This window comes from Bufo gargarizans, chromosome 2 (genome assembly GCF_014858855.1).
Source record: "Bufo gargarizans isolate SCDJY-AF-19 chromosome 2, ASM1485885v1, whole genome shotgun sequence".
Taxonomy (NCBI): Eukaryota; Metazoa; Chordata; class Amphibia; order Anura; family Bufonidae; genus Bufo; species Bufo gargarizans.
The window spans coordinates 686,059,653-686,131,741 of NC_058081.1; positions in this window are offsets into that span (position 1 = coordinate 686,059,653).

The window sequence follows — 72,089 nt, forward strand, 5'->3', positions numbered from 1 at the left end:
GGTTACCATGGCAGCCAGGACGCTATTGAAGCCCTGGCTGCCATGATAAGCTCCATGCTGCTGTGTGCACAAAGCACACAGCAGCAGGGACAGTGTGAGCTCCTATTCACCCTGATAGATCTCTATCAGGGTGAATAGGACAAGGGTTCTAGTCCCTAAGGGGGCTAAAAGTTAGTTAAAAAAAAAAGGTTACAAAAAAAATAATAACACCAAAATATTAAATATAAATGAAAAAGAAAGATTTACAAAAAAAAAATAATACACATTAACAATAAACATTAATTTTCAGCAGATTTGTGGGAATTTTTATTTTTTTTCATTAATGAAAATTCCCAGAATATCGGTATAAATTATCGGCTATCGGCCTGAAAGTTCACAAATTATCGGTATCGGTATCGGCCCTAAAAAATCAATATCGGTCGATCCCTAGTAACTTTCATCCAAGCAAGATACAGCTTTAGTCTTAGGTCCCAGCATGTATTGGCAATGGTTGGCAGGAATTTATCTTCTGCTCTATCAACCTGGAGCTTGCAGGAAAAGGACGTCTGCTTGTTAGCTCTATACTGTGGCAGGAATTTGGCTTCTGCACTCTCTATCTTCTGCTGTATGGGGACTGACTAGCTGAGGAGGAATATGGCTTCTCCTGGGTCTTTGGACTTTACTCACAGCTATCTTCACAGGGTATGCTTTGTTCCTGGAACTGGAGATTGTCTGCTTGCTTCTTCCAGCTGAGGCTGAGGGGCTCAGGCTGGGGAAGATGATCAATGTCTCAGCCGAGACAAGATCCTGGCTTGATTCTCAATATCTCGGAGCTCCTACACGCATAGACTTCCCCTAGCAGGGGTGGCTGGCACACTGACTTAACTTCCATCCCCCATGAGGTAGAGTTTAGTAACGCAACTCTGGCGTGTTACACATATAATATACAAATTTCCTTAATGCTTCATTGAATATAGTCTTATTTAGCAATATCCATTTAAGGTCATAAGTATACAGGCAAAAAGACACATCAGATCACAAAAAAAAATGCATCAGATCATGGAAAAACGCATATGCATTTGTGGTGCGATATAGATGTGATTTCAATGTATTATCCATAATAGCCATATATCTATCACTGTATGTCTTTCAAAGAGGAGATATATGTTATTCCCCCATAAATATCATATCAATTCTATACTAGTACAATCAATAGTACTACATACGTTATTATTCTGGAGAAATAAATTAACTTAAAGGGATCCTGTAACCGGGATTTTGGGTATAGAGCTGAGGACATGAGATGAGTCAGGGACAGGACTCATCTCAGGTAACTTGCATATGTATCAAATCGTATTTTTTTGCACAATAAAAGCACACAGAGCTATGGGGATTGGGTATTGCGGATGTGCTAGCGGCGATCTAGCAGCCCATGTCCTCAGCTCTATACCCAAAATCCCGGTGACAGGTTCCCTTTAAAGGGTTTCTGTCACCAGATTTTACCCTATTAAGCGATGTGCTAATGTCAGCTAAACCTAACTAGCCTATTCCTACTTTTATCAGTGCCCCCGTGATTTTGTCTTGTTTTATATGGAGTGTATGTGCCTTTACCTGGCATTTAAACACTCTCCTTTGCACCTGGTAGCCTCCATCACATGGTCTGATATGGGTGTGGCTTACAGTCTGGCTTTGTTCACATTGCACTAGTTGTCCTGCTAGGCGGTTGTGTGGAAGCCTGGCTGTGAGCTGGATTACATCACCTTCAGACCTTGTTCACACCATAGGTAGCATAGTGGTAGGACCCCTTGCCATGCTGAGAGCCGCGACGTGGTGCATGTGGGCTCCGATATCTTCCTGACAGGAATATATTGGCAAAAGTCTCAGCTTTTAATATCTGCATTTATGACTAGCCAGTATAGTCAGTGGCATATCCGTTTGGTGCATTTCTTTTGTGATTTATGATTATATTTTCATCCGCACAATGCTCCGTTTTGTGTAGGATGCCTTTGTGGTGCATGTGGACCGCGCCGACATCCTCCACCGTATGCAAAATATGTTTTGCTGGGGATAGTCGTTTGCTGCGGTCCACATGAAAAACACACTACAGTGTTAGGGGTTGAGCAGCTCCCCCAGATTTGCCACTATATTTCTGTGTTAGTGCCCCCGTTAAGCCAGAAATTGAACTTTTATAATATGGTAATTAGCCTCTAGGATCGGGAGGGGGGGGGGGGGGGCGTTGTTTCTGCTCCTAGAGGCTCCGTTCTCCCACCTCTGTCACCTCCTTCCATGTCCTGATTGACAGGGCCAGGCTGCGCTCGCATCCGTCTGCCAGTCCTGTGCTCTGGTGAAATCTTGTGCCGTTCAGTATTCGGTGCAGGCGCGGTGAGGAAGCTGGCAGAATACTGACCGGCACAAAATTTCACCAGAGCACAGGACTGGCAGACGGATGCGAGCGTTGCCTGGCCCTGTCAATCAGGACATGGAAGGAGGTGACAGAGGTGGGAGAACGGAGCCTCTAGGAACAGGAACAACGCGCCCCCCCCCCCCCGATCCTAGAGGTTAATTAGCATATTATAAACGTTGTGGCTTAACGGGGGCACTGATAAAAGTAGGAATAGGCTAGTTAGGTTTAGCTGACATTAGCACATCGCTTAGTAGGGTTACATCTGGTGACAGAAACCCTTTAACTATGCTGTAAACAAGGTGTGGGCACAAACATTCTTTGCTACATAGCTAAGTTAATTAATTTCTCTGCCCCCCACACCTGCAAGTATGCGCAAATATAGATGTAATTGCTGACACATGACATAGATTGACTATTCTCAGAAATATCCGATAAATATGTCCTGACTCAGAAATCTAGGTTTACTAGAAAAACGTGTGATAATGTGTGAAGGAATGTTTCATTTTATTTTGAGTTTACCTGTTGAACACACCCAAAAATTATAAAAATTTGAAAATGACGCATATCCTCCTACGTCCCATCTGTATACTTAAATACCCCCAACCAAGTGCTTCATCACAGAAGACGACGGTCAAGCGTTCATCATGATCTCTCCTCTTGGATTTCTGAGCCTCTTTTCAGTTCTTGCAGCGAAAAGTAAGTCTTTTTTCTTTGCTTTATAGTTGTGAAGAATGATCAGAGGCTGGACCGGTCTTAACCACTTCAGCCCCGCTAGCTGAAACCCCCTTTATGACCAGAGCACTTTTTACACTTCTGCACTACACTACTTTCACCGTTTATCGCTCGGTCATGCAACTTACCACCCAAATGAATTTTACCTCCTTTTCTTCTCACTAATAGAGCTTTCATTTGGTGGTATTTCATTGCTGCTGACATTTTTACTTTTTTTGTTATTAATCGAAATGTAACGATTTTTTTGCAAAAAAATGACATTTTTTAATTTCAGCTGTAAAATTTTGCAAAAAAAAACGACATCCATATATAAATTTTTCGCTAAATTTATAGTTCTACATGTCTTTGATTAAAAAAAATGTTTGGGCAAAAAAAAATGGTTTGGGTAAAAGTTATAGCGTTCACAAACTATGGTACAAAAATGTGAATTTCCGCTTTTTGAAGCAGCTCTGACTTTCTGAGCACCTGTCATGATTCCTGAGGTTCTACAATGCCCAAACAGTAGAAAAACCCCACAAATGACCCCATTTCAGAAAGTAGACACCCTAAGGTATTCGCTGATGGGCATAGTGAGTTCATAGAACTTTTTATTTTTTGTCACAAGTTAGCGGAAAATGATGATGATTTTTTATTTTTATTTTTTTCTTACAAAGTCTCATTTTCTGCTAACTTGCGACAAAAATTAAAAAATTCTAGGAACTCGCCATGCCCCTCACAGAATACCTTGGGGTGTCTTCTTTCCAAAATGGGGTCACTTGTGGCGTAGTTATACTGCCCTGGCAATTTAGGGGCCCATATGTGTGAGAAGTACTTTGCAATCAAAATCTGTAAAAAATGACCGGTGAAATCCGAAAGATGCACTTTGGAATATGTGCCCCTTTGCCCACCTAGGCTGCAAAAAAGTGTGACACATCTGGTATCGCCGTACTCAGGAGAAGTTGGGGAATGTGTTTTGGGGTGTCATTTTACATATACCCATGCTGGGTGAGAGAAATATCTCGGCAAAAGACAACTTTTCCCATTTTTTTATACAAAGTTGGCATTTGACCAAGATGTTTATCTCACCCAGCATGGGTATATGTAAAATGACACCACAAAACACATTGCCCAACCTCTCCTGAGTATGGAGATACCAGATGTGTGACACTTTTTTGCAGCCTAGATGCGCAAAGGTGCCCAAATTCCTTTTAGGAGGGCATTTTTAGACATTTGGATCCCAGACTTCTTCTCACACTTTCGGGCCCCTAAAAAGCCAGGGCAGTATAAATACCCCACATGTGACCCCACTTTGGAAAGAAGACACCCCAAGGTATTCAATGAGGGGCCTGGCGAGTTCATCGAATTTTTTATTTTTTTTGCATAAGTTAGCGGAAATTGATTTTTTTTGTTTTTTTCTCACAAAGTCTCACTTTCCGCTAACTTATGACAAAAATTTCAATCTTTCATGGACTCAATATGCCCCTCACGGAATACCTTGGGGTGTCTTCTTTCCGAAATGGGGTCACATGTGGGGTATTTATACTGCCCTGGCTTTTTAGGGGCCCTAAAGCGTGAGAAGAAGTCTGGAATATAAATGTCTAAAAATGTTTACGCATTTGGATTCCGTGAGGGGTATGGTGAGTTCATGTGAGATTTTATTTTTTGACACAAGTTAGTGGAATATGAGACTTAGTAAGAAAAAACAAAAACAAACAAAAAATTTCCGCTAACTTGGGCCAAAAAAATGTCTGAATGGAGCCTTATGGGGGGGGGGGGGGTGATCAATGACAGGGGGGTGATCAATGACAGGGGGGTGAGACATGACAGGGGTGTGATCACCCATATAGACTCCCTGATCACCCCCCTGTCATTGATCACCCCCCTGGTAAGGCTCCATTCAGACGTCCGTATGATTTTTACGGATCCATGGATACATGGATCGGATCCGCAAAACACATGCGGATGTCTGAATGGAGCCTTACAGGGGGGTTATCAATGACAGGGGGTGATCAGGGAGTCTATATGGGTGATCACCCCCCTGTCACTGATCACCCCCCCTGTAAGGCTCCATTCAGACGTCCGTATGATTTTTACGGATCCATGGATACATGGATCGGATCCGCAAAACACATGCGGACGTCTGAATGGAGCCTTACAGGGGGGTTATCAATGACAGGGGGTGATCAGGGAGTCTATATGGGTGATCACCCCCCTGTCACTGATCACCCCCCCCCTGTAAGGCTCCATTCAGACGTCCGTATGATTTTTACGGATCCATGGATACATGGATCGGATCCGCAAAACACATGCGGACGTCTGAATGGAGCCTTACAGGGGGGGGGGGTCAATGACAGAGGGGTGATCACCCATATAGACTCCCTGATCACCCCTCTGTCATTGATCACCCCTCTGTAAGGCTCCATTCAGACGTCCGTATGATTTTTTACGGATCCACGGATACATGGATCGGATCCGCAAAACACAGTTAGAATTTTTATTCCCCTAAAGTGAGGAAAATTGGCTTCTACCTCACAGGGGTTTTTTGCCTTCCTCTGGATCAACTTGCAGGATGACAGGCCGAACTGGATGGACAAACGTCTTTTTTCGGCCTTATGTACTATGTTACTATGTTACTATGATATAGAAAGAAGAAAGTCCAATCAACCATTTCACCTGTAACCGCTAAAGGGCCAAGAAAGCCCAACATTTTTTTTTAACCATTGCATCGCTAGATCCATAACATTATTTTCCTATATGTAGCTGTAGGAGGGCGTTTTATTGGATGAGTTGTATTTTTTTAATGGCTCCACTTTGGGGTACATACTGTATCTTACAGGGCAGGTATATATAGAATGCAGTAGCATGATTTAGGCAAATTATAAAAAAAACTCTAAGGCTACATTCACAGGAACGTATTTTGTTTCCGTGTCCGTTCCATTTTTTTTGCGGATAGGATGTGGATCCATTCATTTCAATGGGTCCACTAAAAATATGGACAGCACACCGTGCGCTATCTGCATCTGTATGTCTGTTCCGTAGCCCCGCAAAAAAAAAAAAAACATGTCCTATTCTTGGCATTGTTCTAGGCATTGTTACAATGGATCATCAAACAGACGTCATCCGTTTGTTTTAGTTTTTTGCAGACCCGCAATTTGCAGGTCACAAAACACATACAGTCGTATGAATGTAGCCTTCGGCTACTTTCACATCAGCGTTTTGGCAATCCGATATTTAGATTGGGCAGAGGATCTCAAAACTGACCCAGAAGGGATTGTTTTGTCCCCATTCATTGCCAAAGGGGACAAGACTGATCAGTACGCATCAGTTCCATTTTGTAGTAGTAGTGAACCATTACAAAAAATAAAAACGGATCTGTCACCCATTGACTTACAATTATTTTGATGATGGATCCGGTTTGTTCCGTTTTGATTTAATACAACCAATGGAACCAGAGCTGTGGAGTCAGAGTCGGTGTCCATTTTGGTGGAGTTGTTATAAATAGAGATGTCCCAAACTATTCGCCAGTGAACAGTTCCCGGCGAACATAGCTTGTTCGCGTTCGCCGCAGCGGTCGAACATATGTGATGTACGGTCCGTCCCCTATACATCATCATTGAGCAAACTTTGACCCTGTACCTCACAGTTAGCAGACACTAACAGTCCACTGCAGTCCTGAAGGACTCATCTGATCTCTGCTGTAAGGACAGCACCCAAAAAGGGCTTGGGGCTAGAACATCAGTCTGCTTTTTTTTTTTTTTCCTGTGTAATCAAATTGCAGTTGCCAGCCAGTGTGTGTGTCAGGCCCACAGCCCTGCAAGTCCATAGTGTCACTTCAGCGCCATTGATATCTGATGTCACATCCGATTGCACGCGCAGTGCCCCAAATTTGAAGTAGGAGGACCGACCAAGCATCTTTTTCCATCTCCCGGTTCCTAAAATCGATGCCATATACACGTCCCCTGATAGGGGACGTAACAGGGATTAAACTGATAGGAATAGTACTACTTAACACGCCTTATAATAGCGCAGAGAGAGGAGTCTGAAGAAGAGGAGTCAGAGGAGGAAGGTGGCTTTGAGGAGGTGGAAGACCAACCACAGCAGGCGTACCAGGGGATTTTTGTCACCTTTCGGGGACCCTTGGTGTTGTACGTGGCTGGGTGGAGGAAGAGACTTTCAATGACGTCAGTGAGGACAAGGAACGGGACATGGCTAGCTTGGTATCCAACCTTGTGCAAATGGGGAGTTTGCGGTTGTTTGAGGTGCGTTAAACAGGGAGCTTGCGGGCGTAACCGTTACACTACCTGACCGATACAACATCATACCTGATGTTTTAAAGCACGTTATTCCAAACTATTTAGGAATGTTAGGTGATTTATGCCCTTTATGGATTAAAACACGACTCTGCATCAAATACGTAATTTTCCATGGGAGTTTTGCCATGGATCCCCCTCCGGCATGCCACAGTCCAGGTGTTAGGCCCCTTGAAACAACTTTTCCATCACTATTGTGTCCAGAAAGAGTCCCTGTGGGTTTTTAAATTTGCCTGCCCGTTGAAGTCAATGGTGGTTCGCCCGTTCGCGAACATTTACGAAAATTCGCATTTGCGAACGGAAAATTTTATGTTCGCGACATCTCTAGTTATAAAATGTACCGACTCAGACTCCAAAAATATATAATAAATTGGTACAGTTAGTTCAATGCAGTATGTGCTGAATTTTGGGAGGTGACAGGTTCCCTTTAAAGAGGTTTTCTCACTAGTTACAAAGATTATCGTTCAACAGAAAGTTAAAAGAAGACGTTTTCTAAATACAGCTCTGACTGAGGTGGCAATTAGGATGAGTGGCTACAGGACTGCCAAGAGCAAGAGGGATTGGGTCCTGACAGTGCTACTGCTACCATATCTTCAGCCTCATCAGATGAGGAGTTTAACTTGACAAGTAATTGGATGACATGGAGCAGGCAAAGCATTGCCACAGGGGAAAAGATTCCGCTCCCGTATTTCAGCAACATTTTTTACTCTCACAGAAGTAGAAGAGTTCAACCGATCATCAAAACTGACTGTGCAGGAGGCAATTCCTTTATACCCTTATATCTAAGTTCTAGGAAACCGGAGAACCCAGACAAAACCCACGGAAACACAGGGAAAATATTCAAACTCCATGCAGATGTTGTTCTTGGTCAGATTCAAACCTAAGCACTGCAAGACACCAGTCTAACCACTGAGCCACTGTGCTGCCCACCACTGCTAACCACTGAGCCACCATGCTGCACACCAGTGCTAACCACTGAGCCACCGTGCTGCACACCAGTGCTAACCGCTGAGCTACCGTGCTGCCCACCAGTGATAACCACTGAGCCACCGTGCTGCTCACAAGTGCTAAGCACTGAGCCACCGTGCTGCCCACCAGTACTAAGCACTCATCCACCGTGCTGCCTACCAGTACTAAGCACTGAGCCACTGTGCTGCCCACCAGTGATAACCACTGAGCCACTGTGCTGCCCACCAGTGATAACCACTGAGCTACTGTGCTGCCCACCAGTGATAACCACTGAGCCACCATGCTGCACACCAGTGCTAAGCACTGAGCCACCGTTCTGCCCACCAGTACTAAGCACTCATCCACCGTGCTGCCTACCAGTACTAAGCACTGAGCCACCGTGCTGCCCACCTGTGCTAACCACTGAGCCACCATGCTGCCCACCAGTATCAAGCACTGAGCCACCATGCTGCCTACCAGTGCTAACCACTGAGCCACCGTGCTGCCCACCAGTACTAAGCACTGATCCACCGTGCTGCCTACCAGTGCTAACTGCTGAGCCACCGTGCTGCCCACCAGTGCTAACTGCTGAGCCACCGTGCTGCCCACCAGTGCTAACTGCTGTGCTACCGTGCTGCCCACCAGTGCTAACTGCTGTGCCACCGTGCTGCCCACCAGTACTAAGCACTGATCCACCGTGCTGCCTACCAGTGCTAACCACTGAGCCACCGTGCTGCACTCTACGCTTTGGTTCAATTTTGTATAATTTATAGGTTACAGAAGCTCCAATTCTTATGAATAAGATGGGAATTAAGGCTGTAATGATCATTCGGCTGATTTCTTACAATTCAGGGGTTTGATATTCAATGTTCTAAAAGACAGACTGAAAACACAGATCCCATTTAGGGCACAATATAGGATTCTTAAAGTGTAACTGCTATTTCACTACCACAAATGAAATTCCTAACATATGTGCTGCTGAAGGGAAGATATTCATAAAGTTAATTGTATCTTTCTGATGTCTGCATTCAGCCCTTAGCAACCCTATTTCTCTGTGCCTCTATGTCAGCATCTTCCTAAGGCTCCTTTCACACCTGCGTTCAGGTGTCCGCTCGTGAGCTCCGTTTGAAGGGGCTCACAAGCGGCCTTGAACGCAGCCGTCTGGCCCTAATGCATTCTCAATGGAGGCGGATCCACTGAGAATGCATCCGCCTGCCAGTGCTCAGCCTCCGCTACGCTCAGTGAGCGGACACCTGAACGCTGCAAGCAGCGTTCGGGTGTCCGCCTGGCCGTGCGGAGGTGAGCGGATCCGTTCCGACTTATAATGGAAGTCAGAGGGGACGGATCCGCTTGAAGATGACACCATATGGCTCAATCTTCAAGCGGATCCGTCCCCCATTGACTTTCAATGTAAAGTCTGAACGGATCCACTCAGGCTAGTGTGAAAGTAGCCTTAGATGGCCTCTGCTGCACCTTCTGTGGTGATCTTTGCCCTGTCTTTGAGGCCATCCTGCATTTCCCTCACTTCCCATAATCCCTTTCCTCACATGAACTAGCAGGACCAATCAGAATGCATATAACCTCCCCCACTAACCCAGAGCAGTGTGTATCCTCTCACGTACAGCTAACCAGAGACAGACAAGACCAATCAGAACACAGAGAACCTCCCTTACTACTCCAGAGCAGTGTGTATCCTCTCACATACAGCTAACCAGAGACAGACAAGACCAATCACAATGCAGATAACCTCCCCTACTAACCCAGAGCAGTGTGTATCCTCTCACGTACAGCTAACCAGAGACAGACAAGACCAATCAGAAAGCAGATAACCTCCCCCACTAACCCAGAGCAGTGTGTATCCTCTCACATACAGCTAACCAGAGACAGACAAGACCAATCACAATGCAGATAACCTCCCCCACTAACCCAGAGCAGTGTGTATCCTCTCACATACAGCTAACCAGAGACAGACAAGACCAATCAGAACGCAGATAACCTCCCCATTTACCCCAGAGCAATATGTATCCTCTCACATCCATCTAACCAAAAACAAGCCCTGCAATTACATGAAATCAGTAAGCATTTATTTTAGCCTTTTAATGGTCACATAAAAAAAAATGTAGGAAGCATTTTGGGGTATACAGTATATAGTGTATTAAATAACTTTTATTTTATTTTTAGGGCGAAAGGTTGAAAAAACAGCAAATATTTTATTGTTTTGTGGAATTTTTTGATGGCCTTTACTGTGTGGTAAAAATAACATAATAACTAATGTGGGTCACTATTAGTGATGGACGAACATCGGCCGGGACGGTTTGTGAACCGTGTGTTCACGGTGGGCCCCATAGACTTGAATGGCAGGCGAACCTGAAAAACCTTCAGGTCATATTTGCAGCCACCAAATAATTACTAGAAGAGCACAAATAGTCCCACAACATGGACAGTGACATACCAGAAGTATTATGCAAATTTGCAATCTCCATTCGTTAATTTTTTATTTTTTTTTATTCATTGCGAAATATTGGCAACGTTGAGGAAGAACTCCTGATCACTGAAAGTAATTTGACAATAAAGCAGTGTATTTGATTACATTTCACGTGCATGTCAGAGCAATCGCTGTATATGCAGATAGAATGTTAAAAAAAATGCGCTATTGCGGAAATCCCTAATGAGTAGATATTAGTGATTGGTGCACTATTATTGTTGTGACATCACAGCACTATGTCTGCAGCTGAGATATGGCAGGCCTCAATCAGCAGTTAGTTGAAGCAGGTATATCAAAATCTGTATTTTGTGGACGCAGGTATATGGAAAACCTCTACCACTATTTTATGTGGTGCATAAGAAGACACTGGTATTATAGAAAGCGCATGCTGGTCAAATTACACTTCTAGCTGGAGGGAAGGGGTAGGTCAAGAATTTGGCATGGGGGGGGGGTCATTTTTCAATTTTTGCCTCAGGCAGCACGAAGGTGATATCCTTCCCTGCGTCTGGCCACAAAGTACTAAGGGTAGGGGGGCCCAAGCTGAATTCCTGCACCAGGGCCCAGGAGCCTTTAGCTACGATACAATGTACTAGGCTGCAGGAAGTGGATATCTCAACTAGGAAAGCTGGGTGAGATATCAGAAATCCAGGAAAGATGAGTTGCCTTAGGCCTCTTTCACACGACAAATATGGCTATTTTAGTGTTTGCGGCCCGTTTTTAACAGATCCGTTTTTCAGTTTTTTTGTTTCAGTAGTGTTTCCTGTTCCATTCCGTTTTTTTGTTCGGTTTCCGTTTTTTGCGGATCGCAAACGGCAACGGAAGCATGGCATATACAGTATACAGTAATTACATAGAAAAATTGGGCTGGGCATAACATTTTCAATAGATGGTTCCGCAAAAACAGAACGGATGCGGACACATTCCATATGCATTCCGTTTCTTTTGCAGACCCATTGACTTGAATGGAGCCACAGAATGTGATTTGCGGGCAATAATAGGACATGTTCTATCTTTCAACGGAACGGAAAAACTGAAATATGAAAATAGAAGGCATACGGAGGACATTCCATATTTTTTTTTTTTGCGGAAGCATTAAACTGAATGTTTTCATATATGGAAAGCAAAAACCGGACCATAAACGGAAAAAAAAATATGTTTGTGTGCAAGAGGCCTTAGCAAAACATTGTTTGCTGAGCACATTGGTTAATGGTGTTGTCGGGCCTGGATGTTTATGGAATGGTGAGCAGGTTGGTAGTGGGGCCCCTCATTCCCTTCCTGTCCAGAACAGGTTTCCTATATACGTAGCTCTGTGTCGTGCGGCTGGTAGTCGGCCGCCCGTATAGAAAGGGGGATCTTGTGTTTAGTGCTCAGCCGAGCAGGAATTTATTTTCTGTTTTTGCCTGAATGTAAAGGCCTTAGATTTTTGCTTGTGGATGAAAATAAAGAAAACGGGCAAATCCCTGTGTGAACTGTGCCATTGTGTCACTGTCTCTGACTGCTGTGCCTACCACCACTGAGCTGTAGTGTTGATCGGCACTTTGAGAATTTGCGAAGATGTAGAATATAGTGCTATATACTTGTAATTGTGAATATTCTAGATTTTTTTTTTTTTCATCAGTAACTAGGGATGAGCGAACTCGAACTGTATAGTTCGGGTTCGTACCGAATTTTGGGGTGTCCGTGACACGGACCCGAACCCGGACATTTTCGTAAAAGTCCGGGTTCGGGTTCGGTGTTCGTCGCTTTCTTGGCGCTTTTGTGACGCTTTCTTGGCGCTTTTTGAAAGGCTGCAAAGCAGCCAATCAACAAGCGTCATACTACTTGCCCCAAGAGGCCATCACAGCCATGCCTACTATTGGCATGGCTGTGATTGGCCAGAGCACCATGTGACCCAGCCTCTATTTAAGCTGGAGTCACATAGCGCCGCCCGTCACTCTGCTCTGATTAGCGTAGGGAGAGGTTGCGGCTGCGACAGTAGGGCGAGATTAGGCAGATTAACTCCTCCAAAGGACTTGATTAACTGATCGATCTGCAGCTGTGGATCATTGAGCTGCTGATCCTCAATTGCTCACTGTTTTTAGGCTGCCCAGACCGTTTGTCAGTCACATTTTTCTGGGGTGATCGGCGGCCATTTTGTGTCTTGTGGTGCGCCAGCACAAGCTGCGACCAAGTGCATTTAACCCTCAATGGTGTGGTTGTATTTTGGCTAAAGCCTACATCAGGGTGAAGCTGTCACACCAAGTGCATTTAACCAGCAATAGTCTGTTCATTTTTTGGCCATATACAAAATCAGGGGCAAGCTGCGCCTGTCACCAAGTGCATTTAACCCTCAATGGTGTGGTTGTTTTTTGGCTAAAGCCTACATCAGGGTGAAGCTGTCACACCAAGTGCATTTAACCAGCAATAGTCTGTTCATTTTTTGGCCATATACAAAATCAGGGGCAAGCTGCGCCTGTCACCAAGTGCATTTAACCCTCAATGGTGTGGTTGTTTTTTGGCTAAAGCCTACATCAGGGTGAATCTGTCACACCAAGTGCATTTAACCAGCAATAGTCTGTTCATTTTTTGGCCATATACAAAATCAGGGGCAAGCTGCGCCTGTCACCAAGTGCATTTAACCCTCAATGGTGTGGTTGTTTTTTGGCTAAAGCCTACATCAGGGTGAAGCTGTCACACCAAGTGCATTTAACCAGCAATAGTCTGTTCATTTTTTGGCCATATACAAAATCAGGGGCAAGCTGCGCCTGTCACCAAGTGCATTTAACCCTCAATGGTGTGGTTGTTTTCTGGCTAAAGCCTACATCAGGGTGAAGCTGTCACACCAAGTGCATTTAACCAGCAATAGTCTGTTTATTTTTTGGCCATATACTACATCAGGGGCAAGCTGCGCCCGTCACCAAGTGCATTTAACCCTCAGTAGTGTGGTTGGTCAAGCTGTGACACCAAGTGCATTTAACCAGCAATAGTCTGTTCATTTTTTGGCCATATACTACATCAGGGGCAAGCTGCGCCCGTCACCAAGTGCATTTAACCAGCAATAGTGTGGTTATTTTTTGGCCATATCCCAGTCTAATTCTGTCACTAAATCCATACCGGTCACCCAGCGCCTAAATACTAGGCCTCAAATTTATATCCCGCTAAATCTCTCGTTACCGCTGTCCTGTTGTAGCTGGGAAAGTTATTTAGTGTCCGTCAAAGCACATTTTTTGTTCTGGGTTGAAGTACAATTCCCAATTTAGCAATTTCATAATTTAGTGGTTTCTGCTATATCAGAGCTATTTGAAATCTATCCCTAAAAGGGTATATAATATTCAAGGTGCACATTGGGTCATTCAGAATAACTTCACACACACCCGCTACTGTGTATTTCCAAGTCTAATTCTGTCACTAAACCCATACCTGTCACCCAGCGCCTAAATACTAGGCCTCAAATTTATATCCTGCTAAATCTCTCGTTACCGCTGTACTGTTGTTGCTTGGAAAGATATTTAGTGTCCGTCAAAGCACATTTTTTGTTCTGGGTTGAAGTACAATTCCCAATTTAGCAATTTCATAATTTAGTGGTTTCTGCTATATCAGAGCTATTTGAAATCTATCCCTAAAAGGGTATATAATATTCAAGGTGCACATTGGGTCATTCAGAATAACTTCACACACACCCGCTACTGTGTATTTTCAAGTCTAATTCTGTCACTAAACCCATACCTGTCACCCAGCGCCTAAATACTAGGCCTCAAATTTATATCCTGCTAAATCTCTCGTTACCGCTGTCCTGTTGTAGCTGGGAAAGTTATTTAGTGTCCGTCAAAGCACATTTTTTCTTCTGGGTTGAAATACAATTCCCAATTTAGCAATTTCATAATTTAGTGGTTTCTGCTATATCAGAGCTATTTGAAATCTATCCCTAAAAGGGTAGATCATATTGAAGGTGCACATAGGGTCATTCAGAATAACTTCACACACACCCGCTACTGTGTATTTCCAAGTCTAATTCTGTCACTAAACCCATACCTGTCACCCAGCGCCTAAATACTAGGCCTCAAATTTATATCCTGCTAAATCTCTTGTTACCGCTGTACTGTTGTTGCTGGGCAAGATATTTAGTGTCCGTCAAAGCACATTTTTTGTTCTGGGTTGAAATACAATTCCCAATTTAGCAATTTCATAATTTAGTGGTTTCTGCTATATCAGAGCTATTTGAAATCTATCCCTAAAAGGGTATATAATATTCAAGGTGCACATTGGGTCATTCAGAATAACTTCACACACACCCGCTACTGTGTATTTCCAAGTCTAATTCTGTCACTAAACCCATACCTGTCACCCAGCGCCTAAATACTAGGCCTCAAATTTATATCCCGCTAAATCTGTCCCTAGTGCTGTAGCTGGGCGAGTTATTTAGTGTCCGTTCAAGCACATTTCTTGTTCTGGGTTGAAATACAATTCCCAATTTAGCAATTTCATAATTTAGTGGTTTCTGCTATATCAGAGCTATTTGAAATCTATCCCTAAAAGGGTATATAATATTCAAGGTGCACATAGGGTCATTCAGAATAACTTCACACACCCGCTACTGTGCATTTCCAAATCTAATTCTGTCACTAAACCCATACCTGTCACCCAGCGCCTAAATACTAGGCCTCAAATTTATATCCCGCTAAATCTCTCGTTACCGCTGTCCTGTTGTGGCTGGGAAAGTTATTTAGTGTCCGTCAAAGCACATTTTTTGTTCTGGGTTGAAATACAATTCCCAATTTAGCAATTTCATAATTTAGTCGTTTCTGCTATATCAGAGCTATTTGAAATCTATCCCTAAAAGGGTAGATCATATTGAAGGTGCACATAGGGTCATTCAGAATAACTTCACACACACGCTTCTGTGCATTTCCAAGTCTAATTCTGTCACTAAATCCATACCGGTCACCCAGCGCCTAAATACTAGGCCTCAAATTTATATCCCGCTGAATTTGAATACAATACATTGGGCCAAATAATATATTTGTTGTTGTGGTGAACCATAACAATGAGAAAAACATCTAGTAAGGGACGCGGACGTGGACATGGTCGTGGTGGTGTTAGTGGACCCTCTGGTGCTGGGAGAGGACGTGGCCGTTCTGCCACATCCACACGTCCTAGTGTACCAACTACCTCAGGTCCCAGTAGCCGCCAGAATTTACAGCGATATATGGTGGGGCCCAATGCCGTTCTAAGGATGGTAAGGCCTGAGCAGGTACAGGCATTAGTCAATTGGGTGGCCGACAGTGGATCCAGCACGTTCACATTATCTCCCACCCAGTCTTCTGCAGAAAGCGCACAGATGGCGCCTGAAAACCAACCCCATCAGTCTGTCACATCACCCCCATGCATACCAGGGAAACTGTCTCAGCCTCAAGTTATGCAGCAGTCTCTTATGCTGTTTGAAGACTCCGCTGGCAGGGTTTCCCAAGGGCATCCACCTAGCCCTTCCCCAGCGGTGAAAGACATAGAATGCACTGACGCACAACCACTTATGTTTCCTGATGATGAGGACATGGGAATACCACCTCAGCATGTCTCTGATGATGACGAAACACAGGTGCCAACTGCTGCGTCTTTCTGCAGTGTGCAGACTGAACAGGAGGTCAGGGATCAAGACTGGGTGGAAGACGATGCAGGGGACGATGAGGTCCTAGACCCCACATGGAATGAAGGTCGTGCCACTAATTTTTACAGTTCGGAGGAAGAGGCAGTGGTGAGACCGAGCCAACAGCGTAGCAAAAGAGGGAGCAGTGGGCAAAAGCAGAACACCCGCCGCCAAGAGACTCCGCCTGCTACTGACCGCCGCCATCTGGGACCGAGCACCCCAAAGGCAGCTTCAAGGAGTTCCCTGGCATGGCACTTCTTCAAACAATGTGCTGACGACAAGACCCGAGTGGTTTGCACGCTGTGCCATCAGAGCCTGAAGCGAGGCATTAACGTTCTGAACCTGAGCACAACCTGCATGACCAGGCACCTGCATGCAAAGCATGAACTGCAGTGGAGTAAACACCTTAAAACCAAGGAAGTCACTCAGGCTCCCCCTGCTACCTCTTCTGCTGCTGCCGACTCGGCCTATTCTGCTGCTGCCGCCTCGGCCTCTTCCTCCGCCTCTGGAGGAACGTTGGCACCTGCCGCCCAGCAAACAGGGGATGTACCACCAACACCACCACCACCACCTCCGTCACCAAGCGTCTCAACCATGTCACACGCCAGCGTTCAGCTCTCCATCTCACAAACATTTGATAGAATTCGTAAATTCCCACCTAGCCACCCTCGATCCCTGGCCCTGAATGCCAGCATTTCTAAACTACTGGCCTATGAAATGCTGTCATTTAGGCTGGTGGACACAGACAGCTTCAAACAGCTCATGTCGCTTGCTGTCCCACAGTATGTTGTTCCCAGCCGGCACTACTTCTCCAAGAGAGCCGTGCCTTCCCTACACAACCAAGTATCCGATAAAATCAAGTGTGCACTGCGCAACGCCATCTGTAGCAAGGTCCACCTAACCACAGATACGTGGACCAGTAAGCACGGCCAGGGACGCTATATCTCCCTAACTGCACACTGGGTAAATGTAGTGGCAGCTGGGCCCCAGGCGGAGAGCTGTTTGGCGCACGTCCTTCCGCCGCCAAGGATCGCAGGGCAACATTCTTTGCCTCCTGTTGCCACCTCCTCCTTCTCGGCTTCCTCCTCCTCTTCTTCCACCTGCTCATCCAGTCAGCCACACACCTTCACCACCAACTTCAGCACAGCCCGGGGTAAACGTCAGCAGGCCATTCTGAAACTCATATGTTTGGGGGACAGGCCCCACACCGCACAGGAGTTGTGGCGGGGTATTGAACAACAGACCGACGAGTGGTTGCTGCCGGTGAGCCTCAAGCCCGGCCTGGTGGTGTGTGATAATGGGCGAAATCTCGTTGCAGCTCTGGGACTAGCCAATTTGACGCACATCCCTTGCTTGGCGCATGTGCTGAATTTGGTGGTGCAGAAGTTCATTCACAACTACCCCGACATGTCACAGCTGCTGCATAAAGTGCGGGCCGTCTGTTCGCGCTTCCGGCGTTCACATCCTGCCGCTGCTCGCCTGTCTGCGCTACAGCGTAACTTCGGCCTTCCCGCTCACCGCCTCATATGCGACGTGCCCACCAGGTGGAACTCCACCTTGCACATGCTGGACAGACTGTGCGAGCAGCAGCAGGCCATAGTGGAGTTTCAGCTGCAGCACGCACGGGTCAGTCGCACTACAGAACAGCACCACTTCACCACCAATGACTGGGCCTCCATGCGAGACCTGTGTGCCCTGTTGCGCTGTTTCGAGTACTCCACCAACATGGCCAGTGGCGATGACACCGTTATCAGCGTTACAATACCACTTCTATGTCTCCTTGAGAAAACACTTAGGGCGATGATGGAAGAGGAGGTGGCCCAGGAGGAGGAGGAGGAGGAGGAGGAAGAGGGGTCATTTTTAGCACTTTCAGGCCAGTCTCTTCGAAGTGACTCAGAGGGAGGTTTTTGGCAACAGCAGAGGCCAGGTACAAATGTGGCCAGCCAGGGCCCACTACTGGAGGACGAGGAGGACGAGGATGAGGAGGAGGTGGAGGAGGATGAGGATGAAGCATGGTCACAGCGGGGTGGCACCCAACGCAGCTCGGGTCCATCACTGGTGCGTGGCTGGGGGGAAAGGCAGGACGATGACGATACGCCTCCCACAGAGGACAGCTTGTCCTTACCCCTGGGCAGCCTGGCACACATGAGCGACTACATGCTGCAGTGCCTGCGCAACGACAGCAGAGTTGCCCACATTTTAACCTGTGCGGACTACTGGGTTGCCACCCTGCTGGATCCACGCTACAAAGACAATGTGCCCACCTTACTTCCTGCACTGGAGCGTGATAGGAAGATGCGCGAGTACAAGCGCACGTTGGTAGACGCGCTACTGAGAGCATTCCCAAATGTCACAGGGGAACAAGTGGAAGCCCAAGGCCAAGGCAGAGGAGGAGCAAGAGGTCGCCAAGGCAGCTGTGTCACGGCCAGCTCCTCTGAGGGCAGGGTTAGCATGGCAGAGATGTGGAAAACTTTTGTCAACACGCCACAGCTAACTGCACCACCACCTGATACGCAACGTGTTAGCAGGAGGCAACATTTCACTAACATGGTGGAACAGTACGTGTGCACACCCCTCCACGTACTGACTGATGGTTCGGCCCCATTCAACTTCTGGGTCTCTAAATTGTCCACGTGGCCAGAGCTAGCCTTTTATGCCTTGGAGGTGCTGGCCTGCCCGGCAGCCAGCGTTTTGTCTGAACGTGTATTCAGCACGGCAGGGGGCGTCATTACAGACAAACACAGCCGCCTGTCTACAGCCAATGTGGACAAGCTGACGTTCATAAAAATGAACCAGGCATGGATCCCACAGGACCTGTCCGTCCCTTGTCCAGATTAGACATTAACTACCTCCCCATAACCATATATTATTGGACTCCAGGGCACTTCCTCATTCAATCCTATTTTTATTTTCATTTTACCATTATATTGCAAGGCTACCCAAAGTTGAATGAACCTCTCCTCTGCCTGTGTGCTAGGCCTAAATATATGCCAATGGATTGTTGCAGTGGTGGCTGACGTGAAGCCTCATTCTCTGCTATGACATGCAGACTGATTCTCTGGTGACATGAAGCCAGATTGTCTGTTACGGGACCTCTCTCCTCTGCCTGGGTGCTGGGCCTGAATTTATGACAATGGACTGTTGCAGTGGTGGGTGACGTGAAGCCTGATTCTCTGCTATGACATGCAGACTGATTCTCTGGTGACATGAAGCCAGATCCTCTGTTACGGGACCTCTCTCCTCTGCCTGGGTGCTGGGCCTAAATTTATGAAAATGGACTGTTGCAGTGGTGGGTGACGTGAAGCCTCATTCTCTGCTATGACATGCAGACTGATTCTCTGCTGACATGAAGCCAGATCGTCTGTTACGGGACCTCTCTCCTCTGCCTGGGTGCTGGGCCTAAATTTATGAAAATGGACTCTTACAGTGGTGGGTGACGTGAAGCCTGATTCTCTGCTATGACATGAAGACTGATTCTCTGCTGACATGAAGCCAGATCCTCTGTTACGGGACCTCTCTCCTCTGCCTGGGTGCTGGGCCTAAATATCTGACAATGGACTGTTGCATTGGTGGCTGACGTGAAGCCTGATTCTCTGCTATGATATGAAGACTGATTCTCTGCTGATATGAAGCCAGATTGTCTGTTACGGGACCTCTCTCCTCTGCCTGTGTGCTAGGCCTAAATATATGCCAATGGATTGTTGCAGTGGTGGCTGACGTGAAGCCTGATTCTCTGCTATGACATGCAGACTGATTCTCTGGTGACATGAAGCCAGATCCTCTGTTACGGGACCTCTCTCCTCTGCCTGGGTGCTGGGCCTAAATTTATGAAAATGGACTGTTGCAGTGGTGGGTGACGTGAAGCCTGATTCTCTGCTATGACATGCAGACTGATTCTCTGGTGACATGAAGCCAGATCCTCTGTTACGGGACCTCTCTCCTCTGCCTGGGTGCTGGGCCTAAATTTATGAAAATGGACTGTTGCAGTGGTGGGTGACGTGAAGCCTCATTCTCTGCTATGACATGCAGACTGATTCTCTGCTGACATGAAGCCAGATTGTCTGTTACGGGACCTCTCTCCTCTGCCTGGGTGCTGGGCCTGAATTTATGACAATGGACTGTTGCAGTGGTGGCTGACGTGAAGCCTGATTCTCTGCTATGATATGAAGACTGATTCTCTGCTGACATGAAGCCAGATTGTCTGTTACGGGACCTCTCTCCTCTGCCTGGGTGCCGGGGCCTAAATATCTGAGAATGGACTGTTCCAGTGGTGGGTAACGGGAAGCCAGATTCTCTGCTATGATATGAAGACTGATTCTCTGCTGACATGAAGCCAGATTGTCTGTTACGGGACCTCTCTCCTCTGCCTGGGTGCCGGGGCCTAAATATCTGAGAATGGACTGTTCCAGTGGTGGGTGACGGGAAGCCAGATTCTCTGCTATGGAACCTCTCTCCAATTGATTTTGGTTAATTTTTATTTATTTAATTTTTATTTTAATTAATTTCCCTATCCACATTTGTTTGCAGGGGATTTACCTACATGTTGCTGCCTTTTGCAGCCCTCTAGCCCTTTCCTGGGCTGTTTTACAGCCGTTTTAGTGCCGAAAAGTTCGGGTCCCCATTGACTTCAATGGGGTTCGGGTTCGGGACGAAGTTCGGATCGGGTTCGGATCCCGAACCCGAACATTTCCGGGATGTTCGGCCGAACTTCTCGAACCCGAACATCCAGGTGTTCGCTCAACTCTATCAGTAACCTCCCTTCTTGCTTGTGAGCCAATGAGAAGCTGCAATGTCTTTGTCTGAGCTTAGCAACATCCCAAGCAACCAATAGGAAAGTTCCCTTCCCCTTACTATATAAGATCCGCCCCAGCAGCCGTTTTCTGCAGTTTTTTTGCAGTTCTGATAGAGAGAGCAGTGACATTGCTGTGCTCTGTGCTTCATCTGGATCCTATTCCTTATCCAATTACATTAGATAGTTAGTTAGCTTATATATATATTACATGTAGTTAGTGGGAGATAGTCAGTGTAGGTTAGATAGTGGTATAGTGTCGCTGATAGGTTCCAGTGCAGGGTGTTAGGTAGTGTGATAGGGATTACTGTTTCTCTGCTGTCCATACGTACATGCTACAGACATAGTGCTGTGAGGTCACAACAATACTTAGTGCACCAATCAGTAATATCTACTCAGACCTGATAAAATGTGAAGTTGCACGTATTGCAACAACAAATATGCGCATCATTAGTGCCGATTTGCACAATCGTGATAATAATGACTGGAGATCGCGAATTTATTGTGAATATTAAGCGAAAAATTAGCAAAATATTGAGCAAACGAATATTGCCTATGACGCTCATCACTACTGAGCTGACCCCCACAACACGCATCAGTTTTTTACCACGGTCCGTGTTTTTAGCACGGAAACATGCTCTATTTATTCCATGTTCATGGATCCATCACGCCATTTATAGTCTATGGGTCCGTGAAAACCACGGATGCAACACAGATGTTATCCATGTTTCACGGATCATTAGGAAGAGACGCTTGGAAAAAAAAAATTCAGCCGGGTGACACACCGACCGCAAAAAACGTACACACGGACCTAACACGGATCCATCACGGACATTTTCACGGAGGCGTCACTGACCGCCTTAACGGATTTAAACGAGGACGTGTGAATGAGGCTTTACAATAACATTTGTGTAAATGCAACTGTCTGCTTTACAAACGATGGAATATGTGATTGAAATTTAGATTTTGTGAAGGATAATGGGCGCATCTAAAGGGTGATTGTTGAAACATTCACTACACCTAACGACTCGTTTGTCGCTCATCGTACCTACCATCGCCTCATGTAAAGGAACCTTAAGTTAATGTTTTTGGCGAGATTACTAATTACATGTGTTTGGTTTTCGAAAGAGACTCCAAATATTAATTTGTGGCTCAATATAGTGAATAAAGTGAAGCGATAGGAATGTATCCTTTATAATAAAAGAAACAACTTGGAAAAGTGATTTTTGGGGAGGATACAATTAGTGAGAGAGGTTTTTTTGTCTCTCCCCCTTTCTTTCGCTCTCTCTGGAGGAGCTAATCTTGTTACTTTATGTTGTGCCGCTCCTTTATTATTTCTGCTAGAAGTTTATCTGAAAACGGGGATTCAGCTCACCTGTGTGCTCCTGGGGATGCACAGAACCACTGCAGACCTGCAGCCAGGGGCACAGCTATAGGGGGGCAGGGGTATCAGCCGTCTGAGGGGCCCAAATACTCTTGTGCCGCATAAGAAGACACTGGTATTCTCAAAAGTGCATGCTGGTCAAGTAACGCCTCTGGCTGGAGGGAAGGGGTTAGGTCAGGAATTTGGCATTTTAATTTTTGGCTCAGATAGAAGGAAGGCTATGTGCTCCCCTGCCCCTGGCCAGAAATCACTGAGGGGAGGAGGGCCCAAGCTGAACTCTTGCACCATAAGCCTTTAGCAACACCCCTGCCTGCAGCAATGTCCGTATACAAAAAGAGAGATGATTGCAGCTTCCATAAAAACTGCGTATTCTTTATTGGCTCCAACAGTGCAAACACGTATACACATTGTCCCATTTCAGGCGGTGCTCTACCCCTTTTAACCCCTTGAGAACCCCTGCCGTACATGTACTGCGGAAGTCTGGTCTTTAAACTGTCTTTTAAATGGCACACATCCGCGGCACATGTGTGAGATCAGCCATAAGACTGATCGCAAACATTTTCCCTTTCCGATGCTGTGGTCAAATGTGACCGCGGCATCAGAGCAGTCCGGATGCGAAAGCCATGCGCTTCTGCTCAGGTACCAGCGTTCCCCGGCTGAGATCGGGGAACCTGTTACATTGCGCTAACAGACCGAAGCCTCAAGCAGGCTTCAGAGTCTATTAGAGGAATATACCAATACAGGCCACCAGGTGGCAGCATTGTATTGTTATATTGAAAATTAAGTTTTCCATGATGGCTATATAGCCATCAATGAACACAATGGGCAATGCCAGTTTAAGTCACCCAGGGTGACTTTAAAAAAGTATAAAAAAAAACCTTTCCTTAAAATAAAAATACTTAAGCAAGGAAAAAAAATAAACATCATGAGCATCGCCACGTGCGAAAATGCCCATACAAATAAAACTTAATATTAATGGCATACTGAAAATGGCGTAACAGGGGGAAAAAAAATGCCAATTTGCCATTTTCTGTCACTTCCCAATATATTTTTCATAAAAAGTTATCATAAAGTCGCACATGATTCAAATTGATATCACTGGAAAGGATATATTGTCCTGCAAAACATGAGCCCTCACACAGCCCTGTAAACATAACTACAAAATAGTTATAGGGGTCAGAATATGGTGATAATTTTTTGGGGTATTTAAACACAAGAAAAATGATACAAATGATACAAGTGTGGTATCGTTGTAACCATGCTGACCTGGAGAATGAAGATAACAGGTCAATTTTACTGCATAGTGTACAGTGTAAAAAAATAAAAAAATAAAAACCTTTTACTTTTTTTATTTACACTAATATTTTTGAAACAAAAGAAAATCATGTTTCAGTGTCTCGATAGTCTGAGAGCCATATTTGTATTTTTTATTTTTTGGGTGATTGTCCTATGTAGGTGCTCATTTTTCGCAGGAAAAGGTGATGTTTAGATTGGAACTATTTGGGGGGGCATAAGCCTTTTTGATCGCTTAGTATTGCACTTTTAGTGATGCAAGGTGACAAAAATTGCTTTTTTTTTTTTACATAGTTTTTACTTTATTTTTTGTATGATGTTTATCGGACGGGGTGGATCATGTGATATATTTATATAGCCGGCCGTTTCGGACGCGGGAATATCTAATATGTGTGTTTTTTTCTTTTTTTTTCTTATAAAATTAGGGGAAAGGGGCATTTTTTCTATTTTTAACTTGAAACTTCATTTATTTATTTATTGAAAACACTTTTTATTACTTAGTAATGCATTGGGCAGCCTCTGCACGGCATCGGGCTACCTTCTCACCCATCGGGGACTCGATGGGCTGCCTCAACCACAAACAACTTCTATGTTGCGGTCAGCGCAGACCGTGGCATAGAATTGGTTAATCCGCAGCTATCGCCGATACCAGGGGGTCAGGTACCTGCTGAATGATTTCAGCAGGCATCCCCTTCCGACCACCGCCCGCTGCGCTTCGGTAATTGGAAATACACAGAGCGTACATGTGTCCGTAAGAGGCTAAATGGTAAAAAAAAAAAAGCAGAATCACCATGCAAATATGTCCCATTTATTGAAGAAACAATTATTTAGTGACGCTGACTGTGGACTTTGGAATGTAAATTAAATTACACCATTAAAAAAAATACAGCTTGAAAAAATAAGCCTCAGGACGGCGATACAGCCAGAAACTGCTGCGCGGTTACCTGCCCCTCTTTTACCTCTAATAGGCTCCAGGACTAGGCCAGAGGATGTCTTTAGGGCCAGACACACATGAGTGAGTTGAATGCGATAAACTTGCATCATGTGTCAGTGAGAGTTCCCATTCTGTCCTCCACTCCTCTGATAGGATCGGACAGTATTATACTGATTTATAATGACACACTGACATGGAAAAGGATCTAGGAATTTTAATAAACAGCAAACTAAGCTGCAAAAACCAGTGTCAGGCAGCTGCTGCCAAGGCCAACAAGATAATGGGTTGCATTAGAAGGGGCATAGATTCCCGTGATAAGAACATAGTCCTACCACTTTACAAATCGCTAGTCAGACCACACATGGAGTACTGTGTACAGTTCTGGGCTCCTGTAAACAAGGCAGACATAGCAGAGCTGGAGAAGGTCCAGAGGAGGGCAACTAAAGTAATAACTGGAATGGGGCAACTACAGAACCCTGAAAGATTATCAAAATTAGAGTTATTCACTTTAGAAAAAAGACGACTGAGGGGAGATCTAATTAATATGTATAAATATATCAGGGGTCAGTACAGAGATCTATCCCATCATCTATTTATCCCCAGGACGGTGACTGTGACGAGGGGACATCCTCTGCGTCTGGAGGAAAGAAGGTTTGTACACAAACATAGAAGAGGATTCTTTACGGTAAGAGCAGTGAGACTATGGAGCTCTCTGCCTGAGGAGGTGGTGATGGTGAGTACAATAAAGGAATTCAAGAGGGGCCTGGACGTATTTCTGGAGCGTAATAATATTACAGGCTATAGCTACTAGAGAGGGGTCTTCCTCTGGATCAACTTGCGGGATAACAGGCCGAACTGGATGGACAAATGTCTTTTTTCGGCCTTATGTACTATGTTACTATGTTACTACTATGTTACTATAATGCTGTGTAACCCTGAAAGTCCTGAAAACTTTTGTATTACACTGACAGTAGTATATTGCTGTGCAATCCTGCCAGTGGAGCGGAAGGAGGCCAGAACGGACGTCTCACTGACAAACGCCGCAAGTTTGTCGCATTTAACTCTCCCGTGTGTGTCTGGCCTAACAGTAGAGATGGAAGGAAGGGGTTAGGTTGAGAATTTGGCATAGGGGGGTGCAGTTAAAATTTTTTCCTCAGGCAGCAGAAAGATGGGTGGCCTTCCCCTTGCCACAAAGCACTGAGGGAGGGGGGCCCAAGCTGAACTCTTGCACCAGGGCCCATGAGCCTCTAGCTAAGCCCCTGCTTAAGGGGTTAGTAAAGCTCTGTCTATTATATGTCCTTATGTAAATCTAGGAGAAGTACAGTGTATAAAGTCAGAAGGGAAATACATTATTTCATACTTTGCCTAAATAGTGTATTTTGTTTAACCACTTGGCGCCGCGCTAATGCCGAAAGGCGTCATTGCGGCGGCTCTCCCAGGCTACGCTAACGCCAACAGGCGTCATCTCACGTGAGCCGAGATTTCCTGTGAACGCGCGCACGCAGGCGCGCGCGCTCACAGGAACGGAAGGTAAGCGAATGGATCTCCAGCCTGCCAGCGGCGATCGCTCGCTGGCAGGCTGGAGATGTGATTTTTTTAACCCCTAACAGGTATATTAGACGCTGTTTTGATAACAGCGTCTAATATACCTGCTACCTGGTCCTCTGGTGGTCCCTTTTGTTAGGATCGACCACCAGAGGACTCAGGTAGGTCAGTAAAGTAGCACCAAACACCACTACACTACACTACACCCCCCCCTGTCACTTATTAACCCTTTATAAACCACTGATCAGCCCATATAGACTCCCTGATCACCCCCCTGTCATTGATCACCCCCCTGTCATTGATCACCCCCCTGTAAGGCTCCATTCAGAGGTCCGTATGATTTTTACGGATCCACGGATACATGGATCGGATCCGCAAAACGCATACGGACGTCTGAATGGAGCCTTACAGGGGGGTGATCAATGACAAGGGGGTGATCACGCATATAGATTTCCTGATCACTTCCCTGTCATTGATCACCCCCCTGTCATTGATCACCCCCCTGTAAGGCTCCATTCAGACGTCCGTATGATTTTTACGGATCCACTGATACATGGATCGGATCCGCAAAACACATGCGGACGTCTGAATGGAGCCTTACAGGGGGGTGATCAATGACAGAGGAGTGATCACCAATATAGACTCCCTGATCACCTCCGTCATTGATCACCCCCCTGTAAGGCTCCATTCAGACGTCCGTATGATTTTTACGGATCCACGGATACATGGATCGGATCCGCAAAACACATACGGACGTCTGAATGGAGCCTTACAGGGGGGGAATCAATGACAGGCGGGTGATCACCCATATACACTCCCTGATCACCCCCTGTCATTGATCACCCCACTGTAAGGCTCCATTCAGATGTCCGTATGTGTTTTACGGATCCACGCATCTATGAATCGGATCCGCAAAACACATACGGACGTCTGAATGGAGCCTTACAGAGGGGTGATCAGTGACAGGGGGGTGATCACCCCATATAGACTTCCTGATCACCCCCCTGTCATTGATCACCCCCCTGTCATTGATCACCCCCCTGTAAGGCTCCATTCAGACGTCTGCATGTGTTTTACGGATCCACGCATCCATGGATCGGATCCGTAAAACGCATACGGACGTCTGAATGGAGCCTTACAGGGGGGTGATCAGGGAGTCTATATGGGATGATCACCCCCGTGTAAGGCTCCATTCAGACGTCTGCATGTGTTTTACGGATTCACGCATCCATGGATCGGATCCGCAAAACGCATACGGACGTCTGAATGGAGCCTTACAGGGGGGTGATCAGTGACAGGGGGGTGATCACCTCATATACACTCCCTGATCACCCCCTGTCATTGATCACCCCCCTGTCATTGATCACCCCCCTGTAAGGCTCCATTCAGACGTCTGCATGTGTTTTACGGATCCACGCATCCATGGATCGGATCCGCAAAACGCATACGGACGTCTGAATGTGTTTTACGGATTCACGCATCCATGGATCGGATCCGCAAAACGCATACGGACGTCTGAATGGAGCCTTACAGGGGGGTGATCAGTGACAGGGGGGTGATCACCTCATATACACTCCCTGATCACCCCCTGTCATTGATCACCCCCATGTAAGGCTCCATTCAGACGTCCGTATGTGTTTTGCGGTCCCGATCTATGTATCCGTGGATCCGTAAAAAACATATGGACGTCTGAATGGAGCCTTACAGGGGGGTGATCAATGACAGAGGGGTGATCAGTGACAGGGGGGTGATCACCCCATATACACTCCCTGATCACCCCCCTGTCATTGATCGCCCCCCTGTAAGGCTCCATTCAGACATTTTTTTGGCCCAAGTTAGCGGAAATATATATATTTTTTTGTTTGTTTTTTCTTACAAAGTCTCATATTCCACTAACTTGTGTCAAAAAATAAAATCTCACATGAACTCACCATACCCCTCACGGAATCCAAATGCGTAACATTTTTTAGACATTTATATTCCAGACTTCTTCTCACTCTTTAGGGCCCCTAAAAAGCCAGGGCAGTATAAATACCCCACATGTGACCCCATTTCGGAAAGAAGACACCCCAAGGTATTCCGTGAGGGGCATATTGAGTCCATGAAAGATTGACATTTTTGTCCCAAGTTAGCGGAAAGGGAGACTTTGTGAGAAAAAAAATAAAATAAAAATTTCCGCTAACTTGTGCCCAAAAAAAAATTTCTATGAACTCGCCATGCCCCTCATTGAATACCTTGGGGTGTCTTCTTTCCAAAATGGGGTCACATGTGGGGTATTTATACTGCCCTGGCATTTTAGGGGCCTGAAACCGTGAGAAGAAGTCTGGGATCCAAATGTCTAAAAATGCCCCCCTAAAAGGAATTTGGGCCCCTTTGCGCATCTAGGCTGCAAAAAAGTGTCACACATCTGGTATCGCCGTACTCAGGAGAAGTTGGGGAATGTGTTTTGGGGTGTCATTTTACATATACCCATGCTGGGTGAGAGAAATATCTTGGTCAAATGCCAACTTTGTATAAAAAAATGGGAAAAGTTGTCTTTTGCAGAGATATTTCTCTCACCCAGCATGGTTATATGTAAAATGACACCCCAAAACACATTCCCCAACTTCTCCTGAGTACGGCGATACCAGATGTGTGACACTTTTTTGCCGCCTAGGTGGGCAAAGGGGCACACATTCCAAAGAGCACCTTTCGGATTTCACAGGTCATTTTTTACACATTTTGATTTCAAACTACTTACCACACATTAGGGCCCCTAGAATGCCAGGGCAGTATAACTACCCCACAAGTGACCCCATTTTGGAAAGAAGACACCCCAAGGTATTCCGTGAGGGGCATGGCGAGTTCCTATAATTTTTTATTTTTTGTCACAAGTTAGCGGAAAATGATGATTTTTATTTTTTTATTTTTTTTTCTTACAAAGTCTCATATTCCACTAACTTGTGACAAAAAATTAAAAATTCCAGGAACTCGCCATGCCCCTCACGGAATACCTTGGGGTGTCTTCTTTCCAAAATGGGGTCACTTGTGGGGTAGTTATACTGCCCTGGCAATTTAGGGGCCCTAATGTGTGCGAAGTAGTTTGAAATCAAAATCTGTAAAAAATGGCCGGTGAAATCCTAAAGGTGCATTTTGGAATATGTGCCCCTTTGCCCACCTAGGCTGCAAAAAAGTGTGACACATCTGGTATCGCCGTACTCAGGAGAAGTTGGGCAATGTGTTTTGGGGTGTCATTTTACATATACCCATGCTGGGTGAGATAAATATCTTGGTCAAATGCCAACTTTGTATAAAAAAATGGGAAAAGTTGTCTTTTGCCAAGATATTTCTCTCACCCAGCATGGGTATATGTAAAATGACACCCCAAAACACATTCCCCAACTTCTCCTGAGTACGGCGATACCAGATGTGTGTCACTTTTTTGCCGCCTAGGTGGGCAAAGGGGCACACATTCCAAAGTGCACCTTTCGGATTTCACAGGCCATTTTTTACACATTTTGATTGCAAAGTACTTCTCACACATTTGGGCCCCTAAATTGCCAGGGCAGTATAACTTACCCCACAAGTGACCCCATTTTGGAAAGAAGACACCCCAAGGTATTTCGTGATGGGCATAGTGAGTTCATGGAAGTTTTTATTTTTTGTCACAAGTTAGTGGAATATGAGACTTTGTAAGAAAAAAAAAAATAAAATAAATCATCATTTTCCGCTAACTTGTGACAAAAAATAAAAAGTTCTATGAACTCACTATGCCCATCAGTGAATACCTTAGGGTGTCTACTTTCCGAAATGGGGTCATTTGTGGGGGGTTTCTACTGTCTGGGCATTGTAGAACCTCAGGAAACATGACAGGTGCTCAGAAAGTCAGAGCTGCTTCAAAAAGCGGAAATTCACATTTTTGTACCATAGTTTGTAAACGCTATACCCACTATTACCCAAACCATTTTTTTTTTACCCAAACATTTTTTTTTAATCAAAGACATGTAGAACAATAAATTTTGCGAAAAATTTATATATGGATGTCGTTTTTTTTGCAAAATTTTACAACTGAAAGTGAAAAATGTCATTTTTTTGCAAAAAAATCGTTAAATTTCGATTAATAACACAAAAAGTAAAAATGTCAGCAGCAATGAAATACCACCAAATGAAAGCTCTATTAGTGAGAAGAAAAGGAGGTAAAATTAATTTGGGTGGTAAGTTGCATGACCGAGCAATAAACCGCTAAAGTTGTGGAGTGCCGATTTGTAAAAAAGGGCCTGGTCACTAGGGGGGTATAAACCTGTGGTCCTTAAGTGGTTAAACATTCTATTAAGCTTTTTACTTGTCCCACTCAATTGCTTCTTCAGATAACTGATATAATGGTATTAAGCAGGGCGTAATAGGAGGGATAAAATGGCAAATTAAGGTTGTGTTCACATATGAATTAGAGATGACCCGGCAGCCTGATCCGGCATAAATACCACCTTTCAGCCGGACAAAAACCATTGCATGTGGTGGTATTTGTTCAGATGAAATTCGGCATTTATGCTGGAAAGCAGCAGGTATTCGGCCGGAGCCGATTATAGCCAATAGGGGTCCAGCGGTGATCTGCTAAAACCAGCAATGCCATATCCGGTGAACACCGGCAGCTCGTTCTCTGCCAGAATAGCCTGCCGTAAACGTTCCCAGGAGATGTGAACACAGCTTTAGGGGCCATTGTTAAGTCCAGAGGGAACGGGGAGGGTTATAACAAGATCTTTTGCTTAATATTAGGGAAGCCAAATTGAGCAGAAGTCAACAGCAGAGTCTATCTCTGTGTCAGGTGGAGTGGCTTCTAAGACTCCAGCAATGCAAAGCAACCGTACTAACCACAAAGCTACCATCCCGTCCTTCATGTGGAGCTATTCCATTGATACAGTACAGTTTTCAGAGCCATCCGACCCCGAGCAATGATTGTAATAAGAGATCATTTATATATTTTCAGGTTACGCTCTCTCGTGCACAAGGTGTTCTTCTGCTTCTTCCACTACATGCTCAGGTGGCAGCGGCACTTGCCCTTCTGGTTTTCAGTGTGGATCGATATATCAAGAGGCCACCACTGGTGAGTTATGATTGAATTTAATAATTTGTCCTTTTTTTATTACATTTATTTTCTGTTTTACAGGAATTTCTTGTTGCAGAATAAGGCCTCATGCACACAGGTCCACAATACATGGACACCGGCCATGTGCACCCTGCATCATGGGTGAGGACCCATTCACTTGAATAGGTCCTCAATCCGGAAGGTCGATGCGGAAGAAAGGCACGGAACCCCATAGAAGCACCGCGCAGTGCTTCCGTGGGGTTTGTCTGAGCTTCCGCACCGCAAAAAAGTGATCGACAGATGCAGATCCAGGACCCAATTCAACTGATTGAGCACAGAGCAGAGCGGGGGGGCATTTTTGTGAGAACAGGTGTATTTTAGACTCGGGTGGACCATCCAAGAGCAAGGAGGATTGTCTCTGTCTACCAATGCACAATGAGGGATATTTATCATACTGATGTAAAGTAGAACTGGCCCCCCAGCAACCAATCACATTCCACCTTTCATTTTCCAGAGGAGCTGTGAAAAATGCAAGGAGGAATCTGATTGGTTGCTATGGGCGACTAAGCCAGTTCTACTTTACACCAGTTTGATAAATCTCCCGCAATGTGTGTAGGCTAGTCCAAGACGCTTACTGCCATTTTACAGAAATAAAGAATGGGAACCAGAGAGAGTAAAAGGGTTCAACTGTTTTAACCCTACGTTATGCATTTGTTTCAAATTTAGTTAAGGACTCCAATCTCTCATGAACCAATGTCATACAATATTGTGAGATGCCAGAACAGTCATTGGCAGAATAGAATGATAACGTACAGAATGATGTTCCAACAGGAACTCTAAGGGCTCATGCACACAGCTGTTATGCGGCCGTTCCGTGCTTTGGGGACCGCAATTTGCTGTCCCCAATGCACGGGCAACATCCGTGCGGTGGCCGGGACGGATCGAGACCCATTAAACTTGCATGGGTCCATAATCCGTCCGCTCCGTAAAAAAATTTGAACATCTCCCGGATTGCGGAGCCATTAAAATAAATGGGTCCGCATCCATCATGTCCGCAATGCGGCCACGGCTGGGCAAAGTTCTTGTGGATGAGCCCTAAGACAGACTCTGTTTACCCCACCCCATATCCCAATTGAACCAATAGTATTGGTCCAGACTAACTTTTTTCATCAGCAATTTAAACAGTTTTCTGACACACAGACAAATGTTTGGTGCACAGATGGAATTTGAATGTAAATCTTCCGCAGAACTTACAATACTCCACATTTTTGAAGGTGCCAGTAAATTTGTGAAAAAAGGCCTACATGTCCAGGCAATTTTTTGTGATTTTGTGCATGTGGTGGTTTAGTGACCCTAACTTTATGATTTGTTTAACTTATAAAATAATTTTTGAGATGTCGTTTTTTTTTACTTGACACTTAGGACTAGCATTGTTTTTTTACAATTTATTTTTCCTTTTTTTAGGTTTAATTTGGGGGAAAACCATTCATTCTTATTAAAAAGTTTTTTTAAATTATAGCTTTATATTTATTACATATTAAAACTGACACAAAGATTTATTGCAATGGGTTCCCTATTTTGTGACAATCGTTTTGATATATAACATGTATAGGTTTGCTTGAACGGCGCAACTATGGCGTCAGTTTCCGTTAGGAATAGCATTTTATTTATTTTTTTAACTATACTTTTAGTTATTTTAGGCACATAGAATTTCCCCCAAGAGGGCATTAAAAGACATCTGGAGGAAACTGTCATTTTTTTTTTTTTTACTTTTTTGTTTCCATTGTAGCTGGGGCATCTACAGGAGCCCCATTTATAGGAGAAAACTGCCCCCTGTAGCGGCATTACACACAGGCATTGCTGGTTGCACAACAACTGCTGCTAGGTAGCCCTAGCCTTAAGATCCTGTCGGGTTCTGGCGGTTTATTACTGCTCTTGCCTTCTCCGGTGCAGCTCTGCTTCTGCCAGAACCGGAGTAGGTAAGAACGGTAATTAACCACTCCTGTCTTCTCCTCAGGGTCCCCGCTGTGTCTAACAGCCAAGACCCAACTTGCTCCTGCTAGCTTACAGGAGCTTAAGGCTAGGGCTACACAGCAACAGTTGTTGCACAACTTCTTGTTGCGCAACAATTTTTATAATGATAGTCTATGGTATCACACTCCGACATGTGACATGCTGTTACTGCGACACGACAGTCGCAAAAAATCCATCCAAGAATTTGTGCTGCTAGGACGAATATAGTCAGTGGGCAGTCGTGAAGTGGTTAAGACTATTTATCATGCCTTTATTTCAGAATTCTGTCTTCAAAAAGTCACAAAATAGGGCTTTTGCAACATTTTTGGATTCACTTGTCTATTGCAACATTTTTGGATTCACTTGTCTACAAATGTTGCTATTTTTTGCATTTTTACCCCACTCCCTCCAGTTTAGAAATGTGGGTAGGAAAGTAGATGTGGTTAGCTATGGTTTCACTACAGATTTAATCACTGAGTCTTTTTTAAAGAGCTGCAAAATAGTTGCAACCGCACTCCGGTAAGAGGATGGAGTAGGAAAACTGGAGTAGCTTTTCTACTCAAAAAGTGTTAGGTTTGAAGGGATTGTCCACTTTTTTTATATTCATGACCAATCCTCAGGATAGGACATCAATATCCGATCGGCAGGGGTCTGACACCTGACACCCAAGCCGATCAGCGTCTTCAACGTGTCATTCAGTTCAATAGTATGGGGTAATTACACTGCTCACCATCTACATTGCAGCAGCGAGCAGATAAACAGTGAAGAGAACAGTCATTTTCAACCAGCTGATCAGCGGGGTGCCAGCAGTCAGGCCCCCTCCATTCTGATATTGATGACCTAGCCTGAGGCTAGGTCTTCAATAGAGATGGTGCAAATTTTTCAAAAATTTGATTTGGCCGGTTCGCCGAATTTATTCACAAAGAATCCCATTTAAAAAATGTTATTTCCTGACTGCAGAGAGCCTCTATAGTAGTGTAGAACTTAAGGAACCGCTTGGCAACCAAATTGAACACGTGTGCCATGCAGGGCGCATGGCTCAGCCATCCTTTTCGCTGCGCCGACATCTTGTTCTTCCCGTTGTCGGTCATAATGGTTCCGATTTTGAATTGTTGCGGAGAAAGGCAAGATATGATTTCTTGATGAAGGACACTGAGCAGTTTCTCCCCTGTATGACTCCATTTACCTAGGCAAACGAGGTGCAGAACAGCATGTAGTATGCTGGAGGGGCACTATGAATTGTACCTGCAGTGGAGGCTGAGGACACGGTGGAGGATGAGGAGGCAGAGGCAGACATTGTCGCAGGACCAACAGCGTGACAATGTAGAGGCCGAAGCGGCGTCACCTGGCCAAGTTACTGGTGTGGCTCTGCAGGAACCACATTTACCCAGTGGTTCGTAAAGGACATGTATTATCCTGACCGTAGTTACAGCTCCACACATCTGTGCCTCTGTGCACTTTGGCAGACACCGACAGGCTCCAGGACTGGCCCACCTTCTGTTCTACATGTGTCTGCAGGGCTGGTACTGCCTTTTTGGCAAAGAAATGACGGCTTGGGACTCTCCACTTCTCCTCGGCACAAGCCATCAGTTCTTTGAAATGTGCAGAGTCCACAACTTGGAAATGGAGAGACTGCAGCACCAGCAACTTGGACTAAAGCACATTCAGCTTCTGCGCCGTTGGATAAGTGCACGCATACTGTTGTCTCTTGGCAATCGCTTTGGTGATCGATTGCTGACAGAATGACTGACGAGGAGGAGGAGCAGGAGAATCGGGACCAGCAGATGATGGGAAGGATAGACGGCTCCCTTCAGCTGAGGTGGTGGAGCCTTGACTGCCTGAAACTGGGTGCGTACCACTGGGTGATGCAGCGGTTGCTGCGGCAGGCTGGACCACCACATCAGAGCAACCGTTCTCCAAGGCCACTTTATGGTGAAGCTGCATATGTTGATGCAGGGCGGTGGTGCCAAAATTGGCACCCTGGCCACTCTCCACCTTCTGCCCACAGATTCTACATATGGTCATGTTCACCTCCTTCAGCTGCTTAACAAAAAACTGCCACACCGCCAAGTAGGTGATTTTACCCCCAACACTACCCACAGACTGACTGCTATAGCCGATGCTTCTGTGAACCCGTGTGTAACGGATCCCTTTCTGTTAATGGACGCTTCCTAGCTTGCGCCGAGGACCACAAGCACCGCACTGGACACCACAACCACCGCAGTCTCCACAACCGCCGTAGCTTAACTGGAGCCGCGCCGTCTTCCTTCCACCCTGAATGAACCTCCAGCATTCAGAACCGTGTGGGAAAGATCTCTCCTCCAGGAGAGGGTATCCGGGACACGAAGAAAGAGATTAAAGCTCCAGGGAATATGCAGAGCATAGCAATACCCAGCGTGATACAGCAATTCCCTCCAATAACGAGACAAGGCTACGTTTTGAGGTATCAAGAAGAACTGACCTTTATTGAGGGCTACCCGCCCGTATTTATACAGGTTCCCATCTGGTGGCCATGCCCCTAGGGGACCAGACGGGAGACTGTGACACAGGACAGACACGCAGCACCCAGGACACACAGACACAACACATCCCCACAATGCAATCGTGTTCAGCGGCTCACCTTGCCTCTTCACAAAGACCTGGTGCTCACTCCACGGATTCACCCAAATCCGGTTAAAAAAGTGCAAAGTAATATAGTAACTGGAGGCCACTCAATTATCAGAGAACATCAGGGCAGGATGTCAGTAATCCCAATTTATCACCTAAAATAATGTCTAAAATGGTGACAGAGCTAAAACCGTACTCACATATATCTAAAAACATGCAACTGAAAACATGCAACTAAAAACATACACATAAAGCAAAATTGACCGCACAGTAAAATGTCCACACAATCCGTGTAGGGCTGCAATGTCCGTATGCAACTTAGGTCAGGTGTATGACCGCATGTATGCAGATTCAATTAGTGTGCAAACTCAGCAGGCAGTATAGGTCAAATGTTCAACTAATATAGTCTTGTTCAAAACTTCATACAAGCCCCATAGGGCAAAGTACATTACCCCTCCTGTGTCCCCTTGATCTTGCTCCAGCCACTTGGACTCAGGTCTATAACGCGGCGTCCCACGTGACCTGACTGCGTCCCACGTGATGCACGTAGCTGTTGTAAGGCTGGTCAGTGCGCTGGGTCCTAAGATCCGGACCATATGGTTGTATCTGCACTGGAGATCCCTCTCTGGGGGTCTGAGGGGTACGGTGACTTTTGGTACTGTCACCTCAGAGTTCCAATGGAAAGTTCTGTGCTGTCATGAACCAAACCGGACGCGTTTCGGGGATCAAGCCCCTTCCTCAGCGGTAATGACAGCTTCCACTGCCCCCCTGCAGTGCCCAAAACGCCTTCCTCCTAAATCCCTAACCGCCCACAGCGTCTCATCCCTCTCCTCCCCCTCCCTGACGGCCGAGCGAAGTCTCACGCAGACACAGTACCCACTGAGGGCTGCACCAGTGTGATTTGCTGGAGACTGAGGGAAGAGCGAGCATCGGACGTCACTGGGATTCAGGAGGAAGGCGTTTTGGGCACTGCAGGGGGGCGTTACTGGGCACACAAAGTGGAACATAACGCCCCTCTGGGCACCTTCGGGTTTAATTAGCATAATTATAAAAGTTGTTTTTCAGCAAAACTACTGGATGGATTACAGTATAGAACAGCAAAGCCGATTCAAGGTAATCTGTGGAGCATGACTGGTTTAAAATCTGAATTTGTGTTATGAGAGGTGACAGAATCTCTTTAAATGTAGGTGTGATGTGTCCCCATGCCTGGGCTGAGAAAACCCTAACTTCCCTGAGATGGTGAAGAGGGGAAATAGGAGCAGCCTATTGCAACAGCCAACAGCCAACAGCTTGCACAGAACCTGGATGGGAGAGATGACACAAAACAACCAAACTTGAATCACACTTATCTTTCTGAGCTGGACCGACAGACAACCTTCCTTCCTAGCTTCCAAGACCACAATGATTAGTATAATCCTCTCAGAGCACTGGGTTGGTGTGCTATTTAAACTAATGACCCCAGCCAGTGCACCTGATGAGAGGCGGATCCAGCACGGCTCCAAAACAAACACTAAACTCGTGCTGCTATCCTGGCCGACCTCCGCACATCGTCAGAGTGGGGCATGACCGTTTCATAACATAAAACTGCACCGCTGAACTGCAAATATATATATATTTTTCCACTTATACACGCCACAAAAGTCTTTAGAACATATAACTGCACCGCTGAACAGCAAATATATTTTTCTTTTGCCACTAATACACACCAAAAAGGGCTTTAGAACATGTAACTGCACTGCTGAATGGCAAACAGGCCCTTATTTTTTTCCACTTACACGCCACAAAAGGCTTTAGAACATATAACTGTACCACTGAACGGCAAATATATATTTATTTTTTCACTAATACACACCAAAAAGGGCTTAAGAATATATAACTGCACTGCTGAATGGCAAATAGGCCCTTATTTTTTTCCACTTATACATGCCACAAAAGTCTTTAGAACATATAATTGCACCGCTGAACGGCAAATACAGTATATTTTTCTTTTGCTACTAATTCACGACAAAAAGGGCTTTAGAACATAAAACTGCACCACTGAACGGCAAATATATTTTTCTTTTATCACTCATACAAAACAAAAAGAGCTTTAGAACATGTAACTGCACCGCTGAACGGCAAATAATTTATTTCTTTTTTGCCACTAATACACACCAAAAAGGGCTGTAATTTTCAGGCTTCAACACACAATGGCTAATAAACCTTTTTTTCCACTAATACACGCCAAAGAAGGCTTTAGAACATATAACTGCACAGCACAAGAGCAAAAAAGACATAGAAATATTTCCTTGTAATAAACCCTGTAATGACTGTATCAAACAGCACTTGCACTCCAATAACAAGAACGGTTTGCTGGAATTACAGAGCTGTATAATGGCAATTTGGCTCTGCAGTCAGTGCAACAAGGTGTAATAGGATTTTTTCTATTACCCAGGCTGTAAACACCCCTATTGGACCCTGTTTTGCTTCAATACTGTGTAATAATTCCTCCCTATCCTCTCCCTACACTTCTACTAATCGTTCTCTGAACTTGTAAATCGTTTTTTCAGAAGAATCAACTCTTTCCTAGCATTGTCCCTAGCGCCTGCTAACGTCTCTTCCTGCACTAAGCACACTGAAAAATGGCAGAATCCATAATGGACGGGCCCTGCTAAAGCCTGCAAAGCACCATCAGCTCTGCTGGACCTGGAAGCCCAAGCTACAAGCCTCAGGAGCCAGGAGTAAAAGTTCCCCGGATAAATATAAAGAGAGAGAGTCAGACTACAGAAAGCTAAGTACAGAAGAAAGGAAAAGTTCCTAATTAATTAACAGAGCCAGAGAGCAAATGATGTAGCAGAGCCGAGTGTGTTTGCCTGCCAGAATTCATGCCAAAGCCTGCTGGTAACCAATATAAAGCTGGAAGATTGTTTCCTGATGGAAGTTTATTCAAGAAAAACTGTTATCAACTCCAATACAAGTCTGGACTCCATTTCTTTCATCATCCCTTCATCAACTATACCTTGCACTGCAGCGGACGACAACGCCTGGGGTTTCAGGATTTCCAGGAAGGAGCACAGTGACACATGCACCGTAACATTTAAAGGGGCATTGTAGGCTACCTTTTTACCACTCTGGCATTCCTACACCTGGTTACCACCAACATCATCCACTTAAGTGGACTCTGTCCCTTGTTGCTGAAATGCAACTAGTGTCACGACAAAGACTCTCCTTTTAAGAGACCCCCGGCTGCGTGTCCTGACCGCCTTACATGTCCTCACTCATGCAGTAGCCATTTTAGGAGAAAATGTGATTAGTTACCACGAAGCATGAGGAAATTCGGATTTGGTGCGAATATAATTTTTTCTGAAATTCGGATCAAATTCCATTTTGTCAACTTCGATTCCCTCATCTCTAGTCTTCAATATAGGAAAAGTGGAAAGACAAATGTATTAAACATGTGACAATTGATAAATGTGGCATATGGTACGCCAACACAGACTATAGGAAAACTAATTTCAAATATTACCCTCATGATAAATCCCCCCCCCCCCCATGGTTCATATTTCTAGACAATGAAAATTGCACCACTATTAGTATTTCTGCCCCACTATTCTGTACAATATGACACCTATAATATTAGAGAAAAGTATAATGAAGATACAGTATATTACGTAGTATGATCGACAAGGGCCAAGGATAACACCTGCTTGGAGTTTGTATGTTCTCCCCGTGTTTGCTTGATTTCCTCCGGGTTCTCCGGTTTCCTTCGACACTCTAAAGACACGTTGATAGGGAACTTAGACGGTGAGCCCCAATGGAGACAGAAAGCAACAATAATGTCTGTAAAGGGATGCGGAATATGTGAGCGCTGTATAAGTAACATAGTAACATAGTACATAAGGCCGAAAAAAGACATTTGTCCATCCAGTTCGGCCTGTCATCCTGCAAGTTGATCCAGAGGAAGGCAAAAACAAAACAAAAAAACATTGAGGTAGAAGCCAATTTTCCCCACTTTAGGTGAATAAAAAATTCCTCCCGACTCCAATCAGGCAATCAGAATAACTCCCTGGATCAACGACCCCTCTCTAGTAGCTATAGCCTGTAATATTATTACACTCCAGAAATACATCCAGGCCCCTCTTGAATTCCTTTATTGTACTCCCCATCACCACCTCCTCAGGCAGAGAGTTCCATAGTGTCCCTGCTCTTACCGTAAAGAATCCTTTTCTATGTTTGTGTTACGTGCTGTCCAATCCCCTGTCCAAGATGCAGGCCCGAATGCCTCTCGCCCTGCACCTTGACCTTTGAATGAACCAGCAGAAACAACATCCACTTCCCTGTCCCAGTGCAGCCTCCAAATGTCCATACCACAAATACCCACCACCCACACACAGGCCATACCACTTAATTGCAACTTTTAAAATTACTGGCCCTTGAAATGTTGCCATACAGGCTTGTGGACACTGAGACCTTCCGCAGTCTGATGTCGGTCGCGGTCCCTCAGTACGCAGTCCCCGGGCGACACTATTTATCACGGTGTGCAGTGCCTGCCTTACACCAGCATGTGTCCCAGAATATCACCCGTGCCCTGACCAATGCAGTTACTGGGAAGGTCCACTTAACCACAGACACATGGACAAGTGCTGGTGGCCAGGGACGCCACATTTCCGTGACCGCACACTGGGTATATGTGGTGGAGGCCGGGAGTCAGTGAGATGGCACAGGTGCTACCCACGCCCAGGATTACAGGCCCTACGTCCATCAGGGTCTCCGCAATCAGCTATGTTACTGGCTCCAACCCCCACTTCTCCTCCTCTTCTGCCTCATCCTCCTCCACTTCCACCTCCAGCAGCCATCAGCCATCAGTCACTAGCTGGAAGCAGTGTAGCACTGCTGTGGGTAAGCGTCAACAGGCCGTGCTGAAGTTGATCTGCTTAGGGGACAAACAGCACACCGCCACAGAGCTTTGGCAGGGTCTAAGGGCTCTCTCCACTCAACCTACAACCAGGCACGGTTGTGTCTGACAATGGCCATAACACATCCTATGCCTAGCCCACATCTTAGACTTAGTGGTTCAGCGGTTTATCAAAACATACCCCAATTTGCCAGAGCTACTAGTGAAGGCGCCCCGCGTGTGTGCCCATTTCCAAAAGTCATCCACAGCTTCAGCCGGCCTGTCAACGCTGCAGCAGCGCTTGCAGCTTCCAGCTAACCGACTGTTGTGCAACGTGAGCATGCGCTGGAACTCTACGTTCTATATGTTGTCCAGGCTTTGTGAGCGGCAGAGGGCAGTTGTGGAATACCAGCTGCAACATGGTCATCACCTTTCAAGTCAACTGCCACTATTCACAAGCGAGGAGTGGGCAATGATGTCAGACCTATGTGAGATTTTTAAAAACTTTGAAGAATCCACGCAGATGGTTAGTGGCGATAAAGCTATTATCAGTGAAACCATCCCACTGCTGTGTCTACTCAAACGATCGCTGCTCACAATTAAGGACAACGCTCTGAATGTGGCAGATGAGGAACTGGGGAAGGACATCTCACAGGGTGATACCCAGACCACCCACAGTTCGTCTTCTCAGCACGAATTGGACCATGAAGAGGAGGAGGAGCAGGAGAAGGAGATGGAGAATGTTGCTTCTGCTACTGAGGCTAGTACTTATGGATCTGTTCAGCGTGGATGGGCCGAAGAGGAGGAAGAGGGGATGGAGAGTCATCCTGATGTCGACATCTTGCCTGTTGGTACTCTGAATTCATGTTAGGCTGCCTTACCCGCAACCCTTGCGTTATGCACATTTTAGATAACACGCTGCAAAGAAAACTTTTCATCTCTCTTTCCTGTGGTGGAGAGGATGAGTAAAATGGTGCAATACCAGAAGGTACTTGTTGAGAGATTGCTCCGGAATTTTCCATCTGACAACGTGGAGTCCGTACTTCCTTACGCAACCGGGGAAGGGAGACAATGGAAACACACAGCAGTTACAACAAAGGGCAACAATCTCCAGGGCATGGGACACTTTCATGACACCCGGCCAGCAACCTCACCCTGAAGCGCAGCTTAGTGGTACAAGGAGGGAAAAGTTTTTCGGCCTACTAAAGCCTGGGAGCTGCGGACCTGCCGGCCGGCTATCGGGGGCTCAAGACCTCTGAATTAATGTCTAGTGGAGACACACTTCACAAAAAACAAGACAGGAGGAACTGGTGAGCCCTCCGCCTGCCTCATCAGTCATATCCCCAGAAAATCCTGCGGAGAGGAGGACAAAACTGCGGCCTAGCACGGCACCCAGACCGCGGTCTAAAGTAAGAGACATAGCCGTCTACCCACACACAGTGGCGGATCCCGGCAAGCGCCCAGAGATCACCTAAAGAGCCGGATGATATAACTTACAAGAGCGCCAAAGAAGCGATCCAGCTACCGGCCCATCCAGAGGTACGAGTGCCGCTGACTAAGAGCTGAAGTCCCCGGTGTGCACAGCAGTCGCACCATCAACCCGATTCCAGGGTCCGTCTCCCTAGATGCTGGCAGGCACTGCGACACAGAGAGGCCCACAGAGAGCGGACTAAAGCGGAGGATCGCATCCGACAACAGAAACAGCTGAGCAGGATGAGTCATCTGATATTACGCAAGTCTAGCCCGAGGCCATTGCGAATATTCGCCGAAGATAAACGGATGTCTAGAAAATCGGATGATTTAAAAAATTGCATAGAAATAATCTTATCATAGGACAAAGCATTGCGAAAAAATCGGATGTGCTACTTAAAAATCGCAAATAAGATCAAAAAATGGCAAAGAGTCGAGTCTAGTGTTTTTTTTTTTTTTTGGTTGGCAACCTAAAATGGCAGATGATATCTAAATACACCCACAATCTGCATTAAAACCTTAAAAAGGGAGCGGTACCAACATCAGAACGAGATGGCCTAACCTCGTCATCCAGAACCACTATTCACCCTAATAGCGTGGAAATTTAGCCTGGTTTAACCAAAATGGTGAAAATAGGCGGCTCAAAAGCTGGGGAATCAGCTGGTCAGCAAAAATCAAACCCAATAAGTGGAGAGATGGATAAGTTCATCAAGAAAGCTGCCGCAACTGTCGCGTCCAGAGATCACAGAACTGCGCCGGACACTCCTAGCGCTTCAAGCCGCAGACAGGGAGAATGGGGAAGATACAGACAGCTTACCTATTTCCAGAGCTTTTTTGAAGGAAGCCCTGGCATCCTCACTATCTTCGGCGCTGGAGCCTATCAGCTCTGACCTGTCGTCCATCAAGCTTGATGTGAAGCAGATAGGGAGAAGAGTCGAGACCCTGGAAGAAAACCAGGCAAGCGTCATCCAACATCAGGAAGCGGTTACAAACAGCGTCTCCTCTATTCAGAAAAATCTTAACAGCTTGTTCAGCGCAATCGAAGATCAGGAAAATAGAGGTAGGCGTAATAACCTTTGCTTTCGCGGTATTCCTGAGTCTGTAGCCGCAAGTGAGCTGCCACACACAGTAGTACAGATATGCCTCATGCTTCTGGGACCTGACACAGCTCACAAAGTCATTCTGGAGAGGGCCCACAGAGCTTTAAAACCTAGACCTGCACCGTCTGAAACCCCCAGGGATGTGATCTGCAAGTTCCTAGCATTCCCTGTGAAGGAAGCAATCATGTACAAAGCAAGGTCCGGGGGCCCCATTCAATGGAAAGGAAAAGATATTCTCATATTTCAGGACCTGGCCCAGTCTACCCTGAGAAAGCGAAGAGCACTTAAACCTCTTACTGACTGGCTTAGATCCAAGAAGATACTCTACAGATGGTCCTTTCCTTTTGGGATCTCCTTCATGTTCGCGGGACGCAGACTGTCTATCTCCTCACACCAGGACTTAGAGCCATTATATGATTTTCTAGGCTGCGGTCATCTAAATATCCAAAATCGGGATCCTGTCCAGGATCTTCTAAAGCTTCCAGAGATACCCAAAATGGAACCTTGGGAAAAACAGCGTACACCAAAGTCCCAAAGACAAAGGAGAAACATCCATGGCCCATCCCCAAGATGTCTAGCAGTGGACAATTGATACCCAGCTGACCGTCTTTAAGTATACATTGCCTGAAACAGATTGATTTAACTACACTTTCATATCCCTCTATCTTGTCCTCTCTTCCTGTCAATTTGCTTCTTTAAAGATATGGTGTATCCTATATATTCAAACACCTATTGTTCTCCAGATGGTTACTAACCTCTTCATAGGGTGATCCAATTAATACCAAATCTTTATTCCCTGCCGGCCGGCTATCGGGGGCTCAAGACCTCTGAATTAATGTCTAGTGGAGACACACTTCACAAAAAACAAGACAGGAGGAACTGGTGAGCCCTCCGCCTGCCTCATCAGTCATATCCCCAGAAAATCCTGCGGAGAGGAGGACAAAACTGCGGCCTAGCACGGCACCCAGACCGCGGTCTAAAGTAAGAGACATAGCCGTCTACCCACACACAGTGGCGGATCCCGGCAAGCGCCCAGAGATCACCTAAAGAGCCGGATGATATAACTTACAAGAGCGCCAAAGAAGCGATCCAGCTACCGGCCCATCCAGAGGTACGAGTGCCGCTGACTAAGAGCTGAAGTCCCCGGTGTGCACAGCAGTCGCACCATCAACCCGATTCCAGGGTCCGTCTCCCTAGATGCTGGCAGGCACTGCGACACAGAGAGGCCCACAGAGAGCGGACTAAAGCGGAGGATCGCATCCGACAACAGAAACAGCTGAGCAGGATGAGTCATCTGATATTACGCAAGTCTAGCCCGAGGCCATTGCGAATATTCGCCGAAGATAAACGGATGTCTAGAAAATCGGATGATTTAAAAAATTGCATAGAAATAATCTTATCATAGGACAAAGCATTGCGAAAAAATCGGATGTGCTACTTAAAAATCGCAAATAAGATCAAAAAATGGCAAAGAGTCGAGTCTAGTGTTTTTTTTTTTTTTTGGTTGGCAACCTAAAATGGCAGATGATATCTAAATACACCCACAATCTGCATTAAAACCTTAAAAAGGGAGCGGTACCAACATCAGAACGAGATGGCCTAACCTCGTCATCCAGAACCACTATTCACCCTAATAGCGTGGAAATTTAGCCTGGTTTAACCAAAATGGTGAAAATAGGCGGCTCAAAAGCTGGGGAATCAGCTGGTCAGCAAAAATCAAACCCAATAAGTGGAGAGATGGATAAGTTCATCAAGAAAGCTGCCGCAACTGTCGCGTCCAGAGATCACAGAACTGCGCCGGACACTCCTAGCGCTTCAAGCCGCAGACAGGCGGAACCCCCAGCTCAAGACTGGGAGAATGGGGAGGGAGGATACAGACAGCTTACCTATTTCCAGAGCTTTTTTGAAGGAAGCCCTGGCATCCTCACTATCTTCGGCGCTGGAGCCAATCAGCTCTGACCTGTCGTCCATCAAGCTTGATGTGAAGCAGATAGGGAGAAGAGTCGAGACCCTGGAAGAAAACCAGGCAAGCGTCATCTAACATCAGGAAGCGGTTACAAACAGCGTCTCCTCTATTCAGAAAAATCTTAACAGCTTGCTCAGCGCAAATCGAAGATCAGGAAAATAGAGGTAGGCGTAATAACCTTCGCTTTCGCGGTATTCCTGAGTCTGTAGCCGCAAGTGAGCTGCCACACACAGTAGTACAGATATGCCTCATGCTTCTGGGACCTGACACAGCTCACAAAGTCATCCTGGAGAGGGCCCACAGAGCTTTAAAACCTAGACCTGCACCGTCTGAACCCCCAGGGACGTGATCTGCAAGTTCCTAGCATTCCCTGTGAAGGAAGCAATCATGTACAAAGCAAGATCCGGGGGCCCCATTCAATGGGAAGGAAAAGATATTCTCATATTTCAGGACCTGGCCCAGTCTACCCTGAGGAAGCGAAGAGCACTTAAACCTCTTACTGACTGGCTTAGATCCAAGAAGATACTCTACAGATGGTCCTTTCCTTTTGGGATCTCCTTCATGTTCGAGGGACGCAGACTGTCTATGTCCTCACACCAGGACTTAGAGCCATTATATGATTTTCTAGGCTGCGGTCCTCTAAATATCCAAAATTGGGATCCTGTCCAGGATCTTCTAAAGCTTCCAGAGATACCCAAAATGGAACCTTGGGAAAAACAGTGTACACCAAAGTCCCAAAGACAAAGGAGAAACATCCATGGCCCATCCCCAAGACGTCTAGTAGTGGACAATTGATACCCAGCTGACCGTCTTTAAGTATACATTGCCTGAAACATATTGATTTAACTACACTTGCATATCCCTCTATCTTATCCTCTTTTCCTGTCAATTTGCTTCTTTAAAGATATGGTGTATCCTATATACTCAAACACCTATTGTTCTCCAGATGGTTACTAACCTCTTCATAGGGTGATCCAATTAATACCAAATCTTTATTCCCCCTCCCCCCCCCCTCACCCTATTCCTCCTACCCGGTTCTTCCTGGCTTTGAAACTACTAACTAATACTACTCAACGTACTTCTAAAAGTTATTTTGTTGTATTGTTCAGCAATGGCTCGTACATTAACCCGGCATATTGCTCATTTTTTGTTTATGTTATTGTTAGTTTACAGGGACACTTTGACGCTATGCAGAATTTGAGCTATGGAGACAATTTAAGTCATATAAGCAGGGTGGTGGCTCCTCTGGAGGCTGGAGACTTGGAATCCAGTCCACACCCGAACCTTAGTAGCACATATGAGATATTCCTTCTTGTTTATACCATGACGGATCTCCAAATTTCCTTATAATGTCAAAGGCTTCAAATCATCTTCAAAAAGGAGAATTGTTCTATTATTTTCCTTCAGGAGACACACTATAAATCTGATCACTATCCTAACTTCTCATTTTCTAATTTTCCAGTGTGGTATCATAGCGGATCCGATTCTTCAGCTTCCAGGGGAGTCAGCATAGGTTTCAAAAAGGGTAGTCCATTCCAGTATGTCTCCCATATACAAGATCCGGAAGGCCGTTACATAATGGTGAAAGGTACTTTTGCGAATCAGTTATACACTTTTATCAACATTTATGCCCCTAAACCCTTCAACACAAATGGTATAATGAAATCTCTCCGGTAGTAGAAAAGTTTAAAGAAGGTATAGTCGTTATGGGTGGGGATTTTAACATCTCACTAGATCCTATTTTAGATTCCACCTCTCAAAAATCCTCTCTCTCCCAAAAAAAGCTCAGGACTATTCACAAACAACTCCACTCTCTTCAGTTGGTGGATGTTTGGAGAATCTTAAACCCCCTAGGTAGAGATTACACTTTTTATTCCAATATGCATAAATCCTACCACAGATTGGATTATCTTTTTATCTCGAAAGAACACCTCCAGTATTGCACTAATGCCAAGATTGGGTCCATACACCTTTCAGACCACTCCCCCATTTACTTATCGATTACCATTCCCCAGAATACGCCCAAAGCATTCAAATGGAGGTTAAACAAACAACTAATTACTATCCCTGAACTTAAAAATCAAGTACAAAGCTACCTGGAGGACTACTTCCACCTGAATGCCATTCCTGAGACCTCCCCCCATGTGGTGTGGGATGCCCACAAAGCTTATATAAGAGGACAGTTTATCAAACTTGGAGCCCAACTAAAAAAAAAGAGGACGGCGAGGGTGGAACAGCTTCTCTCAGAAATCCAAAAATTAGAAAAGATACACAAAAAGACCCTACTAATCTCCAACCTCTCCCAACTTAATGATCTTAGATCAGAACTAAAAAAAACCTCCTCAATACAAAATCAGCCAGACTCTACTTGCACTCCCAATTTAAATATTTCGCTCACGGCAAACAAAGCCTCCAAGCTAATGATGGGCCTCATAAAAAAGAGGAAAGTTCAGAACCATATTAGTAAAATTAATAAAAAAGAAGGGGGAATGGCCATAACTTCTAAGGAAAATTGCGGTTCAGTTCCATGAGTACTACCAAACTTTGTATAACATCCCACAAAGCAAGGTAAAAGGCCAGACTTCATCAAATTCAGAATCCATAGAATCCTTCCTAAACGCTATCATCCTCCCCAAACTGTCCGAAACTCAGAAGTCAGCCCTCATTGCTCCTTTCAATTCTGAAGAACTCAAAAAAAACGATTAAAAATCTCCCACACGGTAAAGCCCCTGGTCCAGACGGTCTTCCGGCCCTTTATTATCGCTCCTTTAGTGATACCCTCATCCCGCATCTGTTACACATATGTAACAGCTCCCTCCTAGGCTTACCCCTCTCAACAGACTCAACATGACTAAAGCCCATATTACCATTCTTCCCAAAGAAGGTAAGGATCCATCTCAGTGCTCAAACTACCGCCCTATCTCCTTACTAAACTTAGACCTAAAACTTCTCGCTAAAATGCTGGCTAACCGTCTCGCCCCTTTCCTTCTGGACCTGATCCATAGAGATCAGACAGGTTTTGTAAAAGGCCGAGAAGGGAAAGACAACACAGCTAGAATCCTCAATGCCATTTATCACGCAAAAAAGAAAGGTATCCCCCTGATATTGCTAAGCACTGATGCAGAGAAAGCATTCGATGGGGTCAACTGGGAATTCATGCGCTATGCACTGAATAAGTTTGACATTCCTACCCCATTCATAGATGCTACTTTCGCCATGTATTCCAATGCCTCTGCATCAGTGCTGGTAAATGACACCATTTTCCCCTCGTTTATAATTAGAAATGGCACGAGGCAAGGTTGCCCCCTATCCCCCCTTTTGTTTGTAATAACCATGGAGCCACTTTTACAGACTATCAGGCAAGATTCAAAAATTGCGGGGATAAAAATGGGAAAACAAGAACACAAGACCGCAGCCTTTGCGGATGATCTTTTAATTCTCACCACAAACCCACAAACCTCCCTACCCGTCATATACAATTTACTAGAACGGTTCAGTCCCCTGTCCAATTTTAAAATTAATATGAACAAATCCCAAGCCATGGGTATCGGCATCCCATTGTCCACACTACCCTCCCTAAAAGCTAAATCTCCCTTTTGTTGGGACAGCCCTTACATTACTTACTTAGGAATTAAAATAGGCCCCGACCCCGATAACCTCTTCACCCTCAATTATAACCCGTTACTTCAATCTATATCTGACCAGCTCCATCACCTAGATCTTCAGACATTGTCGTGGTTTGGTAGGAAAAACTTAGTCACTTCCTTAATTATTCCTAGACTTAACTACTTACAGCAAGTACTGCCTATTCCAATAAAAAAAATATATTTCACTACCTTAATAAAAATGGTCCGTAAATTTATATGGAAACAAAAAAGCCTGAGACTGGCGACAACTACTCTGCAAAAAAAACAGGGAAATGGGAGGCATTGGCCTTCCCAACCCCCAACTCTACAACAAAGCTATCCATCTAACCAGAATTCTTGACTGGTTTCGTGAACCATCCCATAAATCTTGGGTAGAAATGGAGTCCTCCACAGTTCAACTCTCATTCAGGGCACTATTGACGGGTGACAAAGAAAAATTTACCTCCCTTTCCAAAACCAGCCAGATTATAAACTCCTCGCTCAAAGTATGGAAATGGTTTCAAGAATCCAACTGGGGTTTTCCCTTACCCTCGCCCTTGCTTCAACTGAGAGACGTGTTGGAGCTGGCTCCATTGGAGTTGAAAAAATGCCTCCCCAAATCACTTAAAACATCCCAAATCCCTATTGTATCATTGTTTGACATAAAAGGGAAGATAGCAAACAAAAAAGATATTGCCACATTACTCTCCACTTCGGATTCACTTCCTTCTCCAATATCTTTCCTCCACAACTACATTACTAAACATATCCCCCTTCAGACTCTTCTTAGACCAATCACTTGGTTTGAAGGATGGATATGCAGCCAAACTACAATTAGCAAGCCGATTTCTCAACTGTACAAAAGACTAAATACTCCCATTAACATGCCTAAACCAGCTTATGTGGGATTGTGGGAAAAAGATCTGAATACCTCCTTCTCACCACAAGACTTAAACAAGCTATATATTACTCCACATAAATCCTCAAGATGTGTCCTCACTCAGGAAAATGGCTACAAATTATTGACAAGGTGGTACAAAACCCCTGACATCACGTCCAAATATGAAAGCTCTAATTCAGATAGGTGTTGGAGGTGTAATGAGCCTAGAGGAACCTTCTTCCATATATGGTGGCTTTGCCCCCGAGTATTAAGTTGGTGGGAAGATATATTCAATTTGAGCAATAAAATTTGCGAAACCTCAATACCATCAAACCCCCAGCTTGCCTTGCTAAGTCTGCCCCCACCAAATTCCACCTCAAGGATTCCTCCATTGTTCTACACCCTTCTCATGGCCGCTCGCCTCCTTTTACCTCGTTTCTGGCTTACAGCCGAACTTCCATCTCCAGATCTATGGAGGGAAAAGATCGACTCTATATATAGATTTGAAGAGCTGGCGGCTGCTGAAGCACGCAACTACCAAAAATTTTAAGGTAGATGGGTTAAGTGGGTCAAACACAGACACCCTAATCACGGGTGAAATACCCCTATCAAATAAACAACCTTTGCTGACTGGTTTATATACAGTCATATAATCAATAAATTGGAAAGTAAGGGAATACAAATCTTTCCTCCTCTCAAATTCTCATAGAAATGTCTTCACTCAACTGCACATAATATTCATCAAATGTGTCCATGTTACAGTTTTATTTCTGTTACTGCTTACAACCGAATCACCTATCTTGTACAAATTATCATTGTCTATGTACGATTTATGCTTCTCTATGATTGTACAATTTTGAATAGTTTAAATAAAAAAATAAAAAAAGAACGTGAGCTCTACGCCTTAGAGGTGTTGACCTGCCCTGACCCAAGTGTTTTGTCTGAGCGTGTATTTAGTGCTGCTGGTGGCATCATAACAGATAAGCTTATGCGCTTGTCCACTGGCAATGCTGACAGATTGACTCAGATAAAAAATGAACAAGGACGGATTGCCCCTGACTTCTCCACTCTACCATAGGAACGCTGAGCAAATGAGGAACAAACACGCAATTTAAATGTATCATTTACAATGTAATCAATCCACAAGATTCAGATGAACCCTTTTCACCTGAAAAAAATTGTATATGTTTGAATCTTGTTTACTCATCCTCCTCCTGTTCCATACAGTATATATGCCCTCAGTACAATGTTTCATCCGGTCTCCTGACCTGTAGGCCCCTACTCCAATGTTTCATACGGTCTGCTCACCTGTAGGCCCTCACTTCAATGTTTCATACGGTCTGCTCACCTGTAGGCCCTCACTCCAATGTTTTATACGGTCTGCTCAGCTGTAGACCCTCACTCGAATGTTTCAAACGGTCTGCTCAGCTGTAGGCCCTCACTACAATGTTTTATGGGGTTTGCTCACCATAAGGCCCTCACCTCCAATGTTTCATACATCTGTTCAGCTTTAGGCCCTCACTACAATGTTTTATGGGGATTGCACACCCTAAGGCACTCACTACAATGTTTTATGGGGTTCGCTTACCTGTAGACCCTCACCTCCAATGTTTTATACGGTCTGCTCAGCTGTAGGCCCTCACTCCAGTGTTTCATACGGTCTGCTCAGCTGTAGGCCCTCACTACAATATTTTATGGGGTTTTCTCACCTTCAGGCCCTCAACTTCAATGTTTCATACAGTCTGCTCAGCTGTAGGCCCTTACCTCCAATGTTTCATAGGTCTGCTCCACTGTAGGCCCTCACTCCAATGTTTTATACTTTCTGCTAGGCTGTAGGTTCTCACTTACAATGTTTCACTCGTCTGCTTAGCTGTTGGCCCTTACTACAATGTTTTAAGGTGTTTGCTCATCATAAGGCCCTCACCTCCAATGTTTCATATGTTCTGCTGAGCTGTAGGCCCTCATTTCCAATGTTTCATACGGTCTGCTCAGCTGTAGGCCCTCACTTCAATGTTTTGTGAGGTTTGCTCACCATAAGACCCTCACCTCCAATATTTCATACGTCTCCTCAGCTGTAGGCCCTCACTCCAATGTTTCATACGGTCTGCTCAGCTGTAGGCTCTCACCTACAATGTTTCATACGTCTACTTAGCTGTTGGCCCTCACTACAATGTTTTATGGGGTTTGCTCACCATAAGGTTCTCACCTCCAATGTTTTATATGGTCTGCTGATCTGTATGCCCTCACCTCCAATGTTTCATACGGTCTGCTCAGCTGTAGGCTCTCACTACAATGTTGTATTGGGTTTGCTCACCATAAGACCCTCACCTTCAATGTTTCATACCTCTTCTCAGCTGCAGTCCCTCACTCCAATGTTTCATACAGTCTGCTCACCTGTAGGCCCTCACTATAATTTTCATATGGTCTGCTCACCTGTAACATAGTAACATAGTACATAAGGCCGAAAAAAGACATCTGTCCATCCAGTTCGGCCTGTTATCCTGCAAGTTGATCCAGAGGAAGGGAAAAAAAAAACCCTGTGAGGTAGAAGCCAATTTTCCCCACTTTAGGGGAATAAAAAATTCCTTCCCGACTCCAATCAGGCAATCAGAATAACTCCCTGGATCAACGATCTCTCTCTAGTAGCTATAGCCTGTAATATTATTACGCTCCAGAAATACATCCAGGCCCCTCTTGAATTTCGTTATTGTACTCACCATCACCACCTCCTCAGGCAGAGAGTTCCATAGTCTCACTGCTCTTACCGTACAAACCTTCTTTCCTCCAGATGCAGAGGATGTCCCCTCGTCACAGTCACAGTCCTGGGGATAAATAGCTGATGGGATAGATCTCTGTACTGATCCCTGATATATTTATACATATTAATTAGCTCTCCCCTCAGTCGTCTTTTCTCTAAAGTGAATAGCCCTAATTTTGATAATCTTTCAGGGCACTGTAGTTGCCCCATTCCAGTTATTACTTTAGATGCCCTCCTCTGGACCTTCTCCAGCTCTGCTATGTCTGCCTTGTTTACAGGAGCCCAGAACTGTACACAGTACTCCATGTGTGGTCTGACTAGCGATTTGTAAAGTGGTAGGACTAAGTTTTTATCACGGGAATCTATGCCCCTTCTGATGCAACCCATTATCGTATTGGCCTTGGCAGCAGCTGCCTGACACTGTTTTTTGCAGCTTAGTTTGCTGTTTATTAAAATTCCTAGATCCTTTTCCATGTCAGTGTTACCGAGTGTTTTACCATTTAGTATGTACGGGTGACTTGCATTTTTCCTTCCCATGTGCATAACTTTACATTTATCAGTGTTAAACCTCATCTGCCACTTCTCTGCCCAAGCCTCCAGTCTATCCAGATCACTCTGTAGTAGTATACTGTCCTTATCAGTGTAAATTACTTTACAGAGTTTAGCGTCATCTGCGAAAATTGATACTTTACTATGCAAGCCTTCTACAAGATCATTAATAAATATATTGAAGAGAATAGGGCCCAATACTGACCCCTGAGGTACCCCACTAGAGACAGTGACCCAATCTGAGTGGGTACCGTTAATAACCACCCTCTGTTTTCTATCACTGAGCCAGTTACTTACCCACATACAGACGTTTTCTCCCAGTCTGAGCATTCTCATTTTATATACTAACCTTTTATGTAGTACAGTGTCAAATGCTTTGGAGAAGTCCAGATATACGACATCCATTGATTCACCGCTGTCAAGTCTAGAACTTACCTCCTCATAGAAACTGATTAAATTAGTTTGACATGACCAATCCCTCACGAAGCCATGCTGATATGGCGCTATTTGCTTATTCCCATTGAGATGCTCTAATATAGCATCCCTCAGAAAACCTTCAAACAGTTTACCCACAACAGATGTTAAATTTACCGACCTATAGTTTCCAGGCTCTGTTTTTGGACCCTTTTTGAATATTGGCACCACATTTGCCATGCGCCAATCCTGTGGCACATTCCCTGTCAGTATAGAGTCCGCAAATATAGGAAATAAGGGTCTGGCTATGACATTACTTAATTCCTTTAGGATACGGGGGTGTATGCCATCCGGTCCTGGCGATTTGTCTATTTTAATCTTTTTAAGTCCTTTCCTCAGTGAATACAGTGGAGAAAAAAATATTTAACAGCTTTGCTTTCTCCTCATCGCTCTCTGCGACTTTCCCCTCATTACTCTTTAAAGGGCCGACACCTTCAGATTTATACTTTTTAACATTTATATAATTGAAGAACATTTTAGGGTTAGTTTTACTCTCTTTGGCAATTAATTTCTCGGTCTCTAGTTTGGCCGCTTTTATTTGTTTTTTACATGTTCTATTTTTTTCCTTATAGTTTTTCAGTGCTTCCGTGCTACCCTCCTGTTTTAGTGTTTTATATGCTTTCTTTTTGTCATTTATTGCTTTCTTTACAGTTCTGTTTATCCACATTGGTTTCTTTTTGTTCCTTAACCTTTTATTCCCATACGGTATGTACCTCTCAAAATGAGATTTTAGGATGTTTTTAAAGATATCCCATTTTGTGGCTGTATTTTTAAGGACTTTGTCCCAGTTAGTTAGGCCTATAGCCTCTCTTGGTTGGCTAAATTTAGCTTTTTTGAAGTTTGGTATTTTTGTTCCTCCCCGTCGAAACGCTCTTTTGAATGATAATTGGAAGGTTATTACATTATGGTCACTATTTCCCAGGTGTCCCCCAACCTGCACGTCTGTTGTTCTGTCAGGCCTATTGGTTAATACTAAGTCCAGTATGGCCGTCCCTCTAGTCGGATCCTGAACCAGTTGGGAGAGGTAATTATCTTTGGTTATTGCCAAGAACCTTGGTAATTTGCTCACATCTTGAACAAAGATATACACCCTAGAAACGGCAGTTCCAGGACTGCATACATCATGCAAGATGTGCACTGGACTGCGTTGTAAATTGTGCAACACATACTAAATGGGGATTACAACAGTAAAAAAGTAAAACAGTATATATGATTTAGAATTAGACCCTGTCTGCTGTAGTTGAAGGACTACATAAAATTAAGCCAACAACACACACGGAAATTATATCCAACCTTAGTTTCAAACTCCTTTTCTTAAACTCCTTGTTTTTTAACGCCACTTAATAAGAAGCCACTTAGTAGAGCAAGCCTCAGGAAGAGCAGACTCTGGAGAGTTTAAGTGGTTCAATTTATAGCACCTGGTTGCCCAGGGCACTCCCTTTAATCAAGCAGAGAAAAAAAAAAAAAGTTTTAAATGTCAGTACTAGAATGCAAACACTTAAATTTCAAGGATCTCTTCTCCAATCCACACTCACACTCAGCCACCTGCAATCACTCCCACAAAACCACACCCAGCACTAGAACTCCTTTTTTTTTTTTTCAGTTTCAAAAAGCTTTATTGCAAATGATTGTCAATTACAGAGTACTTTTGAAAGGGAGGTGCGAGCTCCCGTTATGCATAAATTGTCTTACACAAATTGATTAGTGGTCATTGATGAACAACAATCAACACAACAACTAGAAAAAAAAAAGGATGTATGTAAGCAGAGCATTATCATTAGTAGTACATATCCAGAGGTTAGAGGAAGGTCATAATTTAAGAGCTTGCTGTAAAGCTGGGTGGTGGGGGAGGATTTATCTTCGGAAAAACTCTATAGGATCTCCAATTTTTCCACAGAATTGTAAATTTATGGTGAGACCTATTCTCCCACGCTGCTATTTCCTCAAATCTATATAAGGATTCAACCTCGTTGAGCCAGTGGTCCAAAGATGGGACATTTGAAGATAACCAATGTGTAGGGATTAGGAGTCTAGCGGCAATAATCAATATCTTGAACAGGGGGGGGGGGGGGTGATTGTCTTGTGGTTGAGACATAATCCTAGTAGAGCTAAGACCGGTGACGGTTTAGTTTTGCAGATTTCGTTGCATTTTTTTTTAAATAATGTTCCACCAATCAAAGATCAGGGGACAGGTCGACCGAATATGGAGCATTGTTCCTCGCTCTTCTCCACACCTCCAACATGCGTCAGAACCACTACTGCTAAAATGGGTAGCGACATCAGGTGTTTTGTACCATCTCATCAGTATCTTATATCCATTTTCTTGGATCCTGGTACATCTAGAGGACGAGTGTGGTATTCTAAACAAAAGGTGCTGTTCCTGATCCGTGAAATGGGTGTTTAGGTCTCTTTCCCATAGGGTTATAAAGCTAGGTTTAGGTGGCAAAATCGCTGTATTTAGATATCTATAGAGTAGGGATATAACTTTCCTAGGGGGGAAGGGCTGAGTATTAGACTCTCAAACCACGTGAGGGGTCTAATTAAGGAGCTCAATGGGATGTGTCTATTAATGTACGTCACCAGGAACTGTAGCATATGTGGATGGCATTCGATCTCGGGTAGGGAAGAGATCAGGGTTGCTCGGTTCAGTGGTCCCTCTTCATTCCTCAACAGAATACTGATTATAGGAAGGTCAGAGGATCGCAGTTTCCTGGGGACGCTTTGTCTAAGCTCTAAAGGAGCTAAACCCTCACATCTCTGATTTGAACCAGAGGGGATGGCGATGGGAAACCCCATTTCGAGTCCTGGAGCTATTTCCACGCCTCAAGAGTAGATACAACCAGTAGGTTGTGTTTAGTTGTTGGTGACAGATTATGGTGAGGGTCTACAAGTAAGGACCTTAGTGACGGTAGGTGAGCAGGGGTCTCCATACCATCCAGGACTTTTGATCAGGGTTCCTAAACCAATCCAGGGCCCTAGAGAGGAGTATAGCTTTATTGTATAGTTGAGGATTGGGAAGACCTATGCCTCCTTGTTCTCTGGATCTCTGGAGGGTGTTGATATTGATCCTAGCTTTTTTACCGTTCCATATGAAGGAGCGTATTGATTGTCCTAGAGGATGAAAGAAGGAGTTAGGGATAGGTATGGGGAGAGCTTGGAGGAGGTATGTTAATCTAGGTAGTACGAGGGACATGACCATGTTTTTGCATCCAAACCAAGAAAGTAGAGGAGGGTTCAGAGCTTCTAATTGACATTTAATAGAGTTTAGCAGAGGGATATAATTTAGTTTATATAAGGAAGTAGTGTTAGGGTGTATCTTGACTCCCAGTTATGTTATGAAGGGCGAGTCCCAATTAAAAGGGGAGGAGAAAGCTAATTCGGTTTTGATTTTCTGGCTGAGCCATATACTCAAAATGTGGGATTTTTTCATATTTATTTTGAAGTTGGAGAGGTAGCTAAATTTATCCAAAATGGCATATATACTATGCAAGGATTTTTCAGGGTTGGATGACATTATCAGGAGGTCATCGGCGAAGGCCGCAATTTTATGTTCTTGATCTCCCAATCTTGGGCCTCTTATAGTTTCATCACTACATATGAGAGTAAGAAGGGGTTCTAAAATTAGAACAAAAATCAAGGGGGACAGGGGGCACCCCTGCCTAGTGCCATTTTTTATGGGAAAGGGATGTGAAATAGTATTGTTGATCAGCACAGACGCCGAGGCATTAGTATACATGGCCTGAACAGAATTTATATAGGCATTAGGAATTCCAAAATGTTCCATGGTGCGGTACATATAATTCCAGTGTACTCGGTCAAATGCTTTTTCGGCATCTGTGCTGACCAACACAAGTGGATGATGAAATTTTGAGGCATGAAACAGTAAGTTTAAGACTCTGGCTGTATTGTCTTTTCCCTCTCTACCCTTGATAAAGCCTGTTTGGTCTCTATGTACCAGTTGAGGGAGGATGGGGGCAAGGCGATTAGCTAGCAGTTTAGCTAACAGTTTTAAGTCCAAATTCAACAAGGAGATAGGACGATAATTGCCGCAGTCTGTGGGGTCTTTCCCCTCTTTAGGAATAATGGTGATATTGGCTTTTGTCATTTCGTGGGAGAGGGGGTCACCCTGTATGGTTCGGTTGCATACATTAAGTAAGTGTGGTGATAAGACAGATTTAAAAGAGCGGTAGTATAGCCGGGAACCCATCAGGTCCAGGGGCCTTACCTTTTGGGAGTTGGTTTAAAGCCAACTGGAGTTCCTCATTAGTAAATGGGGAATTTAAGATATTGATTTCATTCAATCGGGGCGTGACTATAGAACGGAGGAAGAGATTAATTGAGTCCTGATGTGTGGTTTTGGCAATAGAATCGTCCTGGGTCGGAAGGTTATAAAGGGAGCGGTAGAACTCAGAGAACCTACGGGCTATGGCCTCAGTATTGGAGAGTACATCTCCTTCCTTATTGCGATTTTTGCAAATAAAATTTTGGGCCCTTCTTTTCTTAATTCTGGACATCATGAATTTGGAGACTTTGTCCCCGTGCGCAAAATATTTGTATTGTGCATGGAGGAAAAATTTGGCCGATTGGGCGTTAAGGAGGTTTTTTAGTTCGGTCCTGAGGAGCGCAAGTTCTGCCATGTGGGAGTCTAATAGGGACCTTTTGTGTATAATCTCAATATCTCTGATGCCCTTTAGAAGGGAGTCAATGCGGACCAGTTTTAGTTTTTTATTAAATGAGCCTAGACTTATGAGTTGACCTCGGATATAAGCCTTATGGGAGTCCCACAGGGTATAGGGGTGAATACCAGGGGTATCGTTATTTGAGAAGTCTCTCAGCCAATTGAGGACTTTTTCTTTATTTTCTGGGGATTGGATCAACATTAGGGATGAGCGAACTCGAAATGTATAGTTCGGGTTAGTACCGAATTTTGGGGTGTCCGTGACACGGACCCGAACCTGGACATTTTCGTAAAAGTCCGGGTTCGGTGTTCATCGCTTTCTTGGCGCTTTTTGACGCTTTCTTGGTGCTTTTTGAAAGGCTGCAAAGCAGCCAATCAACAAGCGTCATACTACTTGCCCCAAGAGGCCATCACAGCCATGCCTACTATTGGCATGGCTGTGATTGGCCAGAGCACCATGTGACCCAGCCAATATTTAAGTTGGAGTCACATAGCGCCGCCCGTCACTCTGCTCTGATTAGCGTAGGGAGAGGTTGCGGCTGCGACAGTAGGGCGAGATTAGGCAGATTAACTCCTCCAAAGGACTTGATTATTGATCGATCTGCAGCTGTGGGTCATTGAGCTGCTGATACTCAATTGCTCACTGTTTTTAGGCTGCCCAGACCGTTTGTCAGTCACTTTTTTGTGGGGTGATCGGCGGCCATTTTGTGTCTTGTGGTGCGCCAGCACAAGCTGCGACCAAGTGCATTTAACCCTCAATGGTGTGGTTGTTTTTTGGCCATATACTACATCAGGGGCAAGCTGCGCCTGTCACCAAGTGCATTTAACCCTCAATGGTGTGGTTGTTTTTTGGCTAACGCCTACATCAGGGTGAAGCTGTCACACCAAGTGCATTTAACCAGCAATAGTCTGTTTATTTTTTGGCCATATACTACATCAGGGGCAAGCTGCGCCTGTCACCAAGTGCATTTAACCCTCAATGGTGTGGTTGTTTTTTGGCTAAAGCCTACATCAGGGTGAAGCTCTCACACCAAGTGCATTTAACCAGCAATAGTCTGTTTATTTTTTGGCCATATACTACATCAGGGGCAAGCTGCGCCTGTCACCAAGTGCATTTAACCCTCAATGGTGTGGTTGTTTTTTGGCTAAAGCTTACATCAGGGTGAAGCTGTCACACCAAGTGCATTTAACCAGCAATAGTCTGTTTATTTTTTGGCCATATACTACATCAGGGGCAAGCTGCGCCCGTCACCAAGTGCATTTAACCCTCAGTAGTTTGGTTGGTCAAGCTGTCACACCAAGTGCATTTAACCAGCAATAGTCTGTTTATTTTTTGGCCATATACTACATCAGGGGCAAGCTGCGCCCGTCACCAAGTGCATTTAACCCTCAGTAGTTTGGTTGGTCAAGCTGTCACACCAAGTGCATTTAACCAGCAATAGTCTGTTTATTTTTTGGCCATATACTACATCAGGGGCAAGCTGCGCCCGTCACCAAGTGCATTTAACCCTCAGTAGTGTGGTTGGTTAAGCTGTCACACCAAGTGCATTTAACCAGCAATAGTCTGTTTATTTTTTGGCCATATACTACATCAGGGGCAAGCTGCGCCCGTCACCAAGTGCATTTAACCCTCAGTAGTGTGGTTGGTCAAGCTGTCACACCAAGTGCATTTAACCAGCAATAGTCTGTTCATTTTTTGGCCATATACTACATCAGGGGCAAGCTGCGCCCGTCACCAAGTGCATTTAACCCTCAGTAGTGTGGTTGGTCAAGCTGTCACACCAAGTGCATTTAACCAGCAATAGTGTGGTTATTTTTTGGCCATATCCCAGTCTAATTCTGTCAGTAAATCTATATCTGTCACCCAGCGCCCAGTACTGCTGTGGCTGGGCAAGTTATTTAGCACATTTAAAAGCACATTTTTTGTTCTGGGTTGAAATACAATTCCCAATTTAGCAATTTCCTAATTTAGTGGTTTCTGCTGTATCAGAGCTATTTGAAATCTATCCCTAAAAGGGTATATAATATTCAAGGTGCACATAGGGTCATTCAGAATAACTTCTCACACACGCTACTGTGCATTTCCAAGTCTAATTCTGTCAGTAAATCTATACCGGTCACCCAGCGCCTAAATACTAGGCCTCAAATTTATATCCCGCAAAATCTGTCGTTACCGCTGTACTGTTGTGGCTGGGCAAGTTATTTAGTGTCCGTCAAAGCACATTTTTTGTTCTGGGTTGAAATACAATTCCCAATTTAGCAATTTCCTAATTTAGTGGTTTCTGCTGTATCAGAGCTATTTGAAATCTATCCCTAAAAGGGTATATAATATTCAAGGTGCACATAGGGTCCTTCAGAATAACTTCACACACACACGCTACTGTGCATTTCCCATTCTAATTCTGTCAGTAAATCTATACCTGTCACCCAGCGCCTAAATACTAGGCCTCAAATTTATATCCCGCTGAATTTGAATACAATACATTGGGCCAAATAATATATTTGTTGTTGTGGTGAACCATAACAATGAGAAAAACATCTAGTAAGGGACGCGGACGTGGACATGGTCGTGGTGGTGTTAGTGGACCCTCTGGTGCTGGGAGAGGACGTGGCCGTTCTGCCACATCCACACGTCCGAGTGTACCAACTACCTCAGGTCCCAGTAGCCGCCAGAATTTACAGCGATATATGGTGGGGCCCAATGCCGTTCTAAGGATGGTAAGGCCTGAGCAGGTACAGGCATTAGTCAATTGGGTGGCCGACAGTGGATCCAGCACGTTCACATTATCTCCCACCCAGTCTTCTGCAGAAAGCGCACAGATGGCGCCTGAAAACCATCAGTCTGTCACATCACCCCCATGCATACCAGGGAAACTGTCTCAGCCTCAAGTTATGCAGCAGTCTCTTATGCTGTTTGAAGACTCCGCTGGCAGGGTTTCCCAAGGGCATCCACCTAGCCCTTCCCCAGCGGTGAAAGACATAGAATGCACTGACGCACAACCACTTATGTTTCCTGATGATGAGGACACGGGAATACCACCTCAGCATGTCTCTGATGATGACGAAACACAGGTGCCAACTGCTGCGTCTTTCTGCAGTGTGCAGACTGAACAGGAGGTCAGGGATCAAGACTGGGTGGAAGACGATGCAGGGGACGATGAGGTCCTAGACCCCACATGGAATGAAGGTCGTGCCACTGACTTTCACAGTTCGGAGGAAGAGGCAGTGGTGAGACCGAGCCAACAGCGTAGCAAAAGAGGGAGCAGTAGGCAAAAGCAGAACACCCGCCGCCAAGAGACTCCGTCTTCTACTGACCGCCGCCATCTGGGACCGAGCACCCCAAAGGCAGCTTCAAGGAGTTCCCTGGCATGGCACTTCTTCACACAATGTGCTGACGACAAGACCCGAGTGGTTTGCACGCTGTGCCATCAGAGCCTGAATCGAGGCATTAACGTTCTGAACCTTAGCACAACCTGCATGACCAGGCACCTGCATGCAAAGCATGAACTGCAGTGGAGTAAACACCTTAAAGCCAAGGAAGTCACTCAGGCTCCCCCTGCTACCTCTTCTGCTGCTGCTGCCGCCTCGGCCTCTTCTGCTGCTGCCGCCTCGGCCTCTTCCTCCGCCTCTGGAGGAACGTTGGCACCTGCCACCCAGCAAACAGGGGATGTACCACCAACACCACCACCACCTCCGTCACCAAGCATCTCAACCATGTCACACGGCAGCGTTCAGCTCTCCATCTCACAAACATTTGAGAGAAAGCGTAAATTCCCACCTAGCCACCCTCGATCCCTGGCCCTTAATGCCAGCATTTCTAAACTACTGGCCTATGAAATGCTGTCATTTAGGCTGGTGGACACAGACAGCTTCAAACAGCTCATGTCGCTTGCTGTCCCACAGTATGTTGTTCCTAGCCGGCACTACTTCTCCAAGAGAGCCGTGCCTTCCCTGCACAACCAAGTATCCGATAAAATCAAGTGTGCACTGCGCAACGCCATCTGCGGCAAGGTCCACCTAACCACAGATACGTGGACCAGTAAGCACGGCCAGGGACGCTATATCTCCCTAACTGCACACTGGGTAAATGTAGTGGCAGCTGGGCCCCAGGCGGAGAGCTGTTTGGCGCACGTCCTTCCACCGCCAAGGATCACAGGGCAACATTATTTGCCACCTGTTGCCACCTCCTCCTACTCGGCTTTCTTCTCCTCTTCTTCCACCTGCTCATCCAGTCCGCCACACACCTTCACCACCAACTTCAGCACAGCCCGGGGTAAACGTCAGCAGGCCATTCTGAAACTCATATGTTTGGGGGACAGGCCCCACACCGCACAGGAGTTGTGGCAGGGTATAGAACAACAGACCGACGAGTGATTGCTACCGGTGAGCCTCAAGCCCGGCCTGGTGGTGTGTGATAATGGGCGAAATCTCGTTGCAGCTCTGGGACTAGCCGGTTTGACGCACATCCCTTGCTTGGCGCATGTGCTGAATTTGGTGGTGCAGAAGTTCTTTCACAACTACAAGGACATGTCAGAGCTGCTGCATGAAGTGCGGGCCGTCTGTTCGCGCTTCCGGCGTTCACATCCTGCTGCTGCTCGCCTGTCTGCGCTACAGCGTAACTTCGGCCTTCCCGCTCACCGCCTCATATGCGACGTGCCCACCAGGTGGAACCCTACCTTGCACATGCTGGACAGACTCAGCGAGCAGCAGCAGGCCATAGTGGAGTTTCAGCTGCAGCACGCACGGGTCAGTCGCACTACAGAACAGCACCACTTCACCACCAATGACTGGGCCTCCATGCGAGACTTGTGTGCCCTGTTGCGCTGTTTCGAGTACTCCACCAACATGGCCAGTGGCGATGACGCCGTTATCAGCGTTACAATACCACTTCTATGTCTCCTTGAGAAAACACTTAGGGCGATGATGGAAGAGGAGGTGGCCCAGGAGGAGGAGGAGGAGGAGGAGGAGGAGGAAGAGGGGTCATTTTTAGCACTTTCAGGCCAGTCTCTTCGAAGTGACTCAGAGGGAGGTTTTTGGCAACAGCAGAGGCCAGGTACAAATGTGGCCAGCCAGGGCCCACTACTGGAGGACGAGGAGGACGAGGATGAGGAGGAGGTGGAGGAGGATGAGGATGAAGCATGGTCACAGCGGGGTGGCACCCAACGCTGCTTGGGCCCATCACTTGTGCGTGGCTGGGGGGACACGCAGGACGATGACGATACGCCTCCCACAGAGGACAGCTTGTCCTTACCCCTGGGCTGCCTGGCACACATGAGCGACTACATGCTGCAGTGCCTGCGCAACGACAGCAGAGTTGCCCACATTTTAACGTGTGCGGACTACTGGGTTGCCACCCTGCTGGATCCACGGTACAAAGACAATGTGCCCACCTTACTTCCTGCACTGGAGCGTGATAGAAAGATGGGCGAGTACAAGCGCACGTTGGTAGACGCGCTACTGAGAGCATTCCCAAATGTCACAGGGGAACAAGTGGAAGCCCAAGGCCAAGGCAGAGGAGGAGCAAGAGGTCGCCAAGGCAGCTGTGTCACGGCCAGCTCCTCTGAGGGCAGGGTTAGCATGGCAGAGATGTGGAAAAGTTTTCTCAACACGCCACAGCTAACTGCACCACCACCTGATACGCAACGTGTTAGCAGGAGGCAACATTTCACTAACATGGTGGAACAGTACGTGTGCACACCCCTCCACGTACTGACTGATGGTTCGGCCCCATTCAACTTCTGGGTCTCTAAATTGTCCACGTGGCCAGAGCTAGCCTTTTATGCCTTGGAGGTGCTGGCCTGCCCGGCGGCCAGCGTTTTGTCTGAACGTGTATTCAGCACGGCAGGGGGCGTCATTACAGACAAACGCAGCCGTCTGTCTACAGCCAATGTGGACAAGCTAATGTTCATTAAAATGAACCAGGCATGGATCCCACAGGACCTGTCCATCCCTTGTGCAGATTAGACATTAACTACCTCCCCTTAACCATATATTATTGTACTCCAGGGCACTTCCTCATTCAATCCTATTTTTATTTTCATTTTACCATTATATTGCGAGGCTACCCAAAGTTGAATGAACCTCTCCTCTGTCTGGGTGCCGGAACCTAAATATATGCCAATGGACTGTTCCAATGTTGGGTGACGTGAAGCCTGATTCTCTGCTGACATGAAGCCAGATCCTCTGTTACGGGACCTCTCTCCTCTGCCTGGGTGCTGGGCCTAAATATCTGACAATGGACTGTTGCATTGGTGGCTGACGTGAAGCCTGATTCTCTGCTATGATATGAAGACTGATTCTCTGCTGACATGAAGCCAGATTGTCTGTTACGGGACCTCTCTCCTCTGCCTGGGTGCTGGGCCTAAATTCATGAAAATGGACTGTTACAATGGTGGGTGACGTGAAGCCTGATTCTCTGCTATGATATGAAGATTGATTCTCTGCTGACATGAAGCCAGATTGTCTGTTACGGGACCTCTCTCCTCTGCCTGGGTGCTGGGCCTAAATATCTGACAATGGACTGTTGCAGTGGTCGCTGACGTGAAGCCTGATTCTCTGCTATGATATGAAGACTGATTCTCTGCTGACATGAAGCCAGATTGTCTGTTACGGGACTTCTCTCCTCTGCCTGGGTGCTGGGCCTAAATTTATGAAAATGGACTCTTACAGTGGTGGGTGACGTGAAGCCTGATTCTCTGCTATGATATGCAGACTGATTCTCTGCTGACATGAAGCCAGATTGTCTGTTACGGGACCTCTCTCCTCTGCCTGTGTGCTGGGCCTAAATATCTGACAATGGACTGTTGCAGTGGTGGCTGACGTGAAGCCTGATTCTCTGCTATGATATGAAGACTGATTCTCTGCTGACATGAAGCCAGATTGTCTGTTACGGGACCTCTCTCCTCTGCCTGGGTGCTGGGCCTAAATATCTGACAATGGACTGTTACAGTGGTGGCTGACGTGAAGCCAGATTCTCTGCTATGGGACCTCTCTCCAATTGATATTAGTAAATTTTTATTTATTTTATTTTTATTCATTTCCCTATCCACATTTGTTTGCAGGGGATTTACCTACATTTTGCTGCCTTTTGCAGCCCTCTAGCCCTTTCCTGGGCTGTTTTACAGCCTTTTTAGTGCCGAAAAGTTCGGGTCCCTATTGACTTCAATGGGGTTCGGGTTCGGGATGAAGTTCGGATCCCGAACATTTCTGGGAAGTTCGGCCGATCTTCTTGAACCCGAGCATCCAGGTGTTCGCTCAACTCTAATCAACATCTCATTGAGTCTCCACCTGTGGGAGATAATGGGCCTGTCGGGTGTGAGGATATTAATCCATATAGGGGCATGGTCGGAAATACTAATAGAGCCAATATGGGCCTTGGGACACAGTTGGATATGTTCCACTGATACCATAACGTAGTCTAGACGTTGATATGAACTGTGTGGGTTTGAGTAAAAAGTGAAGTCCCTAGTTGTGGGATTCAGGGATCTCCAAACGTCAACCAGGCGACGTTCATGGAGAGAATTCCTCAGTTTGCTTAAGGCTTTGTTTGAAGGGGAGATTTTTTTTGAAGATGAGTCTTCTGTGGGAATCAGAGTGAGATTGAGGTCACCTTCCAAAATGGTCACACCTTCTCTGAAATGGTCAATTTTTTGGAGAATATTTTGTATCCATGTTACCTGGTTGACATTTGAAGCGTACACATTAATAAATGTGTATGTCTGGTTGGCTTTACAACCTTTAAAAAAGATAAATCTACTCTCAGGGTCTAATATTTGATCCAGATAGGTGAATGGGATATTTCTACTAAAGCCTACGCTAACACCTCTGGAGGCAGATGAGTTCGTGCCACAATGGTACCAAGTGGGGAAGCAAGAATGAGACAGATTCGGGAAGTGGTTTACCCTGAAGTGCGTCTCCTGGAGGAGGACCACGGAGCAGCCCATTCTCCTTAATTCTGAGAAAATTTGGCAGCGCTTGGAAGGAGCGTTAAAGCCCTTAACATTGTAAGAGGTAATTTTTATGTCTGCCATATTACCTTATAATCCAAATAGGACCGCTCTGCCGTCTCCCACCACCAGAGGCTCCAAACCTGGGCCTGCAAGAAGTAACGGACAGATATATAGCATTATACTTTTCTGCAGAGTATTTAAAGGGACCGCAGGTCGTCATACATCCTGGAACAAGAGGGTGAACAACATAACAATAAGGTATTATACCTAATGAAAACAATAATGTGTCAGGCATGGTACAGCCTAAGAAAAAATAGGGGGGAAAAACAAGAGAACATGTTCGAAATCACCATTTTGTTAAAGATCTGGCTGATCCGATCGGACTTGGGCGGCTATGTTCAATTGTCCATAGGCAGTCTTCTGGACGAGGATCTTCTCGGGTTCTTGGGGCTTCTATGGCGCTTTGGGGTACGTTGGCGCTCCCAAATGCCTGGCTGCGGGATGTCTGGAAGGTTGGAAAAGTCCTGGACGGGGTCCCAGTTTTCTATCTCCAGAGGTTCAATCTGTAGGTGATTAAAAATCGCGTACAGATCTGCGTGGTTGGAGACTGAGAGTCTGCGGCCTTCATAAGCAAATGTAAGGCCGAAAGGAAAAGTCCATCTGTATGAAATCTTACGTTATCTCAGCCATCTTGTCAGCTCTTCTTTTATCCAGGGTTGATTGGGCCAGATCCTGGAAAATTTGCAATTCGTGGCCGTCCCAGACCACTTTACCAGTTTGGCGGGCTTTAATGATGACTGCCTCTTTAACTGGGAAACTAAGGAATTTACATATGATGTCTCTCGGTGGGGCCGTGACAGGGGGTTTAGGCCTTAGGGCACGATGGGCCCTTTCAAGGATAACTTCATGGGCTGTGTCCGGTCCAAGAAGTGACATGCAGATTTGCACCACAATATTCGGCACGTCTCCAGCTTCCACCGTTTCAGGGACCCCTCGGAACCTTAAATAGTTCCACCTACCTCTATTTTCCTGGTCTTCCAGGGAGCTGCAGAGGTTATTCATCTTTTGATGGATGCACAGGAACCGCTGCGATACTTCGGTCTGATGCCTGATGATGGCTTCTTGTGTGCTTTCTAGCGATTCCACACGGCAGCCCACCGGAGTTATTTCCTGTTTGATGGCCGCAAGGTCGGAGATCAGGGGTTCCAAAGCTGATGCCAAGGAGGAGGACAGGAGCTCCTTTAAGAAGGAGCACGAGATAGGTAGGTCGTCTGTGCCGTCTTCTCCCCCTGCAGCCTGATCTAGCAAGTCGGCTTGTTTAGAGCGCGGGGCGCGGGTAGGGGTCGGCGCCATCTTGGGCTCCTTAGACACATGCAGGATCGGTGCTTTTTAAAATAAATTTGTCCATCTCCCCGGAGGTAGGATTCCTCCTGTCTGATGCGGCTTGTTCTCCGGTCCTTGGGCCTCTGATTTTAACCATGATCGGTGCGCCAGCTTATGAGAAAAGGGCTTCTTTGGTGACCTCTGTAACGGAGCTGCAGCCTCAAGCGTCCATACTGTTTTGGCGCTAGCTTCGCCCCCCCAGAACGCCTTGTTTTTTAACTCCACTTAATAAGAAGCCACTTAGTAGAGCAAGCCTCAGGAAGAGCAGGCTCTGGAGAGTTTAAGTGGTTTAATTTATAGCACCTGGTTGCCCAGGGCACTCCCCTTAATCAAGCAGAGGAAAAAAAAAAAAAAAAGTTTTAAATGGCAGTACTAGAATGCAAACACTTAACTTTCAAGGATCTCTGCTCCAATCCACACTCACACTCAGCCACCTACAATCACTCCCACAAAACCACACCCAGCGCTAGAACTCCTTGTTTTTTAACTCCACTTAATAAGAAGCCACTTAGTAGAGCAAACCTCAGGAAGAGGCCCTCACTACAATGTTTTATGGGGTTTGCTCACCATAAGGCCCTCACCTCCAATGTTTCATACGTCTGCTCAGATGTAGGCCCTCACTACAATGTTTTATGGGGTTCTCTCACCTGTAGTCCCTCACCTCCAATGTTTTATACGGTTTGCTCAGCTGTAGGCCATCCCCTCCAATATTTCATGCGTCTGCTCAGCTGTAGGCCCTCACTACAATGTTTTATGGAGTTTGCTCTCCTTCAGGCCCTTAACGGCAATGTTTCATACGGTCTGCTTAGCTGTAGGCCCTCAATACAATGTTTCATGGGGTTTGCTCACCATAAGGCCCTCACATCCAAAGTTTTATGGGGTTTGCTCACTTGTAGGCCCTCACCTGCAATGTTTCATACGGTTGCTGAGCTGTAGGACCTCCCTACAATGTTTCATACGGTCTGCTCAGCTGTAGGCACTCACCTCCAATGTCTCATACCGTTTGCTCAGCTGTAGGCCCTCACCTCCAATGTTACCTACAGTCTGATCAGCTGTAGGTTCTCACTCCAATGTTTCATACGGTCTGCTCAGCTGTAGTCCCTCACCTCTAATGTTTCATACTTCTGCTCAGCTGTTGACTCCAATCTTTCATACGGTTTGCTCACCATAAGGCCCTCACCTCAAATGTTTCATACGGTCTGCTGAGCTGTAGACCCTCAGTACAATGTTTTATGGGGTTCGCTCACCTGTAGGCCCTTACCTCCAATGTTTTATATGGTTTGCTGAGCTGTAGGACCTTATTCCAATGTTTCATACGGTCTGCTCAGCTGTAGGCCCTCACTCCAATGTTTCATATGGTCTGCTCAGCTGTAGGACCTCCCCTCCAATGTTTCATACGTCTGCTCAGCTGTAAGCTCTCACTACAATGTTTTATGGGGTTTGCTCACCTTCAGGCCTTCACATCCAATGTTTCATACATCTGCTCAGCTGTATGCCCTCACTACAATGTTTTATGGGGTTTGCTCAACCATAAGGCCCTCACGACAATGTTTTATGTGATTCGATCACCTGTAGTCCCTCACCTCCAATGTTTCATACGGTCTGCTCAGGTGTAGGAACTCACTACAATGTTTTATGGGGTTTGCTCAGCTGTAGGCCCTCACTCCAATATTTTATATGGTCTGCTCAGCTGTAGGCCCTCACTCCATTGTTTCCTACAGTCTGCTCAGCTGTAGGCCCTCACTCTAATGTTTCATACGGTCTACTCAGCTGTAGGCCCTTACCTCCAATGTTTCATACGTTTTCTCAGCTGTTGGCACTCACTGCAAAGTTTTATGAGGTTCGCTCATTATAAGGCCCTCACCTCCAATGTTTCATTCGGTCTACTGAGCTGTAGGCCCTCATCTCCAATGTTTCATACGGTCTGCTCAGCTGTAGGCCCTCACTTCAATGTTTTATGGGGTTTGCTCACCATAAGACCCTCACCTCCAATGTATTATACGTCTGGTCAGCTGTAGGAACTCACTACAATGTTTTATGGGGTTTGCTCACCTAACCATAATGCCCTCACTACAATATTTTATGGGGTTCGCTTACCTGTAGGCCCTCACCTCCAATGTTTCATACAGTCTTCTCAGCTTTAGGCCCTCACTCAAATGCTTCATACGGTCTGCTCAGCTGTAGGCCCTAACCTCCAATGTTTCATACGTCTGCTCAGCTGTAGGCCCTCACTAGAAAGTTTTATGGAGTTTGTTCACCATAAGGCCCTTACTACAATGTTTTATGTGGTTCCTTTACCTGTAGTCCCTCACCTCCAATGTTTCATATGGTGTGCTCAGCTGTAGGCCATCACCTCCAAGGTTTTATACGTCTGCTCAGCTGTAGGCCCTCATTTCAATGTTTTATGGGGTTTGCTCAACTTCAGGCCCTCACCTCCAATGTTTCATACAGCTTGCTTAGCTGTAGGCCCTCACCTCCAATGTTTCATACGTCTGCTCAGCTGTAGGCCCTCACTAGAATGTTTTATGGGTTTGCTGACCATAAAGCCCTCACTACAATGTTTTATGTGGTTCACTCACCTGTAGGCCTTCACCTGCAATGTTTCATACGTCTGCTCAGCTGTAGGCCCTCACCACCATTGTTTTATAGGGTTTGCTCACCTTCAGACCCTCACCTCCAATGTTTCATATGGTCTGCTCAGCTGTAGGCCCTTACTGCAATGCTTTATGGGGTTTGTTCACCTTCAGAACCTCAACCCTAATGTTTAAGATGGTCAGCTGAGCAGCAGGCCCTCACCCGTAATGTTTTAGAGGGTAACCAGTATGCCCTTGCTCCTAATGCTTTTTGAGGCTCAGCAGCAGGCTATTAATAATATTTTTAAAGGATGTGTATGATGCCCTCCTTTATGTGTAATATAAGGTGCATTGGAGTGCCTGTTCCTTGTAGTTTTTGGCAAGCCTTTTACTTAGTGCATAGGCTGTATGAGTGTAGGAGTCCCACTACCTGAACAATTGTAGCATCATGTGAATGAGGCCCTCCTTTATGTGATATAGAGGCTGTATCTCTTTTTCCTTGTAATTTTAGGACAGAGCCTTGCGGGACAACAACAGAGAGGATATGAGACAAAGTGGTGTGAGAGTGGGAGACACTAAATGTCTGGTCCGTGAGGTATGAGGTGATCCAGGAGAGGGCCAGGTCAGTGATGCCAAGAGATGAGAGAATTTTTCACAGAAGGGACTGGTCAACAATGTCAAAGGCAGAGGACATGTCAAGGAGGAGGAGGATAGAGTAATGTTTTTTGGTTTTGGCTGTTAGCAGGTCGTTGGTGACTTGGGTAAGGCCAGTTTCAGTTGAGTGGTGGGGTCGGAAGCCAGATTGTAGTCAGTCAAAGAGGGAGCAGGAGGAGAGTCGAGATGACAGTTCAGAATGGACATGTTGTTCAAATAGCTTTGAGGCATATAGAAGAAGTGATATGGGGCAATAACTGGACAAAGAAGATGTATCAAGTGAATGTTTTTGAGGATTGGTGTAATGTTAGCATGTTTAAAACTAGAGGCGAAGACACCAGAGGTTAGTGATCGGTTGAATAGATGAGTTAGGGCTGCGATAAAAAATTATGCAAGGTTGGGGATGAGGTGGGATGGGATTGGTTCAAGTACACCGGTGGTAAGATGTGATCTAGAGTGTAGGGTGGCTAGTTGTTCTTCTGTAATGGTGGAGAAGCAGGTTTTGGGAGAAGAGGACTGAGTAGTTGTGTAGAGGGTCTGTGGGGACTGTGCACTGAAGCTTTCTCTAATGTTGACGATCTTTTGTTTGAAGTATGTGGAAAAGTCCTCAGCTGAGATGAGAGGTGAAGGTGGGGGCGCTGGGGAATGGAGAAGAGAGTTAAGTGTTAAAAAGTAGTTTAGGGTTGTGGGAGAGGGAAGTTATGAGAGTGGCAGAAGAGAGTCAGAAAGCAAGCGAAAGTCAAGATGTTCCTGCGGGGTGTGCTAGTGTGTGGACCGGGGGAGCAGAAGGAGAGACCAGTGGTGAGGAGAAGGTGAGTATGTTATGGTCGGATAGGGGGAGAGGTGAATTAGAAAGGTTAGATAGGGAGCAGAGGTGTGTAAAAATAAGATCCAGAGTGTGACCATTTCTGTAGGTGGGAGAAGAGGACCACTGTGAGAGGCGGAAGGAGGAGGAGAGTGCTAGAAGCTTGGAGGCTTCTGAATGGCAAGTGTCAATGGGGATGTTGAAGTTACCCATGATGATAGTGGGGATGTCAGCAGAAAGAAAGTGTAGGAGCCAGGTGTTGAA